The following is a 71,213-nucleotide window of genomic DNA, read 5'->3' as shown; positions in this document are numbered from 1 at the left end:
TGACTTGATTGGATATTCAGACTCCGACTATGCTGGATGTAAGGTCGATAGGAAGAGTACATCGGGGACGTGCCAATTCTTAGGAAGGTCCCTAGTGTCCTGGAGTTCTAAGAAACAAACCTCTGTTGCCCTATCCACCGCTGAGGCCGAGTATGTTGCCGCAGGACAGTGTTGCACGCAACTACTTTGGATGAGGCAAACCCTCCGGGACTTTGGCTACAATCTGAGCAAAGTCCCACTCCTATGTGATAATGAGAGTGCTATCCGCATGGCAGATAATCCTGTTGAACACAGCCGCACAAAGCACATTGACATCCGGCATCACTTTTTGAGAGACCACCAGCAAAAGGGAGATATCGAAGTGTTTCATGTTAGCTCCGAGAACCAGCTAGCCGATGTTGGGCCCATGCTTCGTTGCGCCGAAGGCCTTGCGTGAAGAAGCAGCTTCGGCTGAAATCGTCCCCAGGAAATGGCCGAAGGTTCCTTTTTATAGAGCTTCGGCGTTGCAAACCGACATAAAGATAGAATGACCTTTTTATCCATAGAGGTCTAAGATAATGTTGTAAACTTTTGTAAAGGGCATAATTGTAATTCGTCACAGGCTGCGTCCTGTGTCTATAAATAGATGAACAGTACCCCCGTACTGTTCACGCTGACTTGGCATTTGCTTTTGCGTCACGCTTGTACTTTTTACCTTCTCTCAGGACCGAAGGTACATTTGTAATTTGAAATCATTTCTATTTTTCCATGTTAATAAAATAGAAATGATTCTATGATGATGCTTATATTATATTTCATGCTTTATATGAGTCCTTCGTCATTGCTTGTTATGTTTACGAAGGTATGTCTTTTATGACCTTCGTTCGAAACTCATTATTTCCCGAAGGGACATAATGCTTCGAAGGACGAAGGACTTTAACATTTAACACTTTTTATGTTGCCTTGTTCTTAACTCTTAGCATTTGAGAACAAGTCCCCAACATTGGCGCCCACCTCCGGTGAACTCACTTCCACTTTTCTGAGCTGATGGCTTCGTTCAACAATCAAGCTGGAGTTGCTTCGGACCCGAAGCTGGTGCTCCCGATCACAGGTGGCTCGTCCTCAGAGCCAGCTAACAAGAAGCAGAAGAAGGAAGCGCAGAGAAGAGTACAGCATGTTGGGGTGCAAGGGCCCTTCATCAAATCAAGATGGTCTCACATTCCTATTACCTTCTCTCAAGAGGACCTTCAGCTCAAAGATTACCCACACAACGATGCCATGGTTATCTCTTGTGTTATCAAAGGATTTCTGGTTCACAATGTCTTGGTCGATACAGGCAGTGCAGCTGACATCATATTTGCTAAAGCCTTCAGACAGATGCAAGAGCCAGAAGATAAGATTCATGATGCTACACATCCTCTTTGTGGCTTCGGAGGAAGACAGATTGTAGCACTGGGCAAGATCACCATGTCAGTAACCTTCGGATTCATCAACAACACTAGAACTGAGCAAGTTGTGTTTGACATTGTTGACATGGAATATCCTTACAATGCAATTATTGGTCGTGGTACTCTTAATGCCTTCGAAGCAATCCTTCATCCTGCCTATCTTTGCATGAAGATACCTTCGGACCAAGGGCCTATTGCTATCCATGGAAGCCAGGAAGCTGCTAGAAGGGCCGAAGGAAGCTGGACCGACTCCAAGGCAATCCATAATATAGATGGAACTGAAGCTTGTGAACAGTACAAATTCAGAAGGGAGAAGGCAGCTTCAGTAGATCAGCCGAAGCCCATGCTATTGTGTGAGGACATAGCAGAGCAGAAGGTGCTGTTGGGCTCGCAATTATCTGAAGACCAGGAGAAAACCTTGATAAGGTTTTTATTCAACAACAAAGATGTTTTTGCATGGTCGGCTAATGATCTCTGTGGAGTAAATCGGGATGTTATTGAACATTCGCTCAATGTTGACCCATCCTTCAGACCCCGAAAGCAGAGGCTTCGGAAAATGTCTGATGACAAGGCCGAAGGGGCTCGCAATGAAGTAAAAAGACTCCTCAGTGCAGGAGTTATCAGAGAAGTGAAGTATCCAGAGTGGCTAGCTAACACTGTTATGGTGAAGAAGGCCAATGGCAAGTGGAGAATGTGTATCGATTTCACAGATCTCAACAAGGCTTGTCCGAAGGACGAATTCCCGTTGCCAAGGATAGACTCTCTAGTCGATGCAGCAGCTTCCTCAGAGCTCATGAGTCTCTTGGACTGTTACTCAGGATATCATCAAATCTGGATGAAAAAGGAAGATGAGCCGAAAACTAGCTTCATAACTCCAAGTGGCACGTATTGCTATCTTCGGATGTCTGAGGGGCTCAAAAACGCTGGAGGAAGTTTCAGCAGAATGACTGCGAAGGTTCTTCAGTCTCAAATAGGCAGAAATGTGTTGACCTATGTTGATGACATTATCGTCAAAAGCACGAAGCAGGAAAATCATATTGTTGATCTGCAGGAGACCTTCGCCAGCTTCAGACAAGCTGGTTTGAAGCTGAATCCAGAGAAATGTGTCTTCGGAGTAAAGAAGGGTAAATTTCTTGGATGCTTGGTTTCAACAAAGGGAATCGAAGCTAATCCAAATAAAATCGAAGCTATACTTCGAATGGAGCCACCAACTACAAGAAAAGGGGCCCAAAGATTGACAGGAAGGCTGGCATCTCTCAACAGATTTATATCCAGATCAGCAGAAAGAAACTTACCATTTTTCGAGGTGCTGAAGTCAGCCGAAGTCTTTCAATGGGGCCCAAGTCAACAAAAAGCCTTCGAAGAGTTGAAGCAATACTTGATAGATCTCACAACATTAACTCCGCCAACGCCAGGGGCTCCTCTGTTGTTATATGTGGCAGCTTCGCACTCAGCAGTAAGTGCGGCGCTTGTCCAGGAGAAGCTTTATGGCCAGCTCAAGAAGCAAGTTCCAGTGTATTTTGTATCTGAGGTCCTTAGTGTCTCAAAGAAAAATTATACAGAGCTGGAGAAGGTATTATATGCCGTTTTAATGGCATCCAGGAAGCTTCGGCATTATTTTCAGGCATACAATATCATTGTTCCTTCTTCGCAGCCGTTGAAGGATATAATGAGAAATAGAGAAGCTACTGGACGGATTGGGAAATGGGCTGCAGAGCTCAACGAATTTTACATTGATTATGTGCATAGATCTTCGATCCAGTCTCAAGCATTGGCAGATTTCATTGCCGACTGGACGCCAGGGGCTCAGGATGAAGAAGCAAATAAAGATGCCGAAGTGTGGACAGTGTTTTGTGATGGCTCTTGGGGAATCTTCGGAGCAGGTGCAGCTGTTGTGTTGGTTTCACCATCCAAGGTCAAAACTTGTTATGCAGCAAGACTTGATTTCAGCTGCACGAACAATATTGCTGAGTACGAAGCCCTGCTTCTGGGCCTTCGGAAATTAAAGGCAATGGGAATCAGAAGGGCAATTCTTAAAACTGATTCCCAGGTGGTTTCGGGTCATGTTGACAAAAGTTGCAAGGCTAAAGATCCGAAGCTTGAAAAATATCTAGATACGGTCCGAAGGATCGAAGCATCCTTCGAAGGATTCTCTGTCAAGAATATTCCTCGAGGACAAAATGAGCATGCTGATTTGCTAGCTAAGTCTGCGGCACAGGGGCTGCCGTTACCTTCGGATGTGTTGTTCGAAACAATAAAGGCACCTTCAGTGGAGCTCCTTGAAAGAGCAGTCCTCAACATATCTCCTGTTTACAGCGAAGATTGGAGAACTGAAATAATCTCTTACCTTCAGGGTAAGTTCCTTTCAGATGACGAAGCTTACAATAAAAGAATAGAGGCAAGAGCTCGTCCGTATGTCATGATAGAAGGGGAATTATACAAACATGGAGTTTGCGCTCCGCTGCTCAAGTGCTTATCTAGAGCCGAAGGTATAGAGTTGATGAAAGAGATACATGCAGGCCTGTGTGGATCCCACATCGGATCCAGGCCATTACTTGGGAAAGTCTTCCGCCAAGGGTTTTATTGGCCGAAGGCAGCTTCGGATGCGGCGGAGTTAGTGCAAAAGTGCGAAGGTTGTCAGAAATGTGCAAGAGATCAAAAACAACCTTCGTCTTTGACACAGCTGATACAACCCATCTGGCCATTGCAAAGGTGGGGCCTTGACTTGTTGGGTCCATTACCACCGGCTCAAGGGAATCTAAAATATGTTATAGTGGCTGTGGAGTATTTTTCCAAGTGGATTGAGGCGAAGCCATTGGCCACAATAACTTCGGCCAATGTCCAAAAGTTTTTCTGGCAGAATATTGTCTGTCGCTTCGGGGTACCGAAGGCAATCACTGTAGATAATGGAACGCAGTTTGACTCCGAAGCTTTCAGAAATTTCTGTGATCAAATTGGAACGAAGATCCATTTTGCATCAGTCAGGCATCCGGAGTCAAATGGGCTCGTTGAAAGGGCCAACGGCATTATAATGACAGGAATAATGAAGTTAATCTTCAATCAACCCAGGGGAAAGTGGCCAGATCAGTTAATCAAAGTGGTGTGGAGCCACAATACAACAACATCAAGGTCTACAGGCTTTACCCCATTCAAATTATTATTCGGTGACGAAGCAATAACTCCGGAGGAAGCAAAAGCTGGATCAATAAGAGTAGTAGCTTCGGCAGAATCAGGTCCCGAAGATGCTTGCCTTGTGGAAAAGGATGCTTTAGAAGGGATCAGGCTTCAGGCCGTGGAGAATATCAATAAATATCAGGCTGAAACAGTTAAATGGCGAGATAGAAAAGTCCGGCTAAAAAATATTGAGCCGGGACACTTGGTGCTTCGGAGAGTGGCTAACCCAGATACAGTGGGTAAGCTACAGTTGAAATGGGAAGGACCATTCTTAGTAGTATCTTCGTCAAGGCCTGGATCGTACAGATTGAAGGACATGGATGGCAACGAAATTCCAAGGTCTTGGAATGCGGATGAGCTTCGGCGATACTATGTATAACATGATGTAATTTTTTATGTTTTTTCTTTTCTTTTTCATGGCACCCTTTTCCTTTCCGAAGGGGGAGAAAGGTTTTTAATGGGGCCATCAGGTGTAATTTCCTTTTTTAGTCTTATAAGAGCAAAATCCCCCAAAAAATGTAAATGTAACAGCTGAGAACGCACCATCGAGTGCAGAAACTGAAAAAGAAAAAAGGAGAAGAAGCTCCAAAGACGTCCCTAAGGGGATGCAGAGCTTATACCGCCTAAGTAAAAGGCGAAGAAACTCCAAAGACGTTCCTAAGGGAATGCAGAGTTTATACCGTCTAAGTAAAAGACGAAGAAGCTCCAAAGACGTTCCTAAGGGAATGCAGAGCTTATACCGCCTAAGTAAAAGGCGAAGAAACTCCAAAGACGTTCCTAAGGGAATGCAGAGTTTATACCGTCTAAGTAAAAGACGAGGAAGCTCCAAAGTCGTTCCTAAGGGAATGCAGAGCTGATGTGTGGTTGATTCCAAGGAAATAATGGTTGAGTGTGGCTTCGGTTATATGCTTTGGACATTCATTCGCACATTACATCATAGCATTTGCATTCATAAGCATTCATTCATAGCATTTGTGTTCCTAAGTGGTTGCTTCGGCAAAAGGAAGAAGTGGTCTTTTATGTTCCGTTATGTACAAAAAAGAAAAAGCTTCGGCAAGAGGAAGAAGCGGTCTTTTATGTTTCGTCATGTACAAAAAAGAAAAGCTTTGGCAAAAAGAAGAAATGGTCTTTTATGCTTCGTTGTGTACGAAAAGAAGGGAAGGTGTTTTTTCGCCTTCGGCTCAAAATACTGATTTCGTCCACATCAAAGCGTCTCAATAAAAGGGTAAGAATATATTACAAGGTATGAACAAAGTTCCTTGAGAATAGATTAATTGTATTTACAAAAAGTTGTTACAAATTCTCCTGAGTTTTTTCTAGTCTACTCCTATTAATCTTCGTCAGGCTTCTGCTTCGGCGGCATATCCTTTAAGTATCACCTTCAGCTTCGTCATCCTACATGAATCAAGGTATCCCGAGTAAAAATCAAGTGTGAAGGAGAAGGTAAGTACAAAGTATGATTTCTTACTGGTTCAAGATGACTTCGAGCTTCGTCCCCAGCCTTCTCTCGCCCGCCTTTTGTCCATATCATTTTTATGAATCTATTTGAGATGCTCCGGGCGAGGTCAGGAATGTCGTCGAGAATTGATGGAGACAGGGCGAAGTTGGGCCTGTTGACAATCTTTCCATGCTCGCAGCCAGCCTTCAGGAATGCTGCAGCAGTACCCCGAGAAGCTACCCAGGCACAGAAGTCACCGTGCCCAGCTATAACTTCGTCAAGTTCTTCAATTTCAGCTTCGATATGATCGAAGGTTTTTGGTAAATCTTCATCCGAAGGGGTAAATTTCCCGCTTCTGGCTCCAACTGAGTAAAAGATCTTCTTTAGTTGTTGGATACAATTGTTGCTAAAATTCAAACATTTATCCTGAAGGCTTGTTAATGATTTCTTCAAATTTGAGTTGGCTTGGACTTCGGCTTCAAGTTTCGAATCAAGTTCTAGCTTCTCTTGTTCAAATTGTTTTGATTGGCAGAGAAGCTTCGAATTCAATTCTGCTACTTTGGCTTCAGTCTCTGCCAGCAAGCCTTCGGTTGATTGAAGTTCGAAGTCTTTCTTTTCAATAATAGCTGATTGTTCTTTTATCTTGCTCTCTAAATTTTCAATTATAGCTTCGTGCTTCTTATCTTCTAGATCTTGCTGCATCCTCAAAGCTTTGCTTAGAAGCATGCTCTGCAAATAAACAACCTTCGTTAAAGAATATTGCCATTATTAAAAAACAATAGAAGTTAGAGAGAAGGATGTTTACCTTGAAATTTGAATAAAATAAGCTGCCGACGATATGTTGTCGTCGGTAGCGGCTGATGTCTGTCTCTAGTTTCGGAAAACCGATACTCTTTGATAGAGTACCGATGACCTTAGCCCCAGCTGAGTCCCGGATGCAGCCCAGTTTTTCATCATCAATGCCTCCAAATAGAAGAGCTCCTGGCTTGTATCCGCAAGATTTGGCGTATTCCTTAAGTTCTTCTTTTTCAGCCTTCGACAGTTTTTGCCCGACTAAATTTTGAAATGAGTAGGCTTCGTCGTCCGAAGTGTCTTCGGCTATTTCTTTCCCTTTCCCAGGCACTGTGGCCATGGTTTCTTCAGCAGTGGTGGCAGCTTCTTCTGCAGCCATGTCTGTTAAAATTTTGTTGATGTCTTCAATAGTAGATTCTAAGTTTACATCTTCGGCTGTAGCGGCTTCGGTAGCCGCGACCTCCGAAGGTGCGACTTCGACATTTTCTGTGCCCTCAACAGCTGGTGTTTTCTGAATTGACGCCCTCGGTGGCGTCTTGTCAATAACTTCTGTTACGGCAATAATTCTTTGCCTTTTCGCTTTGGCTATCTTCGTTTTTTCCGGCTCCGCCACCTTTTGAAAAAGCTTCGTCAGTCGAGGCCCTAATGGACTTAGCTTCGTGGGCATGGGTTCAGTCATTACCTTTAGAATTTCCTCCACGTCGCTAGTAGAAGGTGGTGTGGGGGTCCCCTCTTCTTCGGATAGTTTTCGCTTTGGAGTTGATATTTTTCTCTTGACAATTTTCTTCTTTTTTGGTGGTTGTTCTTCATCCTTGTTTAAAGCTTCGGCCGCTCTTTTTCTTCTCTGGCCCTCAGCACCCTTGTTCAGCTGCGCATAATCAGGATATTCGAAACCCAGTGCATCAAGCACTCGGTTCAGCCTTCGCTTCGGACGGGTGCCGAAGGCTGCTGTCATCAGTTGATCTTCTTTTTTCGAATAATTTCCAAGAATTTCATTACACATCACCTCAACTGTATCCAGCCACTCTTGGCAGGGCTTCTTAAAATATTTCTTGAATTTGAAGTGGTAAGGAAGCCGGACAAGATCCCCTTCCTTCTTCTCCCCCTTTAACTTTGGCATTTCCCATTTTTTCAGAGTAGGGAAGACTCTGAATGCTAAGAATTCTTGAACCAGATCCCTGGTACCAATATGCTCTGCAATGATTCTGAATTCATCCATTGCCCGTTGAGTTTGACCCTCTGGTGTCATGTTGCAGTGGGGTCGGGTTTCTCCGAAAGTTAGCTCGAGTGGACTTTGCACAAGCTTCTCCTTGTCCTCATCAACCTTGACATAGAACCATTCTGATTTCCAGCCTGCCGGCCATTTGCTTCGGTAGCTGATTACAGGAAACTTTGCGGTTTTCCGGTAGGCAAAATTGTAACAACCGAAGTTTTCATGAAGCCCATCTTTTCTGGCCTTTGTTTGATAATGCAATTCATGAACTCGACAGAAACTGTCAGCAAAAGGCTCCACTGCTTGGCTTCGGAGGGCCCAAATATAAACGCTAAGCCTAACGATAGCGTTAGGAGTTAACTGGTGAAGGTAGATGCCAAACCTCTTCAATATCTCCGCAACAATCTCGTGAACAGGGAATCTTAGCCCAGCCTTTAAAAAGCTTTTGAAGATGACAACCTCGTCCTTCTCTGGCTTCGGGGTGGTCTCTTCTCCCCCGAAGCGAAGTAGCTTCTTCTGATCTTCACTGAAAAAACCTGCTTTCACCATCTTGGCGAGATCAACCTTTGAAACAGTCGATTTTCCGAAATCTAGGTGACTGGGTTTGCTGGGCATGGCAATACGGTAGTCATCTTCGGAGTCGGTTTCTTCAATGTTCCCTTCTCCTTCGGCAGCTGTCGGGTTTGCTTCGGCAGCAGGCATTTCTTCCGCAGTCACCAGTCCGGAGCGCTGCATCGCTTCGGAGATGGGCACAGTCTCCGAAGCTTCAGTTTCGTCCCCCTCACGCTCAACCCTAGCTGTGGAGCGAACTCTGGCCATTTAATTATGAACTTGTGAGACTTTGATACTTTTTTCTCCGAAGCAGGCTTCAAGATGGAGCTTCGTTCAAATCTGACAAACAAGCTTCGGTGATGGTTAAAAATTTTGGCAGCAAAACAGTGCAAATAGCAGTAAATGCTGTGGTAACTTCACACCTACTCGTCTGTTTATATAGTGTTGCAGGTAAGCAGGCGAAGCGGCAGGGTTTTTACACCAGGCGGGCAGTAACTTGTACTCGCTGCGCAGTGGACCGCAAAGACCAAACAGTGACTCTGCAAGGTGGGACCGACACGATCTCGGGAAATGAATCGTTTCTCGGCAACGAGCTCAGGGAAGGTGTTTTTTGGACCTTCGGCTTCCCGAAGCTTGAGAGGATTTTTTCACGGTTCAAGCTCGTTACGAAAAACGATCTAGCGCCGCGAAAGGGGCTACTGTTGGGCCCATGCTTCGTTGCGCCGAAGGCCTTGCGTGAAGAAGCAGCTTCGGCTGAAATCGTCCCCAGGAAATGGCCGAAGGTTCCTTTTTATAGAGCTTCGGCGTTGCAAACCGACATAAAGATAGAATGACCTTTTTATCCATAGAGGTCTAAGATAATGTTGTAAACTTTTGTAAAGGGCATAATTGTAATTTGTCACAGGCTGCGTCCTGTGTCTATAAATAGATGAACAGTACCCCCGTACTGTTCACGCTGACTTGGCATTTGCTTTTGCGTCACGCTTGTACTTTTTACCTTCTCTCAGGACCGAAGGTACATTTGTAATTTGAAATCATTTCTATTTTTCCATGTTAATAAAATAGAAATGATTCTATGATGATGCTTATATTATATTTCATGCTTTATATGAGTCCTTCGTCATTGCTTGTTATGTTTACGAAGGTATGTCTTTTATGACCTTCGTTCGAAACTCATTATTTCCCGAAGGGACATAATGCTTCGAAGGACGAAGGACTTTAACATTTAACACTTTTTATGTTGCCTTGTTCTTAACTCTTAGCATTTGAGAACAAGTCCCCAACAGCCGATATCTTTACCAAGCCTTTAGATGAGCAGACCTTTTGCAAGTTGCGTAGTGAGCTAAATGTCTTAGATTCGCGGAACTTGGATTGATTTATAGCATACATGTGTTTATGCCTTGATCATGTTTCTTAATACATATTGTTGTTTATTTATGGTGCTCAAGTTGTACAAGCACTCCCCGGACCTCACAAGTCCATTTGCAAGTAATGCACAAATTTAGGGGGAGATGTGCTACAACTTGACCCTTTGAGACTAACTGTGTGCTTGAGTTTGCTTAATTTAGTCTCAAAGGAGGTTTGAAAGGGAAAAGGTGGACTTGGACCATGCAAGACTTCCACTGCACTCCGATGAAAGAATAACTTTTCAAGTTCATCTTTGTACTCTTATTGCCTTTTTACTCTTAGTTGAAGATTTTGGTGAGGCAATGGGGTTAAAGGGCCAAAATTGATCCTGTTTTGGTGCTTGATGCCAAAGGGGGAGAAAATAAGGCCAAAGCAATAAATGGATCAGCTACCACTTGAGAATTTTGAAAAAGTAGAGTTAGAGTTTTTGTTTGTCAAAATACTCTTGTTTGCTTCTTATTATCAAAAGTTGGTCTCTTGTGGGGAGAAAGCTTAATTATGGGAAAAAGGGGGAGTTCTTGAAATCTTTGGTCAATTCTCTTGGAACAACTCTTGTTATGTCTCAACAAGTGCTTTTGACTTAGAAATAGGTATTTGAGGTTGATTTGCAAAAACAAACCAAGTGGTGGCAAAGAATGATCCATATATGCCAAATTTGATTCAAAACGAATTTGAGTTCTTATTTGAATTGATTTTGTACTTGTTCTACTTGCTTTATGTTATGTTGGCATTAATCACCAAAAAGGGGGAGATTGAAAGGAAAATGTGCCCTTGGGCCATTTCTAAGTGTTTTGGTGATTTAGTGTCCAACACAAGTGCCTAAGTGTCAAATGGTGGACAAAGTACAAATCAAGTATAAAGGTATGTTTCTCAGACTTAGTACATTGTTTTAGTGACTAACGTATTGTGTCTAAGTGCTGGAAACAGGAGAAATCGAATTGAAGAAGAGATGGCCTTGTTCAGCCAAAGCCAGCTCTGTCTGGGTGCACCGGACAGTCCGGTGTGCCAGGCTGGCTGAGGCGAACTTGCCGCTCTCTGGAATAAATTATCAGCGTACGACTATAATTCACCGGACTGTCCGGTGTGCACCGGACAGTGTCCGGTGAGCCAACGGTCGCCGGGCCAACGGTCGGCCGCTTAATCCGGGCGCGACGCGTGGCCGAGCCAACGGCTAGAAGGGGGCACCAGACTATCCGGTGTGCACCGGACAGTGTCCGGTGCGCCAACGGCTCCAAGGCTGCCAACGGTCGGCTTCGCCAAATAAGGAAGGAAATCCGCACCGGACGGTGTCCGGTGGTGCACCGGACTGTCCGGTGCGCCAGGCGACAGAAGGCAAGAATTGCCTTCCCGGATTGCTCTCAACGGCTCCTAGCTGCCTTGGGGCTATAAAAGGGACCCCTAGGCGCATGGAGGAGAACACCAAGCATTCCTTGAGCAATCTTGATCACTCACACTCCATTCTTGCACACTTGTTCGACATTCTAGTGATTTGAGCTCCGTTCTAGTGTGCTAGTCTCTTGAGCTTAAGTCCGGGTCTTGTGTGTGCGTATTTGCTGTGATCTTTGTGTCTTGTGTGAATTGCTCATCCCTCCCTTACTCCGTGTTTCCTTGTGAATTTCAAGTGTAAGGGCGAGAGGCTCCAAGTTGTGGAGATTCCTCGCAAACGGGATATAGTAAAGCAAGCAAAACACCGTGGTATTCAAGTGGGTCTTTGGACCGCTTGAGAGGGGTTGATTGCAACCCTCGTCCGTTGGGACGCCACAACGTGGAGTAGGCAAGCGTTGGTCTTGGCCGAACCACGAGATAAACCACTGTGCCATCTCTGTGATTGATCTCTTGTGGTTATTGTGTTTTGTTGAGACTCCTCTCTAGCCACTTGGCATTATTGTGCTAACGCCTAACCAGGTTTTGTGGCATTAAGTTTTCAAGTTTCACAGGATCACATATTCACCCCCCTCTAGGTGCTCTCACATATCTACCTTGCACCTGACATAATCGGAATCCGGATACCCAATTAAATCAAAGGTAGACTCCTTAGGATACTAGAGCCTGAAGTGAGGCTTGTGAACTAAATGTCTCAAAATCCACTTCACTGCCACAAGGTGGTATTCTTTAGGATCAGATTGAAATCTAGCACACATACATACGAAAAACATAATATCTGGTGTACTTGACATTCCTTAGCAACCAAGGGAGTGTTTGAATGCACTAGAGCAAAAGTTAGCTGTTAAAATTAGTTAAAAACATCCAAACAATCTATCTAATAGTTTAGTTATTAGTTTTTTTTTAGCAAATTAGCTAATAGTTAGCTAGCTATTTATTAGAGCAACTCTAGTGGTTCTCTAAAAGACTTCCTAAATCAATAATTTAGGTAGTTAACATGAAAACTATTCTCCAACAGTTCTCTAAATGAACTTTCTAAATTTAACAACTTGTCATCTAACCTCATTTTCTCTCTACATTTGGCAACCATTTAACAACTCCCTAAACAAAAATGTTGACTGTATTATATAGTTTTTGTGACTTATTTTTATGTGGATAAATACAAAACAAAATTACAACCTATATTTAGAGAACTATTGGAGAACTCACATTTTTTTACTCCAAAAGCTATTTAGCAACTTCTTAAATATGTGATTTAGAGAGCTAAAATTTACATAACTATTGGAGTTGCTCTTAGCTAGTTAATTTCACTAGCTATTTTTAGCCAACTAACTATAAGATCTAGTGCATTCAAATATCCCCTAAAGGCGGTCATATTTTTAGATGCTAGTGAATGTGAATGACATTATGGCAAGCTTGACCATATGATTTGTGATGGACGTCAAATACCAAAATCGATTATAGGAAATGGTTAAGCCCATTTTCCTTTGAGTAGCCAAAGTCTTTGAGTGTTTGCCTCATCCAAAGCAATTGCACACAGCAATACCCTCCGGCAATATACTTGGCCTCGGCGGTGGATAGGGCAGCGAAATTCTATTTCTTTGAGCTCCAAGACGCTAGGGACCTCCAAAAAAACAGACATGTCCCTAATGTGCTCTTCATATCTACCTTGCACCCGACATAATCGGAATCCGAGTACCCAATTAGATCAAAGGTAGACTCCTTAGGTTACCAGAGCCCAAAGTGAGGCTTGTGAACTGAATGTCTCAAAATCTACTTCACTGCCACAAGGTGGTATTCCTTAGGATCAGATTGAAATCTAGCACAAATACATACGAAAAACATAATATCTGGTGTACTTGACATTCCTTAGCAGCTAAGGGAGTGTTTGAATGCATTATAGCTAAAGTTAGCTGTTAAAATTAGTTAAAAATATCCAAACAATCTATCTAATAGTTTAGTTATTAGGGTCTGTTTGGTTGGGCTGTGGCTGTGGAAAAAGTTGCTGTGGGCTGTGAGCTGTGGAAAAAGCTGATGTAGGCTGTGTGCTGTTAAAAAGCTAAAAATCGTTTGGTGGAAACCACTAAAAGTCGTTAAAAGTTCTTCGATATATGTTTTCACAGTTCCATCCAAAAGCCACTAAAAGCAGGTCCAGGGGTGCTTTCAGTTTTGCACTACGAGAAAGTCGGCTTTTAGAAAAAGCTGCTTCCTGGATCCAGCCCTTTGGTTGGCTTTTGGCTTTTAGGGGGCAAAAGCCAAAGCCAAAAGCCAAACCAAACACACCCTTAGTTATTTTTAGCAAATTAGTTAATAGTTAGCTAGCTATTTATTAGCTAGTTAATTTCACTAGCTATTTTTAGCCAACTAACTATAAGATGTAGCGCATTCAAATATCCCCTAAAGCTGGTCATATTTCAGCTAAACACTAACAAACCTAGCTGCTAGTGAATGTGAATGGCATTGTGGCAAGCTCGACCCGTTACATGCTACAGCAGTACAGCGCCACTGCCCGCCCCCCTCGCCTCGCCCGCCGGATCCGACCAAATCCAATCCGACAGCGGCGGGCCTCCAGCACTCCACTGCGCCCGTGTCCGCTGCCGACGGGGTGCTATAAATGGGCCGGAGCGCGGCCCGGCACGGCGTGCGCTGCAGACGGGTCGGATCTGAGACGAGACGATCCCCCTCCCCTCAGGCCTCGTTCTAGACGGAATAAATCAGTACGATTTAGAATCTGATTCAGTTTGGTGTAGATGTTCGTTTTGAACTGATCCGAAAATAAACAATCTGGTTTGGACTTTCTTCCCTCAATCTTGTACCTAGAATAAGTACAGGTGATCCAACTTTTGGATTAGTTCCTAGCATGAAAATGAGGTGGTGATCGGAATAAGTGGCAAACCAGGTTTCACTCATTCCTGGGCTGGTTTAATTACCGGCCTGGCTTGAACCATGGCGTGCCGAACTGGGCCTCAACCGGAACTTGTTTTACCCCATCTCATCCCACTGACTCCACCCACCCGCCCGCTGCCTCCGCCGGATCTCGTCGGACTCGGATCCGCCCGACCACCCCGCGCCGCCGCCGCGCAGCAGCAGCAGGTGAGCGTCCCTTCTCCTTCGGTCCGCTAGGCGCCTCCGCTGGCGCTCTGCGTTCCGGTGCCCGCTTCCTCTCCCTTCGCCCGTAGGGTTTTGTTCTCGTTGTCTGTGTGTCAAAACAAAGGCGGGCGGTTCTAGGAGCTGCGGGCTCCCGCAATGGTTGGTTCCGCGGCCAGCTGCTGCTCGCTCGGTCAGGCGGTACGCTCCGGCGCGCGTCTCGCGCATTCCTTGCCGCCATCCATCCAAAGCTGGGGCTCGGCATCCTAGGTTCCCTGGTTTCGTTCGTTCGTGCCGAGAAATGGTGAAAATACCTTTGGCTACAGCGAAAAAAACGTGTGTATATATCCAAACAAAAGCTGGGAAATACTAACAAAGGTTGTACCTTGTACCCTTTCACAGCAGACTCCATTATGTCAATGACATCAAATTTCCATCCATTCTTCTGGGCATATTTCTCGTACCTGTAACGTAGAAGAATCAAGCTTAGCGACATAGAGTGATGATCACACACATTAGCTGCAGAGCAAGATAACTGACATTCTAAATATATCCATTGCAAACAAAGAAGCCTCTTTCTCCTCCAGTTCCTGCAATATGACATCACCGTCAGTCTCACTTGTTGCCCAATAACTGAAAGGTGAATTGTGCTCATGTGCGTACAAGGGCAAGATCTGGTTTACCTGCCCGCACCTCCAATATGCAATCCTTTTCATCTGCTTCATCCTTTGGAAGCAGCGATCTAAACAGTTCATGCTGCAATCGTTTCTCCTCCTCGACAGCCACAAGAAGCTCCTCTGCTGCCATCTCACACATGTCTTTCTCTTCACGATCATTTGCTACCAAAGATTTGAGACCCTCGATTTCCTATGATCGGAACATAAATAGACTCCTCTGAATCCTCAATAGTTCATACATTGATACATACAGTAGGTTGTGTCTTGTTTAAAAAATGTAACAAGATCACAATTCACAACCTCCTGTTTCGATCTCAGGTCTTTGATCAATTCCATGGTGCTCTCCAGCTTGTGGAACTCCTTGTTAGCCCTCGAGTACTCTTCCGGCGAGGCGGCTGGCTGTCTTTATTAACACCAACTCACATCAAGGCTATTGCAGCTAGTCTAACTTAAAATTACCGTACAATGATAATGGTTCCTCTCTTGTTACAACTGAAAAAGCATTAAAGAGAAGCTGTCCCATCTGAAATTACCTGGTTGATTTGCTCTTGGAGGTACGCGCTCCTCTGCTCGATCAACTTCATTCTCTGCTCCATGATCTCCACTAGGTTCGTAGGGAGTTGCTGGCTCATCTCTGATACCAAAAAAGAACAAAAAAAATTTAAAAAGGGGACTGAAACAAGATTTCGAGAGCGTTCTGCTCTTCTTGCAGCATTTTTTTAGAAATAGTCAAGTTATGAAGTGATACACAGCGCAATCATACTATCGTCTGCGAAATCGAAGCTGAAAGAGGGGAGGAAGCAAGAAGGGAGAGGAGAGGTGCTCACCGGCGGTGGAGTAGAACCGTGGAGAAAGGCAGGGTCGCTCTAGACCGCAGGAGGCGACGCTACGACAGAGGAAGTGTTGTGGCGGAGCCGCCAGAGAGCGGCGAGGGCGCCTCCGCCGCATCGGCATAGGTGATGCTGCATCGCGGCGGCGGGGCGGCGGAAGTATGAATCTACTGGTGCTCGTTGCCTTCGGGTTCGGCCTGTCCTCTTTGACCAAAGCGCCTCTTACATAAGGCTTACGTACTTGATCAATTCCGCCTTCTGTTCAGCTTACGGCGTAGTAATACCTTCTCAAAACAGGTATTTTTAATGGTTTTTGCAAGATATCATATATAAGCCAAGTTTTCGTACAAACTTCGTGTAAAACAATTAACAAAAGTTACAAAAAAAATCTTAAAAATATAGATGTACTTCATTGTCTACTCTAGCACCGTATAAAATTTTAATTTCAAATCCATCGTATATTAAAAGATAAAAAAGAACATTATGAGATAATATTCACTTTTTTGTATATCAGAATTTTTCTTTTCTGTATCTCTTTGTTAGAATAGGTTTGGGGTCTTCCCCTCTGTAATGGGCCTGGCCCAGTTTACTCGGCCTATTAATACATCACCCAACCCCTGTTAGGGTTAGGGTTCACACTCCAATATGGTATCAGATTAGGTTTTTCCCACTCTAGTCCCTCCCAGCCGCCGGCCCCCAACCGACGACACCTCTCCTGCCGCCAGCCGCCGGCTCTCCCTCCCCACCGCCGAGCGCCGCCAGGGCTGCCGTAGCCGCGCCCCCGACGTTGGGCCCGAGACGCCGCTCCCGGGACTGTCGCTCGACCCCACCAGGGCCGCCACTCCCGACGCCGCGCGCCCGACGCCGCTCAGCCCGCGCCGCCGCACCGACTGGCCTCGGCCCCGTGCAGCAACCGCGGCCGAGCCGCCCGTCCCCAAGCTCGCGGCCCGACGCGCCGCCAGGAGCAGCAGCCGCGCCCGGCGCCGCTCTCTGCCCCGCGACCCGCCCAGGCTGCGGCCGAGCCACCGTCTGCGCACCCCGCCGGACCCACGCCCAGGCGCGCCTTGGACGGCCGCCGCCAGGACGCGACCACGGTCGCACTCGCGCCAGGAGCCGAGCAGCCCCGCGCGACCCCGTCGCTCCTTCCCCGTGCCAGGAGCCCTGCACCCGCGCGCGCCCAGCGTCGCGACAGAGCCGCCCTGTCGCCCTCTTCGGCCGAGCCTTCTCCGATCGCGAGTCGCTGCTGGGGCTCGTCGGCGCGTCCTTCGTCCTGCTGTTCTTCACCTCCGTCGCGTCGCTCATCATCTCAATCTGGGGTTTGTGGCGGCGGACGGCAAGATCCGCGCCCCAGCCGCCGCCCCCTGCAGGTCCCCTCCAGCTCCGACCAGCTCAGGCGCTGTCGCCCCCACCGCCAGCCGCGCCCTTCCTGCTCGCGCCCTTCCTGTTCCGCGCCCGGCTGTCCAGTCCGCGCCTCCCTGCGCCGGGTGACCGCGCCCCGGCCCAGCAGTGACACGACCCTCCCACACCGGTCGCCATGAGCTTTACCTCGCCCGCCGCTCTCGTGACTGTGCGTGTCCTCCTCCACGACGGCCAGCTCATCCGGGGCATGTTCGTGTCCTTCGATCCAGTCTGGAACCCTATTCTTCGGGACTGCGTCGAGGTCCACCCTCAGGCGGGCCGTCACGTGCCTGGACCGCTTGTCTTCCCACGTGCTGCGATCGCCTCCCTAGCGGTTGAGCCCGTGTCATCTCCCTCCCTTCCTAGTGCCTCTGTCGGGGCACCTTCTCTTGCCCTCTCCGCTCACACCGTACCTTCGCCACTTCCACCTCCCCGAACCACCACCACTAATTCGTTACTCCACTCCCATCCACCCCACCCCTCACATCCTACCTCCATCGTCGTCGGCAACGGTTCCACCCTCCCGGTCACCTCAGTAGGTACATCGGTTCTTCCAGGACCATTCTGCCTTAACGACGTCCTTGTTGCTCCCGGACTGACTCATCCCCTCCTCTCGGTTCGTCGCTTCACTAGTGACAACCAGTGCTCTATGGAGTTCGACCCCTGGGGCCTCACCATACGCCACCTTCCCACACATGCTGTGCTCGCTCGCTGTGACAGCTCCGGCCCCCTCTATTCTCTTCACTTGCCCTCCACTCCCCACACCAGAGTAGTCTCCTCTCCTGCACTTACTACTACCACCACATCACATGCTCTTACTACTACCACCACCTCCTCCGCCATTTGGCACCGTCGCCTCGGGCACCCTGGACCTGACGTCATGTCCCAGCTTTCCGGCCACTCCGACATATCATATACTCGGGGCTCTTCTGAGCGCCTCTGTCATGCTTGTCAGCTCGGCCGTCACTCCCGTCTTCCTTTTTCCACTTCCACGTCCAGGGCTGTTCAGGCCTTTGATCTTGTCCACTGTGATCTCTGGACATCTCCTGTCCTTAGCCTCTCCGGCTACAAATACTATCTAGTCATTCTGGATGACTACTCCCATTTCCTTTGGACTTTCCCCCTTCGGCTGAAGTCCGACACGTTTACCACCCTCACTCACTTCTTCGCCTGGGTATCCACCCAGTTCCGGCGCCCGGTCCGTGCCCTGCAGTGCGACAATGGCCGTGAGTTCGACAACAACGCCTCCCGCTCTTTCTTCCTCACTCACGGCGTCCAGTTGCGTCTCTCGTGTCCCTACACCTCTGCTCAGAACGGTCGGGCCGAGCGCATGATTCGCACCACCACCAACATGATCCGCTGCCTTCTCTTTCAGGCGTCTCTCCCTGCCACCTACTAGGCAGAGGCCCTTCATACTGCCACACATCTCCTCAACCGTCTTCCCTCGAAGGCGGTGAGCCACCCTACACCTCACTTCGCCCTGTACGACACAGCCCCTTCCTACGACCACCTGCGCGTGTTCGGTTGTGCCTGCTACCCTAACATTTCCGCTACTGCCCCTATCAAACTTTCTCCTCGCTCCACTCGCTGCCTCTTCCTCGGCTACTCCCCTGACCACAAGGGGTATCGGTGCCTGGACCTCACCTCCCACCGCATCATCATCTCTCGTCACGTCGTCTTCGACGAAGATGTGTTTCCCCTTGCAGGCTCCACCCCACCCACCGATCTTGACTCCCTCCTCGAGTCCGACCCGGTTCCCCCCACCCCCGGCGCCCCGTCTTGCGCCGTTACCTGTTCCTCGTGCAGCCACGACGCCACAGCTCGCGCCCATTTCTGCGCCATGCGCGGCCACGTCGATCATGCCTGCGCCACGCGTGGCCACGTCGACCCCGCCTGCGCCACGCGCGGCCCCGTCGACCCCGGCTCGCTTCGCCAACCCCACGCTCGTCTACCACCGCCGCGGCCACGCCACTACCTTGGCGCCCCCCGACTCGGGCCCGTCGACACGCGCGACCCGCTTCGCCGACCCCGCCGTCGTCTATCACCGCCGCGAGCCGGCCACACCCGCCGCTCTTGACGTTCCGGCGGTCCGCTCCGAGCCGTCCGTATACCACCCGGTCGCCATCCACCGCGACCCCGGACACGTCCACCCGATGGTGACTCGACGCGCCGCTGGCGTTCTTCGCCCCGTCGACCGACTGATCCTGGCAGCCGATACGTCTAGCACTCCACCCGACGCTTCCTCGGTGCCCTCCTCCGTTCGCACTGCCCTCGCCGACCCACATTGGCGTCGTGCTATGAAGGAGGAGTACGCGGCCCTCTTGGCCAACCACACCTGGGACCTGGTGCCGTGCCCACCAGGCACCAACGTGGTCACCGGCAAGTGGCTATTTCGCCACAAGCTGACCTCGGATGGCTCCCTCGACCGCTACAAGGCCCGTTGGGTCCTTCGGGGCTTCACACAGCGCCCCGGAGTGGTCTACGACGAGACCTTCAGCCCCGCCGTCAAGTTCGCCACTGTTCGCGCTGTCCTCTCCCTCGCCCTCTCCCGTGACTGGGCAATTCATCAGCTCGATGTCAAGAATGCCTTCCTCCATGGCACTCTGACGGAGACTGTCTACTGCAGCCAGCCCACCGGCTTCGTCGACGCTGACCGTCCGGATCTGGTCTGCCGACTGAACTAGAGATGGCAACGGGTACAAACCCGTCGGGTTTTGCTATCCCAAACTCGTACCGTGAAAAATATTTATGCCCATTAAAAAACCCGTACCCATGACGGGTTTGAAATTTTGCCCAAACCCGTATCCATCGGGTTAGCGGGTACCCACGGGTTACCCGCGGGTTTTATCTCCAACATGCTTATTCTTTTTATAATCAATAAGTATCGCAATGATTAATGAGATCATGGTCCAAAATTTATGTAATGAACAACGAGTTCATGATTTGGTATAAAAATATTAGTAGAGAGAATTAAATACAAATAATAAGTTGTATAATCAAGTTACCTTGCACTAAGTTATACATCCACCACATATATAACACTAGTAATAACTATAATATCAAGCAAGCAACACTCTCACCAACTACTTATACATTCACTATTTGATAAAAATTAGGAAGTAAAAAGGTAGATAACAAGTTTGTTGTTCGTTTATAAAATAAAATGACAATATGCACTAGTTTGGTCGGGTTTAAAAAACCCACGGGTTCACGGGTTTGGGTACTATAGGAACAAACCCGTACCCATGAACCCGTCGGGTATACATTTATGCCCATTAACAAACCCATGGGTACGAAAATTGACCCAAACCCGTACCCTAATGGGGTAAAAACCCATCGGGTTTCGGGTTTCGGGTACCCATTGCCATCTCTAGGCTGAACCGGTCCCTGTACGGCCTCAAGCAGGCGCCACGGGCTTGGTACAGTCGCTTCGCCTCCTACCTGGCCTCCATCGGCTTCGTTGAGGCCAAGTCGGACACGTCCCTGTTCATCTACCGGCGCGGCGACGACACCGTCTACCTCCTGCTCTACGTCGACATTGTGCTCACGGCATCCACCGCCGACCTTCTACACCGCACGATCGTCGCCCTTCAGCGGGAGTTCGCGATGAAGGACCTGGGGCCCCTACACCACTTCCTCGGCATCACCGCCGAGCGCCGGCCTCAGGGTCTCTTCCTCCACCAGCGCCAGTACGCCATCGACATCCTAGAGCAGGCTGGCATGTCAGACTGCAAGCCCTGCTCCACGCCTGTCGACACTCAGGCGAAGCTCTCTGAGGACGACGGGCCTCCGGTCGCCGACGCGACGTCCTACCGGAGCATGACCGACGCGCTCCAGTACCTCACCTTCTCTAGGCCCGACATCGCATACGTCGTCCAGCAGGTGTGCCTGCATATGCACACTCCGCGGGAGCTCCATCTCACCGCGCTCAAGCGGATTCTGCGCTACCTCCGCGGCTCCCTCGACTACGACCTCCTTCTCCGACCATCCCCGACGTCGGAACTCGTGGTCTACACCGACGCTGACTGGGCTGGCTGTCCCGACACACGCCGGTCCACCTTCGGTTACGCCGTGTTCCTGGGCGCCAACCTCGTCTCTTGGGCCGCCAAGCGTCAGCCCGTCGTCTCTCGCTCCAGCGCTGAGGCCGAGTACCGTGCCGTGGCCAACGGCGTGGCAGAGGCCTCCTGGCTGCGCCAGCTCCTCCACGAGCTCCACAGTCCTCTCTAGCGCGCCACCCTCGTCTACTGTGACAACGTCAGCGCGGTCTACCTCTCCACCAACCCCGTGCAGCATCAGCGCACGAAGCATGTGGAGATCGACCTGCACTTCGTTCGCGAGCGTGTCGCTGCCGGTGACGTTCGGGTTCTCAGCGTCCCCATCACGCTGCAGTTCGCCGACATCTTCACCAAGGGGTTACCGTCGAGTGTATTTTTAGACTTTCGATCCAGTCTCAACATCTGTACAGGATAGAGTTGTGACTGCAGGGGGGGGGTTAGAATAGGTTTGGGGTCTTCCCCTCTGTAATGGGTCTGGCCCAGTTTACTTGGCCTTTTAATACATCACCCAACCCCTGTTAGGGTTAGGGTTCACACTCCAATACTCTTAGCATATGATGAATTTGAAGTTAAAATTTTATAAAGTGGTAGAGTAGACAATGAAGTACATCTATAATTTTTTAAGATTTTTTGTGACTTTTGTTATTTTGTTTGCACTTAGCTTGCATGGAAACTTGGTTTGCACTTGATATGTTGCCTTTTAATTGTTCTTTTGGGCAATGGTTTTTACTCTCTCCATTCTAATTTATAATTCTAATTTATAATTCGTTTGACTTTTTCAATCTCAAGTTTAACCACTCGTTTTATTAAAAAAATGTGAAAAACATAAAATTTTATTGTGGTTTTGTTTATTATCAAATATACATTACATATGGCTTAATTTTTTTCATTTTCTCATAATTTTTTGAATAACACTTAAGGTTGAAAATATCAAACAAATTATATTTTAAAACAGATGGAGTATTATAAAAGAGAAGTTTTCATTTTATGACCAAATAATATATTTTTAAACTAGTTTGACTCGCCCAAATTCTTCTATAGTTGCATCTTTTATGAACGTAGGGAGCATCTTGAAAGAGGGATACGTCATGATCCACTTTTTTCATTTGCCAAGAAAGCAAATTCCACGGAGCTATCACCCAAAATAATTCAATGTGATGTTGCTTGCTGCATCTCGAATTAATTTCTGTCTATATGAACACCCTATTCGCTTGGCTTTAATTTGTATCGGCTTATATTCTACAGTATTTTTGCCTCTATAAATTACAATTGCAACAGTGCAAACAACTGATTTTAATTTGAAGCGAACAACCTATAGACATAAAATTTATATATATTCGAGCCCTCCTGAGCGATAATACCTCACGTCCAGTTTACCGGGTTATGTTCTGATTATTTTCCGTGCCCCTTGGGACATCTTCTTCTTTTTATAGTTGAAACAAGGAGTTTGGTAGGAGTTTTGTTGGAGGCGGTCTAATACCCAGGCTAACTATTAGCTTTAGGACGTTCTAAACAGAATCTAGCGTGGAGGTTTGAGTGCTTGGAAAGGTCTTAAATGCAAATTTAGATTGCGGTAGATGAAACAATTTAAATATTTCAAGGAATTAAAACGAGTCAAAATTTTGTTCATGGATCAACATAGAAAGAGATTATTCAGCTATTAGAATATAGTTCTTTTTAGATAATGATTTCTTTGGAACCCAAAAAACACATATAGGGAAAACAAAGGATTGGATCTAATGAAAATGGGAGAACACAGTTCATTCGTTTCAAAGTGCTCCTTATTTAAGAAATCAAAATCTTAAGGCTAGTTTCAACAGATTCCCTATCACATCTCCTATCTCATCTTCTATTTCAAACTTCAGTCTACAAACAATTTTTTCTATAGTTCTGCGTCTCCTATTTTACTCTATCTACCTAAGACAATCTAATGATTAGAATCCTCCAAAATCCCATTGAGAATCCTACCATCCAGAGGAGTTCCGACATACATTATTAATGAAATGTTAAGTTCGTTTTGATGCTGTATTCCACCTTAGGGCTAGTGTGGAAACCCTATTTTCTTAAGGGATTTTCATTTTTCAAAAGAAAATTATTTTATTTTTTCTTGCTATGGTTGTTGGCTAAATTCGCGGAATTAACTCGGGAGATTTGTTTGTAACGGGTCCAGCCTCCCTCCTCTATAAATGCAGAGGAATACGACCGATTAAAGATGATCAATCGAACCTAGAACCTACAATCAATACAATTCACATTTTATCTGGTACATTTAGGAGTAATTATAGTTTAGTTCTAGTTTAGTCTTCCAATCCCTAAATTCTCCGCTTCTCTTTGGCTCTACGTCGATTAGAGATGTCTAGGTCGGCCTGCCGAGTCTAGACAACACCTAGGATCTCTCCTCCCCGACGGGGTCCCTCCCGGGAGCGAGATCCAGACGCCGCCGGCGAACCTCGCCGTCCCTGCGCACGCGCGGACCGTCTGGCCATCAGGCGCGGACCGTCCGACCCATCAGGTAGGAACCCGATCCCTGCACCAGGTCGCGGACCGTTCGGCCCCTGGCCGTGGAACCGTCCGAGCCTCTGCAGAGGACACCGCCACCGATTATCATCGCAGTGATTGGCACCCGAATCGACACCAACAAATCGCTCGTTCTACCCCTGAACAAAAAATAGGATCGTTTTACTCCCTCCCTCTTAATTATTTGATTAGGTTTAATCTAGCCGAATTTAAATTGGTCTTTAATAAATTTTCATGCATTCCAACATCCTAAAGTATAAAATACACAAAATAGAACATGTTGTATTTTTTTAATAATGACACTATGCCATCTATCATTCTAAGAAAAGTGTATTGGAATTTCAACTATAAGAGGAGAAACAAAAAAGGCAAAGTTCATCCAATATTGATTAGTTCAAAAAACTGAGTGGGATGAGCCAAAGTTTTGTTAAGAGTCAAACGAAAATATATTATTTGGTCATAAAATGAAAACTTCTCTTTTAGGGCTAGTTTGGGAACCTCATTTTCTCAAGGGATTTTTATTTTCCCAAGAAAATTATTTTATTTTTTCTTGAGAAAATTGGAATCCCTTAGAAAAATGGTGTTCCCAAACTAGCCCTTATAATAAAAACCATGGCCAACAGCAACGGTAAAAATACCTGTTTCGAGAATTGATCAAGTTGAACAGAAGGTGGAATTGATCAAGTACGTAAGCCTCATGTAAGAGTCGCTTTCGTCAAACAAAACAGGCCGAACCCGAAGGCAACGAGGACTAGTAGATTCATACTTCCGCCGCCCCGCCGCCGCGATGCAGTATCACCTACGCCGATGCGGCGGAGGCGCCCTCGCCGCTCTCTGGCGGCTCCGCCACAACGCTTCCTCTGCCGTAGCGTCGCCTCCTGTGGCCTGGAGGCGACCCTGCCTTCCTCCACGGTTCTACTCCACCGCCGGTGAGCACCTCTCCTCTCCCTTCTTGCTTCTTCCCCTCTTTCAGCTTCGATTTCACAGACGATAGTATGATTGCTCTTTTTATCACTTCATAACTTGACCATTTCTAAAAAAATGCTGCAAGAAGAGCAGAACGCTCTCGAAATCTTGTTTCAGTCCCCTTTTTAAATTTTTTTGTTCTTTTTTTGGTATCAGAGATGAGCCAGCAGCTCCCTGCGAACCTAGTGGAGATCATGGAGCAGAGAATGAAGTTGATCGAGCAGAGGAGCGCGTACCTCCAAGAGCAAATCAACCAGGTAATTTCAGATGGGACAGCTTCTCTTTAATGCCTTTTCAGTTGTAACAAGAGAGGAACCATTATCATTGTACGGTAATTTTAAGTTAGACTAGCTGCAATAGCCTTGATGTGAGTTGGTGTTAATAAAGACAGCCAGCCGCCTCGCCGGAAGAGTACTCGAGGGCTAACAAGGAGTTCCGCAAGCTGGAGAGCACCATGGAGTTGATCAAAGACCTGAGATCGAAACAGGAGGTTGTGAATTGTGATCTTGTTACATTTTTTAAACAAGACACAACCTACTGTATGTATCAATGTATGAACTATTGAGGATTCAGAGGAGTCTATTTATGTTCCGATCGTAGGAAATCGAGGGTCTCAAATCTTTGGTAGCAAATGATCATGAAGAGAAAGACATGCGTGAGATGGCAGAAGAGGAGCTTCTTGTGGCTGTCGAGGAGGAGAAACGATTGCAGCATGAACTGTTTAGATCGCTGCTTCCAAAGGATGAAGCAGATGAAAAGGATTGCATATTGGAGGTGCGGGCAGGTAAACCAGATCTTGCCCTTGTACGCACATGAGCACAATTCACCTTTCAGTTATTGGGCAACAAGTGAGACTGACGGTGATGTCATATTGCAGGAACTGGAGGAGAAGAGGCTTCTTTGTTTGCAATGGATATATTTAGAATGTCAGTTATCTTGCTCTGCAGCTAATGTGTGTGATCATCACTCTATGTTGCTAAGCTTGATTCTTCTACGTTACAGGTACGAGAAATATGCCCAGAAGAATGGGTGGAAATTTGATGTCATTGACATAATGGAGTCTGCTGTGAAAGGATACAAGGTACAACCTTTGTTAGTATTTCCCAGCTTTTGTTTGGATATATACACACGTTTTTTTCGCTGTTGCCAAAGGTATTTTCACCATTTTAAGATTTGGAAGCTCTCAAACTCCTAATTCATATATTTCTTATCGTTATTCATTTGTATGAAAGGAAGCTAGTGGAACTATATCAGGTCCTGGGGCGTTCGGCAAACTAAAGTTTGAGAGTGGCATCCATAGAGTTCAGGTACAGTAGCAGACCCACTTACGGTGTCGATCTTATTAACCTACTTGGACATTTTATGATTTGACCTGTCTACTCATGACAGCGAGTGCCAGCGACTGAGAAATCTGGACGAATGCACACTAGTGCTGTATCAGTTGCTGTTCTTCCGCAAGCTGATGAGGTCGCGGTTTGATATAGCTTCTTTTTTTTGTATGTTCTTCTCAATTTTGTTAGTCTGGACAAGTTATGGCATGACTAAAACAGTTAGAAAATCGATTCTTCTGAAAATGCAGGTTGATGTCCAGCTGCGAAATGAGGACCTGAGAATTGATACCTACAGATCAGGTGGCTCTGGAGGTCAGTCTGTCAATACAACCGATAGTGCTGTTAGGATAACTCATATTCCAACCGGAACAGTGGTTGCAATCCAAGATGAGAGATCACAGCACATGGTAATGGTCTTGGTTTTACAAACTCCATGAAATAAATTTTTTTATGTGCACATTAAATGCCATATCTTTGGGTTTCCCTTTTAAAACCTGGAAAGCAGCAGTTCCTAGAGCTCAATTTCACACATTTTCACTCATGTTTCATCCTATTTACTACTTTACTCGCAGCCTTGTTGTTTTTAGCACAATCGCATTATTTGTAGCTTTCATGTTTAATCAACAGAGTCTGCGCAAGTCCTGCCCATTATAAAGAAACTAACATGCTAACGTGTCCCTATAGAACAAGGCCAAAGCTCTGAAAGTTCTCCGAGCGCGACTGTATGAGTTGGAGAGGCGTAGACTACACATGGACAGGTCAAAGCTTCGATCAGAACAGGTAATTCTAAGATCGAAATCTCTATCTCACATGTTAAGCTGTTAGCTACGGGCTTCCTGGGCCTAACATCCTAGCAGATTGGAAGCGGTGACAGGTCTGAGCGAATCAGAACATACAACTTCCCACAGGGCCGTGTCACCGACCATCGCGTTGGAGTCACACACCACTCCATAGCAGATGTCATGGAGGGGGAGAGCCTGGACATGTTCGTTGATGCGCTCCTGCTTCAAGAAGAGATGGACGCCATTGCTTCATTTGGCGCATAGCTAGATTAAACCTTGCAACATTGATTCACGTCATGGACAAAATAGAGATCAGCGAAAAACAATACCGAGCAGTCCACTAGTGAATTGCCTGTGCATTGTGTCCTGTTTTGGCGTGTGCTAGTTTTACATAATGCTGAATTTTTAATGTAGGCATGTGTTATAATTGTTGCCGATAAACGTGTCGCTCATCCAATTCTTTCCAAACTACAGTTTTGCTGGCAATGTTTTGTTGTTCGTTCTTTCCAAACTACAGTTGTGCTGGCATGGTTTTGTTATTCATAAACTTGGTGCGCCTGAATTGTCTATGGACAAACATGTTTATAAGTGATCCTTATTTAAGCTTCAGTAAGACGTTCTGGCCTTCTGGGATATATATGACATGTTGACTGTTGGAATGAGAACCCATGACCCTAAACAGGGTTGAGAGTAGTATTAATAGACTGAGTATATGGGCCAGGCCCATTACAGTGAGGGTATGACGGTAATTACAGGGGGAACACCCCAAACCCTAGACGGGTAGTCTAACACCCCCCGCAGTCACAACTCTATCCTGTACAGATGTTGAGACTGGATCGAAAGTCTAAGAATACACTCGACGGTAGTCTTTTGGTGAAGATGTCAGCGAACTGCAGCGTGGTGGGGACGCTGAGAACCCGAACGTCACCGGCAGCGACACGCTCGCGGACGAAGTGCAGGTCGATCTCGATGTGTTTCGTGCGCTGATGCTGCACGGGGTTGGTGGAGAGGTAGACCGCACTGACGTTGTCGCAGTAGACGAGAGTGGCGCGCCGAAGGGGACTGTGGAGCTCGTGGAGGAGCTGGCGTAGCCAGGAGGCCTCTGCCACACCGTTGGCCACGGCACGGTACTCGGCCTCAGCGCTGGAGCGAGAGACAACGGGCTGCCTCTTGGCGGCCCAAGAGACGAGGTTGGTGCCCAGGAACACGACGTAGCCGGAGGTGGACCGGCGCGTGTCGGGACAGCCAGCCCAGTCAGCGTCGGTGTAGACCACGAGCTCCGACGTCGGGGATGGGCGGAGTAGGAGGCCGTAGTCGAGGGAGCCGCGGAGGTAGCACAGGATCCGCTTGAGCGCAGTGAGATGGGGCTCCCGCGGAGTGTGCATATGCAGGCACACCTGCTGGATGGCGTAAGTGATGTCGGGCCTGGAGAATGTGAGGTACTGGAGCGCGCCGGTGAGGCTCTGGTATGACGTCGCGTCGGCGACCGAAGGCCCGTCGTCCTCAGAGAGCTTCGCCTGAGTGTCGACAGGCGTGGAGCAGGGCTTGCAGTCAGACATGCCAGCCCGCTCCAGGATGTCGATGGCGTACTGGTGCTGGTGGAGGAAGAGACCCTGAGGCTGACGTTCGGCGGTGATGCCGAGGAAGTGGTGTAGGGGCCCCAGGTCCTTCATCGCGAACTCCCGCTGAAGGGCGACGATCGTGCGGTGTAGAAGGTCGGCGGTGGATGCCGTGAGCACAATGTCGTCGACGTAGAGCAGGAGGTAGACGGTGTCGTCGCCGCGCCGGTAGATGAACATGGACGTGTCCGACTTGGCCTCGACGAAGCCGATGGAGGCCAGGTAGGAGGCGAAGCGACTGTACCAAGCCCGTGGCGCCTGCTTGAGGCCGTACAGGGACCGATTCAGCCGGCAAACCAGATCCGGACGGTCAGCGTCGACGAAGCCGGTGGGCTGGCTGCAGTAGACAGTCTCCGTCAGAGTGCCATGGAGGAAGGCATTCTTGACATCGAGCTGATGGATCGCCCAGTCGTGGGAGAGGGCGAGGGAGAGGACGGCGCGAACAGTGGCGAACTTGACGACAGGGCTGAAGGTCTCGTCGTAGTCCACTCCGGGGCGCTGGGTGAAGCCCCGAAGGACCCAACGGGCCTTGTAGCGGTCGAGGGAGCCGTCCGAGGTCAGCTTGTGGCAAAAGAGCCACTTGCTGGTGACCACGTTGGTGCCCGGTGGACGCGGCACCAGGTCCCAGGTGTGGTTGGCCAAGAGGGCCGCGTACTCCTCCTCCATAGCACGACGCCAATGTGGGTGGGCGAGGGCAGTGCGAACGGAGGAGGGCACCGGGGAAGCGTCGGGTGGAGTGCTAGACGTAGCGGCTGCCAGGATTAGCCGGTCGACGGGGCAGAGAACGCCAGCAGCACGCCGAGTCACCATCGGGTGGACGTGCCCGGGGTCACGGTGGATGGCGACCGGGTGGTAAACGGACGACTCGGAGCGAACCGCCGGAACGTCGAGAGCGGCTGGTGGGGCCGGCTCGCGGCGGTGATAGACGACGGCGGGGTCGGCGAACCAGGCCGCGCTTGTCGGCGGGCCCGAGTTGGGGGGCGCCGAGGTAGTGGCGTGGCCGCGGCGATGGTAGACGAGTGCGGGGTTGGCGAAGCGAGCCGGGGTCGACGGGGCCGCGCGTGGCGCAGGCGGGGTCGACGGGGCCGCGCGTGGCGCAGGCAGGATCGACGGGGCCACGCGTGGCGCGGGCGGGGTCGACGGGGCCACGCGTGGCGCAGGCGGGGTCGACGGGGCCGCGCGTGGCGCAGGCAGGATCGACGGGGCCACGCGTGGCGCGGGCGGGGTCAACGGGGCCGCGCGTGGCGCAAGCAGGATCGACGAGGCCGCGCGTGGCGCGGGCGGGGTCGACGGGGCCGCGCGTGGCGCAGGCGGGGTCGACGGGGCCGCGCGTGGCGCAGGCGGGGTCGACGGGGCCGCGCGTGGCGCGGAAGAGGTCGTAGTGGCCGCACAAGGCGCAAGACGGGGAGTCGGAGGTGGGAGAGGAATCGGATCGGACTTGAGGAGGGAGTCAAGATCGGTGGGTGGGGTGGAGCCAGCAAGGGGAAACACATCTTCGTCGAAGATGACATGACGAGAGATGATGATGCGGTGGGAGGTGAGGTCCAGACACCGGTACCCCTTGTGGTTAGGAGAGTAGCCAAGGAATAGACAGCGGGTGTAGCGAGGAGAAAGCTTATGTGGAGCGGTAGCGGAAGTGTTAGGGTAGCAGGCACAGCCGAACACACGAAGGTGGTCATAGGAAGGGGTTGTGCCGTATAGGGCGAAGTGAGGGGTAGGGTGGCGCACCGCCTTCGAGGGAAGACGGTTGAGGAGGTGGGTGGCAGTGTGCAGGGCCTCTGCCCAGTAGCTGGCAGGGAGAGACGCCTGGAAGAGGAGGCAGCGGAGCATATTGGTGGTGGTGCGGATCATGCGTTCGGCTCGACCGTTCTGTGCAGAGGTGTAGGGGCACGAGAGGCGCAACTGGACGCCATGAGTGAGGAAGAAAGAGCGAGAGGCGTTGTTATCGAACTCGCGGCCATTGTCACACTGCAGAGCACGAACCGGGCGACGAAACTGAGTGGATACCCAGGTGAAGAAGTGTGTGAGGGTGGTGAATGTGTCCGACTTCAACCGAAGCGGGAAGGTCCAGAGAAAATGGGAAAAATCATCCAAAATCACCAAATAGTATTTATAACCAGAAAGACTGAGTACAGGGGAGGTCCAAAGATCACAGTGAACTAGGTCAAAAGCCTGCTCAGACCGAGAAGAAGTAGTAAATGGGAGACGAGTATGTCGGCCTAACTGACAAGCATGACAGAGACCCTCAAAATGTCCCCTACTACATGAAGGATCTAGACTACTGGTAATCTTGGTCATGACGTCGGGTCCAGGATGGCCGAGACGACGATGCCATGTGGTGGAGGAGGTGGTGGAGACCAGGACAGGAGGTGGAGACACGCCGGCGGTGGAGGGCAGGAGCGTGTAGAGCGGCCCCGAGCTGTCACAACGGGCGAGAAGGGTCCTGGTGGCCAGATCCTTCACAGAAAAACCAGAGGGGTCAAACTCAATGGAACATGAGTTGTCAGTGGTGAATCGACGAACAGAAAGAAGATTGTGAGTGATGTGGGGAGCTACGAGAACATCGTTGAGGTAAAACGGCCCAGGGAGAACCGAGGCACCTACTGAGGTGACTGGCAGAGTGGAACCGTTTCCAACGATGATCGAGGATGGGTGAGAGGGGAGGGGGGATGAGAGCGAGAGAGCGTGCATGTCGCGGGAGTGGTGTGGTACGAGGCACCGGAGTCGATCACCCAGTCGGAGGGGGGTGGGGTCATCGCCATGGTGCTGAAGGCAGCAGCGAGGGAGGCGTTGTCCCAACCGCCAGCCGACGGGGACCAAGGCGTCGAGGTGTGGGTCCCCGGGGGCAAGAGCGCGAGCGGGGCCTGGGGCACGACGGGCACACCGTAAGGAGGCGTTGGGGGCATGCCGTAGTGAGGTGCAGTCAGGAGGGCCGGCGCCGAGGGACGAGAGGCACTCGGTGCCTGGCCCGGCCACATGGCGATGGTCCCGGTCCAGGGGTTGTAGAAGGACGGTCACGTGTGGCCGCCACCCCGGCCGGAGGGACCACCACGCGAGGATCCGCCACCCCCACGGCCGCCCTTGCGGGAGCGACGACCTCCGTCGGTCGTGGAAGTCGGACGAGGGGCCGCCGGGACGGAGGGTGGAGGGCAGGCAGGAGCCCCGGTCGACAGAGGACGGTTGGCCTGGCCCCCCGAAGGCGGCTGACCGCTGGTAGGAGCGCTGTAGAGAGCCGAGGCAGGAGTGGGCGCCTCATGTGCCATGGTGAGCTCCTCGAGGAGAAGCTCGTTCCTCGCGGCATGGAAGGTGGGGAAGGGCACGCTCCTCTTGATGAGAGCCTTCAGGTGGCCGTAGCGGGGGCTGAGGCCACGCAGGAGGTTCAGCACCAAGGTACGATCGGCAACTGGCTCGCCGAGATCGCGGAGAGAGTCAGCCAGGCCCTTCATCTAGCGGCAGTATTCTCCCACGGAGAGGTCCCCCTGAGAGAACAGGTGGAACTGGGCGTCGAGGTGGAGTGCCCGAGCATCCCGATTCCCGAGGAACTGGTCCTCGAGAGCGAGCCACGCTTGGCGCGCATTGTCCGCCTGGTCGCGGATGATGTCCTGTAGCTCAACGGTGATGGTGCCGTGGAGCCACGAGAGGACAACACTGTCCATGAGGCACCAGGAGCGAGGCGACGAAGTGTCGTGGTCGACGAGGACGTGATCGTCAAGGACGAACCGCCGCAGCGTGAGAAGGACCTGTCCTCGCCAACGGGGCTAGTGGGGAGACACTGGATCCAACACCACGGACACGAGGGCCCGGATGTTGTGCAGGCCGGCGGCTTGAGCGTGGAGAGCAGCGATGAGGTCGGCGTCGAGGTCAGAGGCGTGGGGGTCCTCTGGGGGCTCCGCATCGGCGAGTGTCGGGCGGCCGAGGAGGCATTGCGTGGTGGCCATCTAGGTGGTCAGAGCGGCGCCCAGGGCACGCTCACGCTCCAGGGCGAGGGAGGCAGCGCGCTCGCGCTCCCGCGAGGCCGTCACAACGGCCTGGATCGTAGCGAGGGTGCCGACGAGCGGGGAGTCGGTGGCGGGGAGTGCGGAGGGCGCGACTCGGTGACTCCAGGTAGGTGAAGCGAAGGCGGGGAAGCCCGGCGGGGAGCTGCGACGCATGGGCAGCGGGGAGGTGGCGTGGATCGGCCCAAGGCCGGCGATGTAGGGGGCCCCTCCATGGGCGGGCTCGCTGCTGATCGCAGCGGGGGCGATGGGGCCGGTGGCGGCAGTAGTGGTGTCGTTCATGGCGGCGACGGCTGGAGGGAGTCGCAGCAAGGGGGCGCAGCCGGGTTGGGGAGGGCGCGTGGCGAGGGAGCTCCTGCGTGCTGGGCGGCGCTTGGGGCAGAGTCCTAGCGCCTGGTCGCGGTCGCTGGGCGCGCGCCTGGTCGCGGTCGCTGGACGCGCGGTGTCGGGGCGGCTGCTCGAGCGCAGGTGCAGGGGCGTCGGGCAGTAGGGGCCGGTGGTCCTGGCGGCGGCGCTAGGCGCGGCGTGGACGGGGCGCCGGGGTCGCGGTCTCCGGGGAGCGACAGCCGCGCAGGGGCGGCGGCCCTGGCGCGACGGGAAGCAGGGGACCGGACGCACAGGGGTGGCGGCCGTGGGAGGAAGAAGGGCCGGCGGCTGGGTGGAGGCCGGTCGGTTGGAGCCGGCGGCTGACAGAGAAAAAAAACCCTAAACCTAGCTCTTTGATACTATGTTGGAATGAGAACCCATGACCCTAAACAGGGTTGGGAGTAGTATTAATAGACTGAGTATATGGGCCAGGCCCATTACAGTGAGGGTATGACAGGTAATTACAGGGGAACACCCCAAACCCTAGACGGGTAGTCTAACATTGACATCTGGATTCTGTTGGAAAATGGAACCTCCACTGTGATGATATATGGCAATGAACCATCAAATTTCTTTGTGGAACTTGGTGGCAACGACTGACATGTAGGATTTGGTTAACGATAAAGGCAGCCATTCTGATGTAAATTCTGTCGTATAACATTGTAAGCTTTAGGCCCCGTTCGTTTCGGCCGGATTGGCCCATTCCCGGCCTTGTTCCGGGTGGAACAAATTGGCTCGGTTTAGAATTTGGTGGAACAAATTGGTCCCGTTCGTTTCGGTCGGATCTGGAACTAAAATTGGCCTGGTTTGAAGTTTACCCTCTCTCCACAGCCCGACACCAATCCTGGTCTCATCCCTTCCGGATTGAACCCTGCTGTGATGCGAGACAGCGCAATGCTGGCGGCGCGGGAGGCGAATAAGCGGCTGCGCGCAGCGCCGACGGCGACCCTCCCCACCGCCTTCTCACTGGTAAGACGCTGCCCTCTCTTCCTATCCTCGCGTTACGCGTTACTTCTGCGTCGCGTGCCTGCGCGAGCGCCTCCACGGTCTCGAGGCGTCCGCCGCTGCCGCCTCCGCGCCGGGGCGCAAGTCCACATCGGCCATGCCGTCCCTGTTCGCCAGGCCGTTTGCCGCCGGCAGCTCTTCTGTGTCCGACCCCGTGGAGTTCTCGTGCGGCCGCGGTGGACACCACACACTTACGACATGAATTGCCGAGATCTGAGTCAGGACCGGGCTACATCAATACTCCTACCCTACTTGAGCGAATCCATTGAGCGCCGAACGATCCAGAATGGCCAACTGAAAATAAAACACGCAGCCCGATCGTCGTTTATCCCGGTAGTTTACGGCCTGTGATTCAGGATGGCAACCACGACCAGTGCCTTCACCATCGGGGTATTTAGTAGTAAGTAGTAAGCAATTCATTTGTGTGTCTAGATTCATGTGTTTTCTTCTAGAATTAAGTGTATATTTTATGATCATGTATGCTAGCTCTTTATTTGAGTTGTTATATATAGATCCCTACAACACCAATTATAGTTGGGGAAGGTGAACCTCCCTCTTGGGATCCGGTACCAACTCTAAAAGGTATTAAATTCTTTGTGCGTATATATGGTTTGCTTTAGTCTTATTACTTGTAATTTTGAAATGATACATGATTTGCTTTAATTCTATTTTATTATTTAACTTCTACCTGACAATAAATCTATATTCTTTAGTTCTACAATGAGTATGTCATTACGAGATCATATTAGAAAGAGGAGGGAAGAAGAAGATGATGACATGATGTTGTTTATTTTCCCTGCCTTATATCTGATGGGTTCAACTAGAAGTGGGGGGACAAAAGAAGAAACGCCATACATCAGATGAGACAACTCCGTATGTGTATTGTCAAGTATTGGGAAGACAACTCCGTATGTGTGACCATTGTTATTACTGTATTTGCTTATGTAGCTGATTACTTATATAACTGTTTCTTGGCGAGTATGCGTGAACAATTGCAAGTCTTTTTGTTATTACTGTATGTATTAAATTGATTTGAACAAATTGAGTGCATCGTGATTGTGTACATGTGCTGAAATCCTGCAATGTTAGGATTCTAGGATGGCGCAATGGTATGCTGCTCTGATTTTGCACTGGTTTGACTGCATGGAATGGAACCAAATTGAACTACAATGCATGGAATGGTATGCGCTGCAGGCTACAGCTATCAGACCTGTCTTCAATCCTGGCTGAAACGAACAAGCTTCGGTGAACCACCAAGTTTCATTTCAGAGATGGATTTATTACTGACCAGGATTTAGTGAACCACCAGGATTCACTCTATTTGGGCCAGGAACAAAAACGTGTCAGTTTTCAACCCTAAGCAAACGAACGAGCCCTTAGGTTAATCCACAGAAATTTTGGACAGTACAAAATACATAAGTGGCGCATTGAAATGGAAGATCTGTATGACCACACAACTGCATTCCATGGATACCAATATACCATATCAATCTCTGTTATCTTAACAAAGCAATGAGCTCGAACAAAACTTACAAGTTTAGCATATACCAAATGGGTGGGAGATCTGCATAATACACATTTCTGTTATTTTAGCATTCACTTGTGAAGGAGATTTGTGTGACAGGCAACTTGATGACCCTATGGTCCAATCAACTAAGCATTTGGTCTATCCAATCCACAGTGCAACAGGATGGACGAGCAATTGGGATGCTCATCGTTCTAAAACCCTGATGTCCATGTCTCCTAAATCTAGCTAAGCCACCAGTGACAGTTTGGAAGCTGGAGAACCTGGTTGCACTTCATCTTGGAAATCATTTCACTAGAAATACGAGAGAACAAATCGGAACACAGGATGCAGAACAGCTATGATGGATGGAAGATCAGCTAGCATGCCAAAGAGTAGGATATACGGTGAGGAGACTCTGAAATGCGATCCTTACACTTTGCAAGATCACTGCACGGCAAACCTCAGTCTCTCCTCAGACTGTTTCGCTGCACAAAATCACGCTAACACAATGGAATAGGGGGAGGAAGAAGCAGATTACAGCACCAACAATCTCACGACTGCAAGGTCCCAAACAGAGGAAAGCGATCCTGATCATCCCTCGGTGGAGGCGCAGAGCCTGCAAGAATGTCACAGCAACAATCAGTAAACAAGGGAGTAGCAGATTGGATTCCCATCTGCAGTGGTTCAATGTAACAAAATCGCCCACCTTGCGCTTCTTGTTTCACGACAGGCTTCTTCTCCTCCCTTGATGAGGGAGTCGGCAATGGCACCGAAGTGGCTGCCGCCGCCGCAGCTGCAGCCGCCGCGAACGCCAGCGCAGGCTGCTGCATGGCGTTGAGCTTGAGCATCTTGTCCCTGTCCCTATTGGCCTCGTGCTTCTTCTTGGGGGGCGCGGGCTGGGCTGCCTCGGGCTTCTTCTTGGGGGCTGGGGGCTGGGCGGCCGCGGGCGTGGGCGCGGGCGCGGCCGGCCTCATCTTGGCGTCCCTGGCCTCCGCCTCGAGCGCGCGGAAGGCGGCGTCGAGCATCTCGCGGGTGCGCTTCCTGGCCGAGGCGGCCTCGGCGACGCGGCGCTCCGCCTCCTCGCGGGCGGCGGCCGCGGCGCGGCTGACGGAGTCGTGCGCGAGACGCGCGGCGACGAGGAGGACCCGCGCGTCGCGCTCCTCGAGCGGGCGGCGGCCGGGCGCTGGCGCGAACGAGAAGGCGCTGCCGTCGGCAGCGGCGGCGCAGGGCGGGCAGACGAAGGGCGCTGGGTGCTCCGCCGGGACGCACGAGAGGTGCGCGACGGAGACGCCGCAGGCGGAGCAGGGCGCTGTGGGCCCGGGCGGGGCGACGGCAGGGTCGCCCGGGGGAGCGGCGGCAGCGGCGGGGCAGGAGGAGAGGAGGTGGAGGCAGGCGGAGCAGAAGGCGGACGGGCTGTAGAGGAGGACGCAGGAGGAGCAGAGGAGGCAGAAGACGCCCTCGTGACGGAAGTGGTGGAGCGGCCAGGCGTCGCGGCCCGAGGCGCAGCGGTCGCCGCCGCAGCCGCCCTTGGCAGAGGGCGCCGGCGGGGACGGGCGGAAGGGGGTCGTCATGGCGATGGCGGCTTCAAGAGGAGGGGCCGGGGTGGGTGGGACGATTGGACGAGGATTAGGGTTTGGGTGGAGACGCGACCAAACGGCTCACTCGACGAGCAGGTCGCAGAGGTTTTTCTTCAGCTCTTTGACGTGGGAAAAAAAGAGAGGGAAAAGCTCCAAGAAAAAAAGAAATAAGGAGAAACAATCATTTCTATTTTATGTTTATTACATAAAAATTATTTTTTACCGAACCTTGTTACTCGCATACAGTAACATGAGCTCCAAATTCTTTTTATTAGACAGAGACGTAGATTCGGTTCTCGTACTGAAACTAGATAGAACGCACACGCCTGATCTTCGAGTTAAAAATGGTTGGATGCAGATATGTAAGAACATCAAAATTTGGTATCGCCTGATAGATGATTCCTTTATATTTGTACAATTTTCAGGTGTATATACACAAAGAAAAGAGATAAGTAAGCAACATCAAAAGTAGGTGTCAAAGCAAAATTGTTTAAAACTAAACTAATTTATGAAAGCGGTAATAATAATTATGATTCCAGATAGAAATAATATGAAAATATGTACCATAACGAATCTAACAATATTTATTTAATATCACAAAAAAACATATGTTTAAAAAAGACTAGGTTCTTCAGCTCCTAACTGTGCGATACTCTTATATGCACTTTTATACCTCTCTATGCTTTGCATGTGTATGATATGTGTGCTATGTTGTGACATGTGTTATCTTTACTATTTATCTTATATCATGTCACGTATGACCGTTTATAGTTGTATTCTTTCAATCTATATCTCAAGTAAACGAGCTTATTCATATACTTAGGCTACCAGTGGCGGACCTAGATCAAAAAATGAGTGGGGGCTAATTACCATACTGATCAAACCATTTACCATAACAACATAGACAATAAGCTTTGTCCTCTTTTAATTCTGTTTTAGGCATTATTTTCAATGAATCTTCATTGCTTTTAGATGCTATTCTAGGCTTTATTTTTCAGCCCAACATTTTTTCTCACTAATGGTAATGAAAAATCGGGAGACTGGGGGCCTGTAACTGACCTTGAGTGGGGGCCTAATTAATTGGGTACTAAGCATTATACATGGTTTTTGAAAATTGAGCGGGGGCCAAGGCCCCCACTATGTTGTATGTGTGTCCGGCCAGGCTATCTTTCTCTTGTATGGTACACGCCTATGAATTTTTGTTATATGATCTTGTACTAACATTTCATGTTACAACAGTAAAAGTTTATATAAACAAGGTTTCTTTAAAACCTGAAATATTTTCACACATGCTTGAGAATAGGTTGATTTCAATCATTAAAGGGGGAATTTAAAGCACCTAGGATCCTAATGAGTTATTGTGACTAACGTGTATTTCAAAAAAAACTAAGTTAGTTCACAATAATGGAGATCGATTGGGCTTACATGGTAATCATACCTCTATTAATGGAAACCAATTATCGATTTTCAAAGGATAAGTGGTCGGGTTAAAGGATCAGCTATTTCTAAATATCAATGTAGTTGATGGACACTTGGAGTAGTGATAGGACCTTTATTTTTCTTTTGGTCATACTATAAAAGGGATAAAATAAGTAGCTTGACCTAAGCAAGTCTAGTTAAGAGTAATGATGTACACTTGTGAAAAATTATTTATGTCCCCATTGGGTGCGAGAATCATCAAGTGCACATAAATCCAATATACTCACTCTGTCCCAAAATAATAGTTCTTTCTAACCCTATTTTTCGTCCACATTCATTCAAATGATAATGAATATAAATATATATGCAAAGTACATTAATAAATTAATCGATGAATATACATTTAGTCTAAAACAAATTATTTTTGGGACAGAGGGAGTATAATACAACACTTTACAAATTGGAGTTGCACTATATCAGTCACATCCACGTAAATGGAAATATTTAGAATGATCATATTTTTGGAAATTCATGTCTTGTTTAAACCATTACTCCCTCAAAACATGGGTTTCAAACAATCATGACATTTGCTAAACTCTTGAAATGAAAGACTGCATCTTCAACCTGTCACATGCAGACACAATTATTTACAGATGGAAACAAACTAATTTCAAAATTCATATAAGTAAACTAGCACAACAGTCGGTAGCAAGGTAAAGACAGACAAGATACTTTCAAGACCTTGTATGTGGCTTGGTAAACAACCAAAAATCCAAAAATCCTTGTTCTCAAATGTGTTTGTAAAGTGATCCATGTGCTGGTGATTCTAGGATAAGTTCATGTAGTGGGCAATGCTAGAAAATGGACTCACATTGAGTTTATAGATCCACAACGCACAAACACAGCAGCGAGACAGACCTTAGTCGCATTCGCATCTCCTTATGTGTTATCTTTGCATTGTCATTCAACTATTGCAGACGATTCGCATCTCCTAATGGACATGTTGATTGGTACTATTATGGAGTCTAGAGATGCTACATTTTTTAGAACAAATTTCCCATTAAAGCTACACATGATACATCTAATGATGAACCATCGATACCCCATGAGCATTATATTCTAATAGAACACACTGAGGAATCCCATATACATAATCCCGTGAAAGATGACAATGTATCAACAAGAAAGAGTAAGAGACCAAGGATTGCAAAGTCCTTTGGTGATGATTACATTTTATATCTTGTGGATGACACACCAAGTACCATTGAAGAGGCATATTCCTCTCCTGATGCTGACTTTTGCAAGGAAGCAATAAGTAGTGAGATGGATTCTATTATGTCTAATGCAACTTGGGAGGTCGTTGAGCGTCCTTATGGGTGTAAGGCCATTGGCAGTAAATGGGTGTTCAAGAAAAAGATTAGGCCTAATGGTACTATTGAAAGGTACAAGGAGAGGCGTGTAATTAAAGGCTATTCACAGAAGCAAGGTGAGGATTTTTTTGATACTTATTCACCTTTGGCTCGATTAACCACAATTCGTGTGTTGCTTTCTCTGGCTGTCTCTCATGGTCTTCTCGTCCATCACATGGATGTTAAGACAACATTCCTAAATGGAGAGCTAGATGAGGAAATCTACATGGAGCAGCTAGCTGGGTTTGTAGCAAACAGTCAAGAAGGCATGTTGTGTAAATTATTGAAATCTTTATATGGCTTGAAACAAGCACCTAAGCAATGGCATGAAAAGTTCGATAGAACTTTGACATCTGTTGGCTTTGCTATGAACGAAACAGACAAATGTGTATATTATCGGTATGGTGGGGGCAAGGGAGTAATTTTATGCCTGTATGTTGATGACATTCTAATCTTGGGGACGAGTCTTGATGTGATTAAAGAGACAAAAGACTTTTTGTCTAATAATTTTGAAATGAAAGATTTGGGAGAAACTGATGTTATTCTTAAGATTAAGCTACTGAGAGAAGGCAATGGTAGGATCACACTTGTGCAATCCCATTATGTGGAAAAGGTTTTTAGTCGCTTTGGTTATAGCAAATGTGAACCTACTTCAACACCTTATGATCCTAGTAAGCTATAGAAGAAAAATCGAAGGATATCTAGGGATCAATTGAGATATTTCCAAATAATTGGTTCACTCATGTACTTAGCTAGTGCTACGAGGCCGGACATCTCGTTTGCTGTGAGCAAACTCAGCTGGTTTGTTTCAAATCCGGGAGATTATCTGTGTGCTCTTGAGAGAGTTCTGCTCTATCTAAAAGGTACTATGAGTTTAGGCATCCATTATACCGAGTACCCAACAGTACGGGAGGGTTATTGTGATGCAAATTGGATATCTGATACTGATGAGATATATGGCACAAGTGGATATGTGTTTTTGAAAGTCGCCTAGAGGGGGGTGAATAGACGAAACCTGAAAATTATAAACTTTGAACACACACTTCGCCCAGGGTTAGGGTTAGAAATAAATAGTATTGAATTCGGGGTGCGGAAGATAGTTCTTGCTATGAGTTGCTCAATCATGCGGATAACTTTGGGAGCAAACTCAAAATGATGTGAGCAAGAGAACTTTAGAGAGAGAAGAAACAAATCAAATAGTGAAGATTAACTCAAGCGATGATTTGTTTCCCGAGGTTTGGTTCTAAAGAACCTACTCCTCGTTGAGGAGGCCACAAAGGCCAGGTCTATTCCAACCCTTTCCCTCTCTTAATCAGTCACTTATACCGGTCGAGTGCTTCTTCTTAATCACACTTGACTTGATTTTGGAGCTTGGAGAGGATTTGATGCTTTGATTGTGTCTTTAGAGTCTATTCTTTTGCTCTAGTATTGGATGAGGAAGTTGGAATGCTTGTATGGCTTGAATGGTGGTGGTTGAGGGTATTTATAGCCCCAACAACTATTCTAGCCGTTGGCTGACTGCTTTGTCGATGGGCACACCGGACAGCCCGGTGGTGCACCAGACACTGCACTGTTCACAGTCCGGTGACTGCCACATCAGCCGACCGTTAGGTTTTGGAGCTGTTGACCGTTGAAGTCTTCTGTCCTTGTGGTGCACCGGACAGTCCGGTGGCACACCCCACAGTCCGGTGCGACCTGTCATCGCAGATTGTCTCCTGACTTCTGCGCTGCAAACCGCGCCGCAGTCTACGCAGTCGACCGTTGGGCGAAGATGACAGTTGCTCCGAGGGCTCACTGGATAGTCCGGTGATTTTTAGTGGATGGGTGCTAAGAAAACCCGAGAGCAGACAGTTCGCGAGGTGCTCCAGCCAGGGCTTTGATACCACCAATGTCACATTCGGTTTTAGAAGGCAATACGAATGCGAACCATGTACGTGCCAGGATCAGCAATTCACATACACAGCAGTTACATAACTGGACATCATCACACAATGCTCAAATAATAACATAAAAGAAGGTATAATAGTCGATTACATCATGATGTCCGAGACATCCACATAGTCTTTAACAATTATCAAAGTGCGGAAAAGAAACGTAGATAAACACGACATTCACAGGTAGCCGACTGGGGGTTTGCCGCTAACCCACGCCTAGAACTCATCGTACTCTTGGAACTCTTGGAAGTCCTCCTCCACGACTTCATCTTCTCCTTAGCAGTGGTTGCAACGTGGACAACCTGGGGGGTTTGGTGTGTAAAGCAAGGGTGAGTACACATCAACATACTCAACAATATGTCCCATTTGGCTGTAGTGGACTAGCTTTTTGTGGAGTTAAGTCAAGCTGTTGCTTTTAGTTGGTCAGGTTATTATTACTAGTAGAAAGCCAGGTTTTAGCATTAACCCAAGTTGTTAACCCAAAGTACCCTTTCCAAACGGAAAGAATACCACTTACCATTACCATAAGCATAGTCATAACCATCGTCCTCATCACCACCTGTAAACCAAACATCTCTGATCAAAGTATCTCTAATCAATGGAGCTCCCTTGGCCGCTCATAACCACGAGCACGACTGATATATCAGTTTCATAACACTCTGCAGAGGTTGCGCACTTTACCCACAAGCCGTGATTCCCTCTTGCCTCGAGCCGATCAAACCCTTAAACACTACCAAGGTGAACAGGCATGGTTTTACTATGTAGCCTTTACAAAGATTTCCTAAGGTTGTAGTCGCCCGTTAGGTTTCCTAAATGTACCACACTACTCCCCAAGGGGCAAACCACCCTTGGCAGAGCGAGCCGCATACACCGAGCCCCATTCACGGCACGACGACGAAGCGAACTATACCTCAGTTCCTCTAATTATTCAGCTAAGGGCGTCCCATACCACCCTCATGGTTGCATTGTTTTCCCGGGCGGTCATCTAATGAACCAGTCCTTACGGAGAGGCACTCAAGAAATAACTCAAGTCCCCTTAAATGTCACAGTATCATCATCATAATCAAAAAGGGAAAACAACGTATCATAGATAATCTCATCATGTTCATTGATTAATGTGAAGCACTAGCATGAAGCTAAACCAAAATAACCCAACCAAAATAGGTAAACAAGGACAAGATAAACCAAAAGCTAGTCAATCCTTGGGTATAAATTGTGTAAATGCGGGGAGTGAATTATAAGAATGAATAGGACATAAATGGATCAAGGGACACTTGCCTTCACCAACCGACTGCTGCTCAGGGTCTTCACCTGCAACTCCTTCGGTCTCCACCAACTGACCGTTATCTATACGAGTTCAAACATACATTCCACAAATTTAATACAAAAGAACAGTACACCATACAATAAAATATAATAAATAAACAGACGTTCGGTGCAAGGCTCACGCCTACGACTAAGCGAGAAAGAGAGAGCAATGGTCGAGGCTACGGTCGAGAAGCGATCACGTCACGCGATTATAAATCAGAGAACTCGTCTAACTGAACAGTATTAATTTGGCCATCATGCTATGCATAGGATAAAATCATATTCTAAATCATTATAAACGGACCAAAGTAAATTTAAAAAGGATTGTCGCGCGGTGAAATGCACGACACAACACTTAGACTGAATTAAGAATAAAACGACTCGTCGCACGACAGAGCGCGCCACGAGACCCTTTGCATTAATTATAAAATAACATCAAGCGTCGCGCGACGAAGCGCACGGCGGCATATGCCATTTAAACTGAATTTAAAACGAAACGTCGCGCGACTGGACGCGCGACACCACACGTTAAATAACCTGGAATTAAGATGAATCGTCGCGCGACGGAGCGCGCGACGCAGCGCACTAATAAATGAGAATTTAAAATAAATTGTCGCGCGACGAAGCGCACGACGCAACACATTAAATAAATCCAAAATTAAACTGAATCATCGCGCGATGAAGCGCGCGATGAAACACACTAATAAACTAAATTTAAAATTAGCTAAGCCAAAATTTAAGCGTCGCGCACGCTAAGGTCGCGCACGCGGGAACGCGTTGCGCGCGCCGGGGGCACGCGAGGCCGCGCCGGGGGGCACGCACAGGGGCTGCCGGGGAAGGGCGCGGGGAGCGAGGGCCGCCGCCGGGGCATGGCGCGGGGCCGCGGGGAGACGCGCGGGGCCCACCAGGGGGCGCGTGGGGCCCGCCAGGGGGCACGACCGCGGGGGCTTGAGCCGCCGCGGGCGCACGGGGCCGCCGGGGCGCGGGGTGCGGGGCACGGGGCCGGGCGCGCGGGGTCGCCGGGACGCGGGGCGCGCGGGCGCGTGCGAGCCGCCGGGGGAGCGAGGCGCGGGGCCGCGGGGGCGCGCGACGGGGCACGCAGGGGGCACGCGACGGGGCAGCAGGGGGACCGCGACGGGGCACATAGGGGGCGCGCGACGGGGCAGCAGGGGGCACGCGACAGGGCAGCAGGGGGCGCGCAAGGAAGAAGAAAGGGGAGGGGGAGGGAGAGAGAGAGAGGGGGAGGGAGAGGGAAGGGGAGCTCACCTCGGGGACCCAATTCCGGCGATAACCATCACCAAGACCTGGGGCACAACGGGGAAGAGAGAGAGAGATGGGAGAGAGAGGGAGTTGTGTGCGGGAGAATTGAATGAGGGAAAGAGAGACAAGGGGAGGGGGGCGCGCGCTTGGGGGAGGGGCAGGGGCGCCAGGGGCGCGCGGGCCAGGGCCGGGCCGAGCTGGGCTGGGTCGCGTCGTGGGTCAACATCCCATGACACGCACAACCACTGATCGGAATCCAAACGCGAAACGAAAACCGAAACGAGACTAGACGAACACGCGATTAAACACGACATCAGACAAAGAAATATGCCTCGACATGATGCAACACCCATGAAAACTTAGGTTTTTGTTTACACGCAACACAGACACCAGTCGCTATACTACTTTGAAATTGGGAAGAAGGAGCAAAACGAGAAGAGAAAAGAGAGTAACGCCTAAATTTGGTGAGTATTGAAAGTCGCCTAGAGGGGGGGGTGAATAGGGCGAAACTGAAATTCTCAAAAATAATCACAACTACAAGCCGAGTTAGCGTTAGAAATATAATTAAGTCCGCGAGAGAGGGTGCAAAACAAATCGCAAGCAAATAAGAGGTGTGACACGCGGATTTGTTTTACCGAGGTTCGGTTCTCGCAAACCTACTCCCCGTTGAGGTGGTCACAAAGACCGGGTCTCTTTCAACCCTTTCCCTCTCTCAAACGGTCCCTCGGACCGAGTGAGCTTTCTCTTCTCAATCACTTGGAACACAAAGTTCCTACAAGGACCACCACAAGATTGGTGTCTCTTGCCTCAATTACAAGTGAGTTTGATCGCAATGAAGAATCAAGAAAGAAGAAAGCAATCCAAGCGCAAGAGCTCGAAAGAACACAAGCAAATCTCTCTCACTAGTCACTAAAGCTTTGTGTGGAATTTGGGAGAGGATTTGATCTCTTGAGTTGTGTCTAAAATTGAATGCCTAGCTCTTGTAAGTGGTTGGAAGTGTGAAAACTTGGATGCAATGAATGGTGGGTGGTTGGGGGTATTTATAGCCCCAACCACCAAACTAGCCGTTTGGTGGGGCTGTCTGTCGTATGGTGCACCAGACAGTCCGGTGCACACCGGACATGTCCGGTGCGCCAGCCATGTCACCAAAGCCGTTGGGATTCGACCGTTGGAGCACTGTCTTCTGGGCCCGCCTGGATGTCCGGTGGCGCACCGGACAGGTACTGTAGAGTGTCAGGTGCGCCAGTATGGGCGTGCCTGACTTCTGCGCGCGCTGGCGCGCATTCAATGCGCTGCAGGTAGCCGTTGGCGCTGAAGTATCCGTTGCTTCGATGGCACACCGGACAGTCCGGTGTACACCGGACATGTCCGGTGAATTATAGCGGACTAGCCGTTGCGTTTTCCCGAAGCTGGCGAGTTCCTGAGGCCGCTCTTCCTTGGAGCACCGGACACTGTCCGGTGTACACCGGTTAGTCCGGTGAATTATAGCGGAGCGCCTCTGGATTTTCCCGAAGGTGACGAGTTTGACTTGGAGTCCTCTGGTGCACCGGACACTGTCCGGTGGCACACCGGATAGTCCGGTGCGCCAGACCAGAGGTGCCTTCGGTTGTCCCTTTGCTCTTTTGTTGAACCCAATACTTGGTCTTTTTATTGGCTAAGTGTGAACCTTTGGCACCTGTATAACTTATACACTAGAGCAAACTAGTTAGTTCAATTATTTGTGTTGGGCAATTCAACCACCAAAATCATTTAGGAAATAGGTGTAAGCCTAATTCGCTTTCAATCTCCCCCTTTTTGGTGATTGATGCCAACACAAACCAAAGCAAATATAGAAGTGCATAATTGAACTAGCTTGCATAATGTAAGTGCAAAGGTTGCTTGGAGTTGAGCCAATATACATACTTATAAGATATGCATGGATTGTTTCTTTGTTTTTAACATTTTGGACCACGCTTGCACCACATGTTTAGTTTTTGCAAATTATTTTGTAAATCCTTTTCAAAGTTCTTTTGCAAATAGTCAAAGGTAAATGAATAAGATTTTGCAAAGCATTTTCAAGATTTGAAATTTTCTCCCCCTGTTTCAAATGCTTTTCCTTTGACTAAACAAAACTCCCCCTTAATGAAATCCTCCTCTTAGTGTTCAAGAGGGTTTTGATATTAATTTTGAAGAGGGTATACCAATTTGAAATTGTATCATAAGTAAGATACCAATTTGAAAATACTCTTTGAAAAACTAAAAATTTTAGAAATTGGTGGTGGTGCGGTCCTTTTGCTTTGGGCTCTTACTCTCTCCCCCTTTGGCATGAATCGCCAAAAGCGGAATCATTAGAGCCCTTTCAAGAAGTCTCTCCCCTTTGGTTATAAATAAATGAGTGAAGATTATACCAAAGATGGGGTCCTTTTGCTGTGGACTCTCCCCAAAAGATGGAGAGATGCGCGGAGCGACGACGAAGGATGAGTTGCGGAGTGGAAGCCTTTTGTCTTCGTCGAAGACTCCAATTCCCTTTTAATACACCTATGACTTGGTTTGAAATAGACTTGAAAACACATTAGTCATAGCATATGAAAGAGACATGATCAAAGGTATATAAATGAGCTATGTGTGCAAATCAACAAAAGAAGTTCCTAGAATCAAGAATATTTAGCTCATGCCTAAGTTTGTTAAAAGTTTGTTCATCAAGTGGCTTGGTAAAGATATCGGCTAATTGATCTTTAGTATTAATGTAAGAAATCTCGATATCTCCCTTTTGTTGGTGATCCCTAAGAAAATGATACCGAATGGCTATGTGTTTAGTGCGGCTATGCTCGACGGGATTATCCGCCATCTTGATTGCACTCTCATTATCACATAGAAGAGGAACTTTGGTTAATTTGTAACCATAGTCCCTAAGGGTTTGCCTCATCCAAAGTAGTTGCGCGCAACAATGGCCTGCGGCAATGTACTCGGCTTCGATGGTAGAAAGAGCGACAGAATTTTGCTTCTTTGAAGCCCAAGACACCAAGGATCTTCCCAAGAACTCGCAAGTCCCCGATGTGCTCTTTCTATTAATTCTACACCCTGCCCAATCGGCATCCGAATAACCAATCAAATCAAATGTGGATCCCCTAGGATACCAAAGCCCAAACTTAGGAGTATAAACTAAATATCTCAAGATTCGTTTTACGGCCGTAAGGTGAGCTTCCTTAGGGTCGGCTTGGAATCTTGCACACATGCATACGGAAAGCATAAATCCGGTCGAGATGCACATAAATATAGTAAAGAATCTATCATCGACCGGTATACCTTTTGATCGACGGATTTACCTCCCTCGTCGAGGTCGAGATGCCCATTGGTTCCCATGGGTGTCTTGATGGGTTTGGCATCCTTCATTCCAAACTTGCTTAGAATATCTTGAGTATACTTCGTTTGGCTTAGAAAGGTGCCCTCTTGGAGTTGCTTTATTTGAAATCCTAAGAAATACTTCAACTCCCCCATCATAGACATCTCGAATTTTTGTGTCATGATCCTACTAAATTCTTCACATGTAGACTCGTTAGTAGACCCAAATATAATATCATCAACATAAATTTGGCATACGAACAAGTCATTCTCAAGAGTTTTAGTGAATAAAGTAGGATCGGCCTTTCCGACTTTGAATCCATTAGTGATAAGAAAATCCCTAAGGCATTCATACCATGCTCTTGGGGCTTGCTTGAGCCCATAAAGCGCCTTAGAGAGCTTATAAACATGGTTAGGATACTCACTGTCTTCAAAGCCGGGAGGTTGCTCAACATAGACCTCTTCCTTGATTGGTCCATTGAGGAAAGCACTTTTCACGTCCATTTGATAAAGCTTAAAGCCATGGTAAGTAGCATAGGCCAATAATATGCGAATTGACTCAAGCCTAGCTACGGGTGCATAGGTTTCACCGAAATCCAAACCTTCGACTTGGGAGTATCTGAGAGCACCTAGAGGGGGGGGGGGGGGGTGAATAGGTGATCCTGTGAAAACTTCAAACTTAAGCCACAAAAACTTGTTAAGTGTTAGCACGATTATTGCCAAGTGGCTAAGGTGAAGTCTCAACAGTCTCAACAAAACACAGTACCACAAGAGAATCAGGCACAGAGTGACACAGTGGTTTTATCCCGTGGTTCGGCCAAGACCAACGCTTGCCTACTCCACGTTGTGGCGTCCCAACGGACGAGGGTTGCAATCAACCCCTCTCAAGCGGTCCAAAGACCCACTTGAATACCACGGTGTTTTGTTTTCCTTTCACTATCCCGTTTGCAAGGAATCTCCACAAATTGGAGTCTCTTGCCCTTACAAGTATATGATCACAAATGAAACACAGAGTAAGGGAGGGAAGCAACACACACAAATCCACAGCAAAAGCGCACACACACGGCCAAGAATCGAGCTCACAAGACTATCTCAGAGTTCTCACTTAGAACAGAGCTCGAATCACTTAGAAACACAAACGAATGCGCAGAGACTTAGTGTGGATGATCAAGAATGCTCAAAGGTTGCTTGTATATCTCCTCCATGCGCCTAGGGGCTCCTTTTATAGCCCCAAGGCAGTTAGGAGCCGTTGAGAGCAAATCCGGAAGGCCATCCTTGCCTTCTGTCGTCGGGGGCACCGGACAGTCCGGTGCACACCGGACACTGTCCGGTGCCCGATTTGTTTCCTTAAACGGCGAAGACGACCGTTGCAGACCGTTGGCAGATCTGGCGCTGTTGGCGCACCGGACATGTCCGGTGCACACCGGACAGTCCGGTGCCGTCTTCCGACCGTTGGCTCGGCCACGTGTCCCGCGCGGATTGCGCGGCCGACCGTTGGCCCTGGCCGACCGTTGGCTCACCGGACAGTCCGGTGAATTTTAGCCGAAGTCGCCGGAGAATAACCCGAGAGCGGCTGGTTTGCGCTGCGCTGATCTGGCGCACCGGACACTGTCCGGTGCACACCGGACAGTCCGGTGCCCCAGCCCGAAGCAGCCTTTGGCTGTACACAGCCACTCTCCACTTCTTTTCTTTTCTTCTTTCTCCTGTTTCTAACACTTTAGACAAGATGTTAGTACACAAAACTAATGTACTAAGGCTTAGAAACATACCTTTACTTGTGATTTACACTTTGTTCATCCATGAGCATATTTTCACATTTAGGCCCTTGTGTTTGCACTCAATCACCAAAATACTTAGAAATGGCCCAAGGGCACATTTCCCTTTCAATCTCCCCCTTTTTGGTGATTTATGCCAACACAACATAAAGCAAGTGGAACAAGTGCAAAATCACTTCAAATAAAAACTCAAATTGGTTTTGATTCAATTTTGGCATATATGGATCATCCTTTGCCACCACTTGGTTTGTTTTTGCAAATCAAACTCAAATCTCTATCTCTAAGTCAAACACACATGTTGAAGTATAAAGAGAGTCATTCCAAAAGAGATTGATCAAAGATTTCAAAAACTCCCCCTATTTCCCATAATCAATACTTCTCCCCACAAGAAGCCAACTTTTGACAAGAGAGACAATAAAAGCTTTTGACACAACAAAAACTCTATTCTACTATTTTCAAAATCTCTCAAGTGGTAGCTGATCCATTTATCGCTTTGGCCTTTATTTTCTCCCCCTTTGGCATCAAGCACCAAAACGGGATCAATCTTGGCCTCTTTAACCCCATTGCCTCACCAAAGTCTTCAATTAAGAGCAAATGGCAATAAGATGTCATGAGATGAACTTGGAATTAGTTACCCTCTCATCGGAGTGCAGTGGAAGTCTTTCATGGTCCAAGTTCACCTTTCCCTTTCAATTCACCTTCGAGACTAAATCAAGCAAACTCAAGCAAATGGTTAGTCTCAAAGGGTCAAGTTGTAACACATCTCCCCCTAAACATGTGCATCACTTTGCAACGGACTTGTGAGGTCCAGGGAGGGTTTGTACAACTTGAGCACCACAATAAGCAACAAAATGCAAAAAGGAACATGATCAAAAGCATAACTACATGTATGCTACAATTCAATCCAGGTTCCGCGAATCTAAGACATTTAGCTCACTACGCAACCTGCAAAAGGTCTTCTCATCTAGAGGCTTAGTGAAGATATCGGCTAGCTGGTTCTCGGTGCTAACATGAAACACTTCGATATCTCCCTTTTGCTGGTGGTCTCTCAAAAAGTGATGCCGGATGTCTATGTGCTTTGTGCGGCTGTGTTCAACAGGATTTTCCGCCATGCGGATAGCACTCTCATTATCACATAGGAGTGGGACTTTGCTCAGATTGTAGCCAAAGTCCCTGAGGGTTTGCCTCATCCAAAGTAGTTGCGCGCAACACTGTCCTGCGGCAACATACTCGGCCTCAGCGGTGGATAGGGCAACGGAAGTTTGTTTCTTAGAGTTCCATGACACCAGGGACCTTCCTAAGAATTGGCACGTCCCCGATGTACTCTTCCTATCGACCTTACATCCAGCATAGTCGGAGTCTGAGTATCCAACTAAGTCAAAGGTAGACCCCTTTGGATACCAGAGCCCGAAGCAAGGCGTAGCAACCAAATATCTAAGAATTCGCTTCACCGCCACTAAGTGACACTCCTTAGGATCGGATTGAAATCTAGCACACATGCATACGCTAAGCATAATATCCGGTCTACTAGCACATAAGTAAAGCAAAGAACCTATCATTGACCGGTATGCTTTTTGATCAACGGACTTACCTCCTTTGTTGAGGTCGGTGTGTCCGTCGGTCCCCATCGGAGTCTTTGCGGGCTTGGCGTCCTTCATCCCAAACCGCTTTAGCAGATCTTGCGTGTACTTCGTTTGGGAGATGAAGGTGCCGTCCTTGAGTTGCTTCACTTGGAACCCAAGGAAGTAGTTCAACTCGCCCATCATCGACATCTCGAATTTCTGCGTCATCACCCTGCTAAACTCTTCACAAGACTTTTGGTTAGTAGAACCAAATATTATGTCATCGACATAAATTTGGCACACAAACAAATCACCATTACAAGTCTTAGTAAAAAGAGTTGGATCGGCTTTCCCAACCTTGAAAGCATTAGCAATTAAGAAATCTCTAAGGCATTCATACCATGCTCGTGGGGCTTGCTTAAGTCCATAGAGCGCCTTAGAGAGCTTACACACATGGTCGGGGTACCGTTCATCCTCGAAGCCAGGGGGTTGCTCCACGTACACCTCCTCCTTGATTGGCCCGTTGAGGAAGGCGCTCTTTACATCCATTTGAAACAACCTGAAAGAATGGTGAGCGGCATATGCTAGCAAGATTCGAATTGACTCTAGCCTAGCCACAGGAGCAAAGGTCTCCTCGAAATCCAAACCTGCGACTTGGGCATAACCTTTTGCCACAAGTCGAGCCTTGTTCCTCGTCACCACCCCGTGCTCGTCCTGTTTGTTGCGGAACACCCACTTGGTTCCCACAACATTTTGCTTCGGACGAGGCACCAGTGTCCAAACTTCATTGCGCTTGAAGTTGTTTAACTCCTCTTGCATGGCCAACACCCAGTCCGGATCTAGCAAGGCCTCTTCTACCCTGAAAGGCTCAATAGAAGAGACAAAGGAGTAATGCTCACAAAAATTAACTAAACGAGATCGAGTAGTTACTCCCTTGCTAATGTCACCCAGAATTTGGTCGACGGGATGATCCCTTTGAATCATCGCTCGAACTTGAGTTGGAGGTGCCGGTTGCACTTCTTCCTCCATTACGTTATCATCTTGTGCTCCCCCTTGATCACACGCCTCCTTATGATGAACCTGTTCATCGTCTTGAGTCGGGGGATGCACCATAATTGAGGAAGAGGGTTGATCTTGCTCATCTTGTTCCTGTGGCCGCACTTCTCCAATCGCCATGGTTCGTATAGCGGCCGTCGGAACATCTTCTTCATCTACATCATCACAATCAACAACTTGCTCTCTTGGAGAGCCATTAGTCTCATCAAATACAACGTCGCTAGAGGCTTCAACCAAACCCGATGATTTGTTGAAGACTCTATACGCCTTTGTATTTGAGTCATAACCTAACAAAAACCCTTCTACAGCTTTGGGAGCAAACTTAGAATTTCTACCCTTCTTCACTAGAATGTAGCATTTACTCCCAAATACACGAAAGTACGATACATTGGGTTTGTTACCGGTTAGTAGCTCATACGACGTCTTCTTGAGGAGGCGATGAAGGTAGACCCTGTTGATGGCGTGGCACGCTGTGTTCACGGCTTCCGTCCAAAAGCACTCGGGGGTCTTGAACTCTCCTAGCATCGTCCTCGCCATGTCGATGAGCGTCCTGTTCTTCCTCTCTACCACACCATTTTGCTGTGGTGTGTAGGGAGCGGAGAACTCGTGCTTGATCCCTTCTTCTTCAAGGAACTCCTCCACTTGAAGGTTCTTGAACTCGGACCCGTTGTCGCTCCTTATCTTTTTCACTTTGAGCTCAAACTCATTTTGAGCCCTCCTGAGGAAGCGCTTGAGGGTCCCTTGGGTTTCAGACTTATCCTGCAAAAAGAACACCCAAGTGAAGCGGGAAAAGTCATCAACAATAACTAGACCATACTTACTTCCCCCTATGCTTAGATAGGCGACGGGTCCGAAGAGATCCATATGCAGCAGCTCCAGGGGTCTTGAAGTGGTCATCACATTCTTGCTGTGATGCGCTCCTCCCACCTGTTTCCCTGCTTGACAAGCTGCACAAGGTCTATCTTTTTCGAATTGAACGTTAGTCAAACCTATCACGTGTTCTCCCTTTAGAAGCTTGTGAAGGTTCTTCATCCCCACATGTGCTAAGCGGCGATGCCACAGCCAGCCCATGCTAGTCTTAGCTATTAAGCATGCATCTAGACCGGCCTCTTCTTTTGCAAAATCAACTAAATAAAGTTTGCCGTCTAATACACCCTTAAAAGCTAGTGAACCATCACTCCTTCTAAAGACAGACACATCTACGTTTGTAAATAGACAGTTATACCCCATATGACATAATTGACTAACAGATAGCAAATTATATCCAAGACTCTCTACTAAAAATACATTAGAGATAGAATGCTCATTAGAAATCGCGATTTTACCTAACCCTTTTACCTTGCCTTGATTCCCATCACCGAATACAATTGAATCTTGGGAATCCTTATTTTTGACGTAGGAGGTGAACATCTTCTTTTCCCCCGTCATATGGTTTGTGCATCCGCTGTCGATAATCCAGCTTGAACCCCCGGATGCATAAACCTGCAAGGCAAATTTAGGCTTGGGACTTAGGTACCCAACTCTTGTTGGGTCCTACAAGGTTAGTCACAATTTCCTTAGGGACCCAAATGCAAGTTTTATCACCTTTGCATTTTGCCCCTAACTTCCTAGCAATTACTTTTCTATCCTTTCTACAAATTGCAAATGAAGCATTCAAAGCACAATAAATTGTAGAAGGTTCATTTGCTATTTTCCTAGGAGCATGAATAACATTCCTTCTAGGCACATGATGAATAGCATTTCTTTTAGGAACAACATTTCTCCTAGTAACATTTCTATCATACACATAAGAGGAACTAGGAGCAAACATGGCATGAGAATCATAAACATATGAATCATAAGCATCATGACTTACATTTCTAGTTTGTCTTCTATCATGATACAAAAATGCATGGTTCCTTTTAGCACTAGTAGCCATAGGGGCCTTCCCTTTCTCCTTGGCGGGAATGGGAGCCTTATGGCTTGTTAAGTTCTTAGCTTCTCTCTTGAAGCCAAGTCCATCCTTAATTGAGGGGTGTCTACCAATTGTGTAGGCATCCCTTGCAAATTTTAGCTTATCAAAATCATTCTTGCTAGTCTTAAGTTGAGCATTAAGACTAGCCAGTTCATCATTAAGCTTGGAAATTGAAACTAGGTGTTCACTACAAGCATTAATGTCAAAGTCTTTACACCTAGTACAAATTTCAACATGTTCTACACAAGAATTAGATTTATTTGCTACCTCTAACTTAGCATTTAAATCATTGTTAACACCTTGTAAAGTAGAAATGGTTTCATGACAAGTAGATAGTTCATAAGAAAGCATTTCATTTCTTTTTACTTCTAAAGCATATGATTTTTGTGCCTCTACAAATTTATCATGTTCATCATACAATAAATCCTCCTGCTTTTCTAAAAGCCTATCCTTTTCATTCAATGCATCAATCAATTCATTGATTTTATCTATCTTAGATCTATCTAAGCCCTTGAACAAGCATGAATAATCTATGTCATCATCACTAGACTCACTATCACTAGAAGAAGCATAAGTGGAGTCTTGAGTACTCACCTTCTTCTCCCTTGCCATAAGACATGTGAGACGCTCGTTGGGGAAGAGAGCCGATTTGTTGAAGGCAGTGGCGGCGAGTCCTTCGTTGTCGGAGTCGGAGGAGGAGCAATCCGAGTCCCACTCCTTTCCTAGATGCGCCTCGCCCTTTGCCTTCTTGTATTGCTTCTTCTTTTCTCTTTTGTTCCCCTTTTCCTGATCACTTTCATTATCGGGACAGTTAGCGATAAAATGACCAAGCTTACCGCATTTGAAGCATGAGCGCTTCCCCTTGGTCTTGGTCTTGCTTGGCTGCCCCTTTCGACCATTTAGCGCCGTCTTGAATCTCTTGATGATGAGAGCCATCTCTTCATCGTTGAGTCCGGCCGCCTCAATTTGTGCCACCTTGCTAGGTAGCGCCTCCTTGCTTCGTGTTGCCTTGAGAGCGAGAGGTTGCGGCTCGTTGATCGGACCATTCAAGGCGTCGTCCACATATCTCGCCTCCTTGATCATCATTCGCCCGCTAACAAATTTCCCAAGAACTTCTTCGGGCGACATCTTGGTGTACCTGAGATTTTCACGTATATTGTTCACCAAGTGAGGATCAAGAACGGTAAATGACCTTAGCATTAGGCGGACGACGTCGTGGTCCGTCCATCGCGTGCTCCCGTAGCTTCTTATCTTGTTGATAAGGGTCTTGAGCCGATTGTATGTTTGCGTTGGCTCCTCGCCCCTTATCATTGCGAACCGTCCAAGCTCGCCCTCCACCAACTCCATCTTGGTGAGTAAGGTGACGTCGTTCCCCTCATGAGAAATCTTGAGGGTGTCCCAGATTTGCTTGGCGTTATCCAAGCCGCTCACCTTATGGTATTCATTCCTGCACAAGGAAGCTAGAAGAACAGTAGTAGCTTGTGCATTCTTATGAATTTGTTCATTAATGAACATGGGACTATCCGAACTATCAAAATGCATTCCACTCTCTACAATCTCCCATATACTAGGATGGAGAGAGAATAGGTGACTACGCATTTTGTGGCTCCAAAATCCGTAGTCCTCTCCATCAAAGTGTGGGGGCTTGCCGAGTGGAATGGAGAGCAAATGAGAATGTGAACTTTGCGGAATACGAGAGTAATCAAAAGAAAAGTTCGAATTAACCGGTTTTCTTCTCTCGTAGTCGTTGTGGTCCTCGTCCTTTTGGGAAGAAGTAGACTCGTCGCTGTCGTAGTAGACGATCTCCTTGATGCGCCTGGTCTTCTTCTTCTTCCCTTCCTTCCGTCTTTGGCCCGAGCCGGAGTCGGTAGGCTTATCGTCCTTCGGCTCGTTGACGAAGGATTCCTTCTCTTTGTCGTTGATCACTATACCCTTCCCCTTAGGATCCATCTCTTCGGGCGGTTAGTCCCTTTGTGAAGAGAACGGCTCCGATACCAATTGAGAGCACCTAGAGGGGGGGGTGAATAGGTGATCCTGTGAAAACTTCAAACTTAAGCCACAAAAACTTGTTAAGTGTTAGCACGATTATTGCCAAGTGGCTAAGGTGAAGTCTCAACAGTCTCAACAAAACACAGTACCACAAGAGAATCAGGCACAGAGTGACACAGTGGTTTTATCCCGTGGTTCGGCCAAGACCAACGCTTGCCTACTCCACGTTGTGGCGTCCCAACGGACGAGGGTTGCAATCAACCCCTCTCAAGCGGTCCAAAGACCCACTTGAATACCACGGTGTTTTGTTTTCCTTTCACTATCCCGTTTGCAAGGAATCTCCACAAATTGGAGTCTCTTGCCCTTACAAGTATATGATCACAAATGAAACACAGAGTAAGGGAGGGAAGCAACACACACAAATCCACAGCAAAAGCGCACACACACGGCCAAGAATCGAGCTCACAAGACTATCTCAGAGTTCTCACTTAGAACAGAGCTCGAATCACTTAGAAACACAAACGAATGCGCAGAGACTTAGTGTGGATGATCAAGAATGCTCAAAGGTTGCTTGTATATCTCCTCCATGCGCCTAGGGGCTCCTTTTATAGCCCCAAGGCAGCTAGGAGCCGTTGAGAGCAAATCCGGAAGGCCATCCTTGCCTTCTGTCGTCGGGGGCACCGGACAGTCCGGTGCACACCGGACACTGTCCGGTGCCCGATTTGTTTCCTTAAACGGCGAAGACGACCGTTGCAGACCGTTGGCAGATCTGGCGCTGTTGGCGCACCGGACATGTCCGGTGCACACCGGACAGTCCGGTGCCGTCTTCCGACCGTTGGCTCGGCCACGTGTCCCGCGCGGATTGCGCGGCCGACCGTTGGCCCTGGCCGACCGTTGGCTCACCGGACAGTCCGGTGCACACCGGACAGTCCGGTGAATTTTAGCCGAAGTCGCCGGAGAATAACCCGAGAGCGGCTGGTTTGCGCTGCGCTGATCTGGCGCACCGGACACTGTCCGGTGCACACCGGACAGTCCGGTGCCCCAGCCCGAAGCAGCCTTTGGCTGTACACAGCCACTCTCCACTTCTTTTCTTTTCTTCTTTCTCCTGTTTCTAACACTTTAGACAAGATGTTAGTACACAAAACTAATGTACTAAGGCTTAGAAACATACCTTTACTTGTGATTTACACTTTGTTCATCCATGAGCATATTTTCACATTTAGGCCCTTGTGTTTGCACTCAATCACCAAAATACTTAGAAATGGCCCAAGGGCACATTTCCCTTTCAGTATCCCTTGGCCACAAGTCGTGCTTTGTTCCTTGTCACCACACCATGCTCATCTTGCTTGTTGCGTAAGACCCATTTGGTTCCTACAACATTTTGATTAGGACGTGTAACTAAATGCCATACCTCATTCCTAGTGAAGTTGTTGAGCTCCTCTTGCATTGCCACCACCCAATCCGAATCTTGTAGTGCTTCCTCTACCCTGTGTGGCTCAATAGAGGAAACAAAAGAGTAATGCTCACAAAAATGTGCAACACGAGATCTAGTAGTTACCCCCTTATGAATGTCGCCGAGGATGGTGTCGACGGGGTGATCTCGTTGGATTGCTTGGTGGACTCTTTGGTGTGGCGGCCTTGATTCTTCATCCTCCTTGTCTTGGTCATTTGCATCTCCCCCTTGATCATTGATGTCATCTTGAGGTGGCTCATTTGCTTGATCTTCTACTTCATCAACTTGAGCTTCATCCTCATTTTGAGTCGGTGGAGATGCTTGCATGGAGGAGGATGGTTGATCTTGTGTATTTGGAGGCTCTTTGGATTCCTTAGGACACACATCCCCAATGGACATGTTCCTTAGCGCGATGCACGGAGCCTCTTCATCACCTATCTCATCAAGATCAACTTGCTCTACTTGAGAGCCGTTAGTTTCATCAAACACAACGTCACAAGAAACTTCAACTAGTCCGGAGGACTTGTTAAAGACTCTATATGCCCTTGTGTTTGAATCATATCCTAGTAAAAAGCCTTCTACAGTCTTAGGAGCAAATTTAAATTTTTTACCTCTTTTAACAAGTATAAAGCATTTGCTACCAAAGACTCGAAAATATGAAATATTGGGCTTTTTACCGGTTAGGAGTTCATACGATGTCTTCTTGAGGATTCAGTGAAGATATAACCGGTTGATGGCGTAGCAAGCGGTGTTGACCGCCTCGGCCCAAAACCGATCCGAAGTCTTGTACTCATCAAGCATGGTTCTTGCCATGTCCAATAGAGTTCTATTCTTCCTTTCCACTACACCATTTTGTTGTGGCGTGTAGGGAGAGGAGAACTCATGCTTGATGCCCTCCTCCTCAAGGAAGCCTTCAATTTGAGAGTTCTTGAACTCCGTCCCGTTGTCGCTTCTAATTTTCTTGATTCTTAAGCCGAACTCATTTTGAGCACGTCTCAAGAATCCCTTTAAGGTCTCTTGGGTTTGAGATTTTTCCTGCAAAAAGAATACCCAAGTGAAGCGAGAATAATCATCCACTATTACAAGACAATACTTACTCCCGCCGATGCTTATGTAAGCAATCGGGCCGAATAGATCCATGTGGAGTAGCTCAAGCGGCCTGTCGGTCGTCATGATGTTCTTGTGTGGATGATGGGCACCAACTTGCTTCCCTGCTTGGCATGCGCTACAAATCCTGTCTTTCTCAAAATGAACATTTGTTAATCCTAAAATGTGTTCCCCCTTTAGAAGCTTGTGAAGATTCTTCATCCCAACATGGGCTAGTCGGCGGTGCCAGAGCCAACCCATGTTAGTCTTAGCAATTAAGCATGTGTCGAGTTCAGCTCTATCAAAATCTACTAAGTATAGCTGACCCTCTAACACACCCTTAAATGCTATTGAATCATCACTTCTTCTAAAGACAGTGACACCTACATCAGTAAAGAGACAATTGTAGCCCATTTTGCATAATTGAGATACAGAAAGCAAATTGTAATCTAATGAATCTACAAGAAAAACATTGGAAATAGAATGGTCAGGAGATATAGCAATTTTACCCAATCCTTTGACCAAACCTTGGTTTCCATCCCCGAATGTGATCGCTCGTTGGGGATCTAGGTTTTTCTCGTAGGAGGAGAACATCTTCTTCTCCCCTGTCATGTGGTTAATGCACCCGCTATCGATGATCCAACTTGAGCCCCCGGATGCATAAACCTACAAAACAAGTTTAGTTCTTGACTTTAGGTACCCAAACGGTTTTGGGTCCTTTGGCATTAGAAACAAGAACTTTAGGTACCCAAACACAAGACTTTGACCCCTTGTGCTTGCCCCCAACAAACTTGGCAACTACCTTGCCGGATTTGTTAGTTAAAACATATGATGCATCAAAAGTTTTGAATGAAATGTCATGATCATTTGATGCATTAGGAGTTCTCTTCTTAGGCAACTTAGCACGGGTTGGTTGCCTAGAACTAGATGTCTCACCCTTATACATAAAAGCATGATTTGGGCTAGAGTGAGACTTCCTAGAGTGAATTCTCCTAATTTTGCTCTCGGGATAACCGGCAGGGTACAAAATGTAACCCTCGTTATCCTGAGGCATGGGAGCCTTTCCCTTCACAAAATTAGACAATCTTTTAGGAGGGGCATTAAGTTTGACATTGTCTCCCCTTTGGAAGCCAATGCCATCCTTGATGCCAGAGCGTCTCCCATTATACAGCATACTACGAGCAAATTTAATTTTTTCATTCTCTAAGTTATGCTCGGCAATTTTAGCATCTAATTTTGCTATATGATCATTTTGTTGTTTAATTAAAGCCATGTGATCATGAATAGCATTAACATCAACATCTCTACATCTAGTACAAATAGATACATGCTCAACGATAGATGTAGAGGGTTTGCAAGATTTTAATTCTACAACCTTAGCATGTAATATATCGTTTTCACTTCTAAGGTTAGAAATAGTAACATTGCAAACATCAAAATCTCTAGCCTTAGCAAGCAATTTCTCATTTTCAATCCTAAGGCTAGCAAGAGAAACATTCAACTCATCAATCCTAGCAAGTAAATCAACATTATCATCTCTAGGATTGGAAGTTGAAACATTACAAACATGAGAATCAACCTTAGCTAACAAATTAGCATTTTCACTTCTAAGGTTGTCAATAGTTTCATGGCAAGAACTTAGCTCACTAGAAAGTTCTTCACATTTTTCTACTTCTAGAGCGTAAGCATTTTTGACCTTAACATGCTTCTTATTTTCTTTAATAAGGAAGTCCTCTTGGGTGTCCAAGAGATCATCCTTCTCATGAATAGCACTAATCAATTCATTAAGTTTCTCTTTTTGTTGCATGTTGAGGTTGGCAAAAAGAGTGCGTAAGTTATCTTCCTCATCACTAGCATTTTCATCACTAGAAGACTCATATCTAGTGGAGGATTTAGATTTAACCTTCTTCTTTTTGCCGTCCTTTGCCATGAGACACTTGTGGCCGATGTTTGGGAAGAGAAGGCCTTTGGTGACGACGATGTTGGCGGCGTCCTCGTCGTCGGAGGAGTCGCTAGAGCTTTCGTCGGAGTCCCACTCCCGACAAACATGGGCATCGCCGCCCCTCTTCTTGTAGTATTTCTTCTTCTCCTTTCTTCTCCCTTTCTTGTCGCCGCCCCTGTCACTGTCACTAGATATAGGACACTTTGCAATAAAATGACCGGGCTTACCACATTTGTAGCACACTTTCTTCGAGCGAGGTTTGTAGTCCTTCCCCCTCCTTTGTTTGAGGATTTGGCGGAAGCTCTTGATGACGAGCGCCATTTCCTCATTGTCGAGCTTGGAGGCGTCGATTGGTTGTCTACTTGATGTAGACTCCTCCTTCTTCTCCTTCGTCGCCTTGAATGCGACCGGTTGTGCTTCGGGTGTGGAGGAGGTGCCTTGCTCTATGATTTTCTTTGAGCCTTTAATCATTAGTTCAAAGCTCACAAATTTTCCTATGACTTCCTCGGGAGACATTAGCTTATATCTAGGGTCACCTCGAATTAATTGAACTTGTGTAGGGTTAAGGAATACGAGGGATCTAAGAATAACCTTGACCATCTCATGGTGTCGGTTTTTAGTACCGACAATGCACCACGGGGTATACCACGGGATGCTTTTGTGGGTCGGCAACATCAACTGTAGCTCAATGGTTCGCTTCGAGATGCGACATGACACATGATCTATACAGGTTCGGGCCGCGAGATGCGTAATACCCTACATCCTGTTTGCGGTGGATTGTATTGCTTTGATATCTGGAGGTTACAATGAGGACTAGGGTTTTGATGTTTGATGAGGGGTGGGGGGCGTGTATGAGATCAGATCCCCTAAGATCTCCCTTGGGAGGGATCCCTAGCTCGCCTTATATAATCCGGCGTGGCTTGGGTTACAAGTAAGTTTCCTTATATATCTCCTAGACGGTTTAGATTACAATATAGTCCTTGTTTTGTGCGCCAAGTTTGTTTAGCCCATTGGCCTCGGGCCCGAGTCGGTCGGTCGGCCCATGTAGATAATACGTCTCATTTGGACTCAGGGGATATCCATCCCCCACAAGCCCTCGAGCTTCAAGTTGACTTGAGAAACAATCAGCTTGAAGATCCAAATTCTGATTTCTGAAGATTTTTCTTTGTAGTCTTCAAAAGTTTTTCTGATGGTATTCTCCATTCGAGGATCAAGCAACTTACTCCTCTTAGTGGTCTTGGTGAGGTGGGCAGAAGCACCCAAGCTGATGAAGTAGCGAGTCAGCGAGGCGGGCAACGGCCCAGCCCCCGAACTGTCGAAGTAGCGAGTCGGCGAGGCGAACAACGGCACAGCCCCTGAGCTGTCGAAGTAGCGAGTCGGGGAGGTGGACAATGGCCTAGCCCCCGAGCTGTCGAAGTAGCGAGTCGGCGAGGCGGGTGACAACCCAGTCCCCGAGCTGTCGAAGTAGCAAGTCGGCGAGGCGGACAACGGCCCAGCCCCCGAGCTGTCGAAGTAGCGAGTCGGCGAGGCGGGTGACGACCCAGCCCCTGAGCTGTCGATGTAGCGAGTCGGTGAGGCGGGTGACAACCCAGCCCCCAAGCTATCGAAGTAGCAAGTCGGCGAGGCGGGTGACAACCCGGCCCCCGAGCTGTCGAAGTAGCGAGTCGGCGAGGCGGACAACGACCCAGCCCCCGAGCTGTCGAAGTAGCGAGTCGGCGAGGCGGGTGACAACCCAGCCCTCGAGCTGTCGAAGTAGCGAGTCGGCGAGGCGGACAACGGCCCAGCCCCCGAGCTGTCGAAGTAGCGAGTCAGCGAGGCGGGTGACCACCCAGCCCCCGAGCTGTCGATGTAGCGAGTCGGCGAGGCGGACAACGGCCCAGCCCACGAGCTGTCGAAGTAGTGAGTCAGCGAGGCGGGTGACAACCCAGCCCCCAAGTTAATGGTGCGGCGTAAAGTGAGCTCCATGTTTGAATTTCGAGTATAGCAAAGACATAGAGTGTCGGTTTGCCAGGCCGATTGCTCTATAGGAAGGGTTTTGAGGTACCCTTTTCTGATTTAGCGTGAGCATGTAACACCGAACCTGGGTCGGGCACCGAGACCCAAGCCGATTGCTCCGTAGGAAGGGTTTTGAGGTACCCTTTTCTGATTTAGCGTGAGCATGTAACACCGAACCTGGGTCGGGCACCGAGACCCAAGCCGATTGCTCCGTAGGAAGGGTTTTGAGGTACCCTTTTCTGATTTAGCGTGAGCATGTAACACCGAACCTGGGTCGGGCACCGAGACCCAAGCCGATTGCTCCGTAGGAAGGGTTTTGAGGTACCCTTTTCTGGTTTAGCGTGAGCATGTAGCACCGAACCTGGGTCGCGCACCGAGACCCAAGCCGATTGCCCCGTTTTAACGATGGTCATATAGAGTTCATGACGCCTGTTGTGACATGCACAAATCTGAGCGCTCTGAGGTAATATAACTGACTAAAAAATAATGATACCAAAACTTGAGCGACCTGAGGTAATATAACTGAGATGATCTAGAGATAGTATGAGTGAATTGACTGTGATGCACACATGATTAGAGTTAGCGAGGAGTGATCTAGAGAGATGATCAGAGATATATGATTGATTTGAAATCTAAGTGATCCAGAAATAGTATGAAAGGACCGAAATAATTAGAGCGATCCAGAAATAATATGAAAAAACCAAAATAATCAGAGTGATCCAGGAATAGACTGAGTGATCCGAAATCTTGGTTGATCTAGAAATAATATAGACAATCCGAGTGATCCATGAATAATCTCACTGTTCCAATAACTCGGATATTCCAAAAATAATTTAATTACAATTCAATAGCCTGATGATTCAGAAATAATTCGATAGATCCACAACCCGGATGACCAAAAGCTAATTGGTAGCCCCGAGTTAATGAATTAATTAGTCGACAATGATGTCCGAGTGTTTGGGAACTGAGTAATGCAGTCCCCGAATTCTAGGCTGGGAGATAATGGTCTATAAAAAAGACAACATGGATATTATGTAGCATGATGTAAAATATGAATAATATATACTAAATCAACTGAAGTATTTTGTTAAGTTTTCCCATGCATATGAGACCAAACAAGAGGATACGTAGGAATAAATTTTTGTAAAGACAATAATTAAATCAATGCATAAATATTAGAGGAGCTTAGCTTCATGCATCACCGACAGGTTCGAGTCTAGGCTGTCAGATCTGATAAAATCCCGAGCATGTGTGGCGTGTTGACATCCAAATCTTGTCCGCTGTGTTCGTCGTCCTTGATACTCAATGAGAGATTTAGCCGCCACATGGTTCCTCGAGGTTGATCAGTACGTGTTGTGACCAGGAAAAGGTGTTGTGCCGGGTAGCCGCTTACCCCGTCATGAGTTTTAGTACGGAGCTGAGAATTAGTTTCAGACTCAGGATGTAGATGAAAAAATCTTGAGGCGCTGGCCTTGGTCATTGTAATCCCTGATTTCGATTGCTATCTTGAACGACAAGTCATCGCTTGTCTGTCCCGATCTAACCGGAAGATTGATTTCAGCTATCCATCTGGAGTTTTTGTGACGATCGACGAGATATATCCAAAGCAGTTTTTTGATCCGATTCGTAGGAGCATGCATTTACAGTTTCTGTTTTGATTTACCTGTCGTACGGGAAAATAGGGCAGGCTAGCAGCATCTTTATTCTCACCAACAGAACGTGCAGGACTTGTTAGCTTCAATATGTGCACGATAGCGGATTGATTCGAACAAGGCGCCTGCAACGACACAGCCGAAAAAAGGTACAAGAAGACTAGCGTCGATCGCATCTGGTTGTGGGTCAGGATGCCGAGGCCTGGCGACACAGTCGGCGGGCCGCGCGTCACCACTGTTGGCAACCGAAGTTTGGTGGCGGACAAAACGGATCTTGCCGCAAGCATGGATGAGGGGCGCTCTGGAGTTGATATGGTGACCTGCGTCCCCCACGTTGCGCAGCCAGTCGACGGAGATCGTCGTGAACGAGATAGATCCAAAGTGGATTATCTTTCCCGAAGGGAACTTGATGATATCAATGGAGTTGATGGCCATAGAGCTAGCTGATGTTGATGTTGCCTCCCCTACCTGGCGCGCCAACTGTCGGTTTTTAGTACCGACAATGCACCACGGGGTATACCACGGGATGCTTTTGTGGGTCGGCAACATCAACTGTAGCTCAATGGTTCGCTTCGAGATGCGACATGACACACGATCTATACAGGTTCGGGCCGCGAGATGCGTAATACCCTACATCCTATTTGCGGTGGATTGTATTGCTTTGATATCTGGAGGTTACAATGAGGACTAGGGTTTTGATGTTTGATGAGGGGCGGGGGGCGTGTATGAGATCAGATCCCCTAAGATCTCCCTTGGGAGGGATCCCTAGCTCGCCTTATATAATCCGGCGTGGCTTGGGTTACAAGTAAGTTTCCTTATATATCTCCTAGACGGTTTAGATTACAATATAGTCCTTGTTTTGTGCGCCAAGTTTGTTTAGCCCATTGGCCTCGGGCCCGAGTCGGTCGGTCGGCCCATGTAGATAATACGTCTCATTTGGACTCAGGGGATATCCATCCCCCACACATGGTCATCCCATTTTTCGCTCCCGAGGTTGCACACTTGGTTCACCAAGGTCTTCAAGCGGTTGTACATAGCTTGTGGATCCTCCCCTTGGTGAAGCATGAAGCGATCGAGCTCCCCCTCGATCGTTTCCCGCTTGGTGATCTTTGTCACCTCGTCTCCCTCGTGCGCGGTCTTGAGAACGTCCCAAATTTCCTTCGCACTTTTTAACCCTTGCACTTTATTATACTCCTCTCGACTTAGAGAGGCGAGGAGTATAGTAGTGGCTTGGGAGTTAAAGTGGTGGATTTGGGCCACCTCGTCCGAGTCATAGTCTTCATCCCCTACGGATGGTACCTGTACACCAAACTCAAGAACATTCCATATACTTTTGTGGAGTGAGGTTAGATGAAATTTCATTAAATCACTCCACCTAGCATAATCTTCACCGTCAATGGTTGGCGGTTTGCCTAATGAAACGGAAAGTAATGGAGTATGTCTAGAGGTACGAGGATAATGTAAGGGGATCTTACTAAACTTCTTACGCTCATGGCGCTTCGAAGTTATGGAGGGCGCGTCGGAGCCGGAGGTAGAAGGTGATGAAGTGTCGGTCTCGTAGTAGACCACCTTCCTCATCTTCTTAATTTTGTCGCCACTCTGATGCGACTTGTGGGAAGAAGTCTTCTTTTCCTTCTTCTTCTCCTTCCGCTTCTCCTTGTTGCGGGACTCTCCCGATAGAGCTTTCTCGTTGCTTGTAGTGGGCTTTTCGCCGGTCTCCATCTCCTTCTTGGCGTGATCTCCCGACATCACTTCGAGCGGTTAGGCTCTAATGAAGCACCGGGCTCTGATACCAATTGAAAGTCGCCTAGAGGGGGGGGGTGAATAGGGCGAAACTGAAATTCTCAAAAATAATCACAACTACAAGCTGAGTTAGCGTTAGAAATATAATTAAGTCCGCGAGAGAGGGTGCAAAACAAATCGCAAGCAAATAAGAGGTGTGACACGCGGATTTGTTTTACCGAGGTTCGGTTCTCGCAAACCTACTCCCCGTTGAGGTGGTCACAAAGACCGGGTCTCTTTCAACCCTTTCCCTCTCTCAAACGGTCCCTCGGACCGAGTGAGCTTTCTCTTCTCAATCACTTGGAACACAAAGTTCCTACAAGGACCACCACAAGATTGGTGTCTCTTGCCTCAATTACAAGTGAGTTTGTTCGCAATGAAGAATCAAGAAAGAAGAAAGCAATCCAAGCGCAAGAGCTCGAAAGAACACAAGCAAATCTCTCTCACTAGTCACTAAAGCTTTCTGTGGAATTTGGGAGAGGATTTGATCTCTTGAGTTGTGTCTAAAATTGAATGCCTAGCTCTTGTAAGTGGTTGGAAGTGTGAAAACTTGGATGCAATGAATGGTGGGTGGTTGGGGGGTATTTATAGCCCCAATCACCAAACTAGCCGTTTGGTGGGGCTGTCTGTCGTATGGTGCACCAGACAGTCCGGTGCACACCGGACATGTCCGGTGCGCCAGCCATGTCACCAAAGCCGTTGGGATTCGACCGTTGGAGCACTGTCTTCTGGGCCCGCCTGGATGTCCGGTGGCGCACCGGACAGGTACTGTAGAGTGTCCGGTGCGCCAGTATGGGTGTGCCTGACTTCTGCGCGCGCTGGCGCGCATTCAATGCGCTGCAGGTAGCCGTTGGCGCTAAAGTATCCGTTGCTTCGATGGCACACCGGACAGTCCGGTGTACACCGGACATGTCCGGTGAATTATAGCGGACTAGCCGTTGCGTTTTCCCGAAGCTGGCGAGTTCCTGAGGCCGCTCTTCCTTGGAGCACCGGACACTGTCCGGTGTACACCGGTTAGTCCGGTGAATTATAGCGGAGCGTCTCTGGATTTTCCCGAAGGTGACGAGTTTGACTTGGAGTCCTCTGGTGCACCGGACACTGTCCGGTGGTGCACCGGACAGTCCGGTGCGCCAGACCAGAGGTGCCTTCGGTTGTCCCTTTGCTCTTTTGTTGAACCCAATACTTGGTCTTTTTATTGGCTAAGTGTGAACCTTTGGCACCTGTATAACTTATACACTAGAGCAAACTAGTTAGTCCAATTATTTGTGTTGGGCAATTCAACCACCAAAATCATTTAGGAAATAGGTGTAAGCCTAATTCCCTTTCAAGTATTAAAGAAGAAAAAATTCTACCCCCCAATTCAGGGCGTTACAAACCTATCCCTCTTAAAAGAATCTCACCCTCGAGATTCAAGGTTGGCCAGCAAAGAGTTCGGGATACTTGGCCATCAGATCATCTTCACGCTCCCAAGTTGCTTCTTCCTCAGAGTGGTGACTCCATCTGACTTTGCACATTCTGATAGTTTTCCTCCGGGTGACCCTGTCTGCAGTCTCAAGAATCTGCGCTAGCTTCTCTATGTAGGTCAAGTATTCTTGGACTTCGAGGCCTTCCACTGGCAACTGCTCCTCTGGCACACGCAGACACTTCTTCAACTGAGACACATGAAAGACATCATGCACTTCGGACAAACCTTCTGGTAGACTGAGCTGATAGGCCACTTCTCCACGCTTTGCGAGAATTTGATACGGAACAACATAGCGGGGTGCTAGCTTGCCTTTGACTCCGAACCTTCTGACTCCTCTGATAGGCGATACCTTCAGGTAGACAAAATCTCCGACTTCAAAACTAAGCTCTCTCCTTCTTGTGTCTGCATAACTTCGCTACCTTGATTGCGCTATCTTCAGGTTCTCCCGAACCATCTTGACGTTCTCTTCAGCTTCAAGCAAAATGTCTGGTCCAAACACTTGCTTTTCTCCAGGCTGATCCCATTGCAACGGAGTTCTACAACTCCTTCCATAAAGTGCCTGAAATGGTGACATCTTCAAGCTGGCCTGGTAACTTTTGTTATAGGAGAATTCTGCATAAGGTAATCTCTTGTCCCATCCGGACTGATCTTGCAACCCACAGGCTCTCAACATATCTTCAAGGATTTGATTAGTTCTTTCAGTCTGACCATCTGTCTGAGGATGATAAGCTAAACTAAAATTCAGATGTGTACCCAAGGCTTCATGCAACTGCTGCCAGAAATGAGAGGTGAACACGTTCCTCTGTCTGACACTATCTTCTTTGGCACACCATGAAGACAAACGATCCGGGACATGTACAACTCTGCCAATACCGCACTGCTGTAGCTAGTCTTGACAGGTATGAAGTGGGCTGACTTGGTTAAGCGATCCACCACTACCCAAATGGAATCGTAGCCGGCTCGAGTGTGAGGCAATCCGACTATGAAGTCCATCCCAATTTCATCCCATTTCCACTAAGGAATTTGCAACGGCTGCAACAATCCAGCTGGCTTCTGATGTTCTGCCTTGATTCTCTGACAACTATCACATATAGCCACATGCTCTGCGATCTCCCTTTTCATTCCTTACCACCAGAATTTCTTCTTCAGATCCTGATACATTTTCTCACTTCCAGGGTGTATAGAATAAGCTGTCTCATGAGCTTCCTTGAGGATCAACTCCCAAATGGACTGGACATTGGGAACACACAAGCGGTCCTTGAACCATACCACACCTTCGGCATCTTCCCGAAAATCTTTACCTCTTCCTTCCAGAATAAATTGCCGGATTTCACTGATCTTTTCATCATTCTTCTGTGCCTCTTTGATTTCCTGCTCTAAGGGGGGTTCTAACTCAACTGTTACTCCTCGCATGCTGTTCAGAAAACCGAGGCTCAACCTGTCAAACTCTTTGGCCAACTCATAAGGCATCGGACGAGCGACCATCATGTTGACTTGACTTTTCCTACTCAAAGCATCTGCTACCACGTTTGCTTTGCCTGGATGGTAATGAATCTCCAATTCATAGTTCTTGATCAATTCTAACCATCTTCTTTGCCTCATATTCAGCTCTGACTGAGTGAATATGTACTTCAGATTCTTATGGTCTGTGTAGACATCACACTTCTACCCGTACAGATAGTGCCTCCATGTCTTCAGTGCATGAACCACTGTGGCCAACTCTAGGTCATGGATTGGATAATTCTTCTCATAAACCTTCAGCTGTCGGGACGAGTAAGCTACAACTCTTCCCTCTTGTATCAACACGCATCCCAAACCAGTGTAACAAGCGTTGCAATACACTGAGAAGGGCTTGTGCACATCAGGCAAGACTAAGACAAGCGTTGTAGTCAACTTCTCTTTCAGCGCTTCAAAGTCTTCTTGGCACTTCTGAGTCCACTTGGACTCCACTTTGTTGGCTAGCAAAGCTGGCATCGGTTTCGCAATCTTTCAAAACCCTTCATGAATCGTCGATAATATCTGGCCATTCCAATGAAGCTTTTGATTCCTCGGGCATATGTTGGCGCTTTCCAGTTCAGGATATCTGTCACTTTCTTCGGATCCACAGTCAATCCATCTTTTTTTATTATGTGACCCAAGAACAGGACTTCATCAATCCAGAACTCGCACTTGCTCAACTTCACATACAGTTGGTGCTCTCGCAATCTCTGCAATACCATCTTCAAATGATCCACATGCTCCTCCTTAGTTTGAGAATATATAAGGATATCATCAATAAATACCACCACAAACTTGTTGAGATAATCCATGAATAAACTGTTCATCAGATTCATGAAGAAGGCTGCTGCTGCATTTGTTAGACCAAAGGACATAACAGTGAACTCATACAACCCATACTTGGTAATGAATGTCGTCTTTGGAATGTCTGAAGGTCGAATCCTGAGCTGGTGATAACCTGACCTCAGATCTATCTTTGAAAACATGCTGGCTCCTCTCAACTGGTCGAACAGATCTTCTATTCTAGGCAAGGGGTACTTGTTCGTGATTGTGACCTCATTCAGAGCTCGATAATCGATACACATCCTCCTAGTGCCATCTTTCTTCTCCACGAACAGGAGTACAGGACAGGGGCGGCCCAAGGCGAGGTGCTTGGCATGATATAACCTTTCTCTGACAGTTCATCGATCTGCTTCTTGAGTTCCACCAACTCTGGTCCAGATACCCTGTAAGCTCTCTTAGAAATGGGGGTGGTGCTAGAAAGAAGCTCTATGGCAAACTCAACTTTCCGCTCAGGTGGCATACCTGGTAAGTCTTTCGGGAACACATCCGGAAACTCTAACACAACCTTGATAGTCTCGAGTGAATCTGCCTCCTTGCTATTAATAGCCATCTGATGACAACCTCCTTTCCTTGGTTTAAGTGAGACTAACTCGGTTACCACTTCTTCTCCCAGTGGAGACACCAACTTAATTATCCTCTTATCGCAGCTGATAATTGCTTGGTACTTATCTAGCCAATACATCCCTAGGATGACATCTATTCCCTGAGTACCCATTACTATGAGATTAGCAGGAAACGTTATCCCCCTTATTTCCACACTTACATTCAAGCAAATACTATCGGTTCGAACTTTACCACCGGCTGAGTCAATTTGAATGGGTGTCGACATGGTAGTTATTGGAAGATTATGTGCTTCTACCCATGATGCAATAATAAAAGAATGTGTTGCTCTAGTATCAAATAATACTTCTGCAATATGGGAATCGACGAGAAACATACCTACTGTCATGCCTGGTGTTTCCTGGACTGCTTTGGCCTCCAAATGGTTCAGTCTCCCATGGTTGTAGTGTGTCTGGACACGGTTGCCTGCTCCTGGCTGAGACACATTCTGCTTTGCTGGTGCACTAGGGCCTGACTGCTGCTGGGCTGCCTTCTTCGGACATTGCATCACCCAATGGCCTTGCTCTCCACAATGGAAACATGCTCTGCTTCCGCCTTGAACTGGGGCTGCTTGACTGCTCTAGTTGGTTGATGGGGCGGGGAGGCGAGGTGCCTGCTGATTCTGCCTCTAGAACCAACTTCCTCCTGATTGGTTGTTCTGGCGATTCTGTTGCTGATGCTGAGGGTACTGCCTCTGAAACTGCTGCTGAGGCAGGCGCTGATTCTTCTTGAACTACTGAGGCGAGTTGCCTGAGAAACGGGGGCGATTGCTGCTTCTAGGCTGAGGTCCACCAATCTTGCGCTTGCGATCCT

At 48.0% G+C, this 71,213-nt stretch overlaps 2 protein-coding genes, 1 long non-coding RNA gene and 1 pseudogene across 4 annotated transcripts; 2 read left to right on the top strand and 2 right to left on the bottom strand.

Moving 5' to 3' along the window:
• Positions 1 to 14,074: 14,074 nt before the first annotated feature.
• On the bottom strand, positions 14,075 to 15,877 carry LOC103642603 (peptide chain release factor 1-like; annotated as a pseudogene).
• LOC100274396 (uncharacterized) lies at positions 14,340 to 27,638 on the top strand. Of its 2 annotated transcripts, NM_001148756.1 has the most exons (12): positions 14,414 to 14,479; positions 24,679 to 24,879; positions 25,073 to 25,173; positions 25,308 to 25,406; positions 25,517 to 25,700; positions 25,794 to 25,842; positions 25,919 to 25,997; positions 26,149 to 26,223; positions 26,306 to 26,383; positions 26,496 to 26,654; positions 26,932 to 27,027; positions 27,105 to 27,537. In NM_001148756.1, exons 2-12 carry the CDS (start codon positions 24,738 to 24,740, stop codon positions 27,291 to 27,293), a joined length of 1,251 nt encoding a protein of 416 aa, NP_001142228.1. In that variant the 5' UTR covers positions 14,414 to 14,479; positions 24,679 to 24,737; the 3' UTR covers positions 27,294 to 27,537. The 2 variants fall into 2 exon arrangements, with proteins under 2 accessions (XP_008661656.1, NP_001142228.1); XM_008663434.3 differs by lacking the exon at positions 24,679 to 24,879 and having other exon boundaries at positions 14,340 to 14,479; positions 27,105 to 27,638.
• Positions 27,639 to 33,663: 6,025 nt separating this feature from the next.
• On the top strand, positions 33,664 to 35,079 carry LOC109943084 (uncharacterized). Its single transcript, XR_002265705.3, has 3 exons — positions 33,664 to 33,978; positions 34,527 to 34,596; positions 34,728 to 35,079. It is a non-coding gene; the product is annotated as an uncharacterized lncRNA (long non-coding RNA).
• Positions 35,080 to 35,441: 362 nt separating this feature from the next.
• Positions 35,442 to 37,241, bottom strand: LOC103641354 (uncharacterized protein). Its single transcript, XM_008664710.4, has 2 exons — positions 36,228 to 37,241; positions 35,442 to 36,137 (listed from the first exon to the last, which is right to left on the bottom strand). Exons 1-2 carry the CDS (start codon positions 37,090 to 37,092, stop codon positions 36,073 to 36,075), a joined length of 930 nt encoding a protein of 309 aa, XP_008662932.2. The 5' UTR covers positions 37,093 to 37,241; the 3' UTR covers positions 35,442 to 36,072.
• Between the last annotated feature and the right edge of the window lie 33,972 nt (positions 37,242 to 71,213).

Source organism: Zea mays, chromosome 10 (genome assembly GCF_902167145.1).
Source record: "Zea mays cultivar B73 chromosome 10, Zm-B73-REFERENCE-NAM-5.0, whole genome shotgun sequence".
NCBI classification, from domain to species: Eukaryota; Viridiplantae; Streptophyta; class Magnoliopsida; order Poales; family Poaceae; genus Zea; species Zea mays.
The sequence above is the reverse complement of the archived record's forward strand: the minus strand, read 5'-3'. Positions and strand labels throughout refer to the sequence as shown.

Bases quoted from the DNA above. Each gene is read 5' to 3' on its own strand.
- LOC100274396 (NM_001148756.1), top strand. From the start codon at position 24,738: ATGCAGTATCACCTACGCCGATGCGGCGGAGGCGCCCTCGCCGCTCTC. The intron at 26,224-26,305 runs GTACAGTAGCAG...TACTCATGACAG, and splicing joins GTGGCATCCATAGAGTTCAG to CGAGTGCCAGCGACTGAGAA. The intron at 27,028-27,104 runs GTAATTCTAAGA...ACATCCTAGCAG, and splicing joins CAAAGCTTCGATCAGAACAG to ATTGGAAGCGGTGACAGGTC.
- LOC103641354 (XM_008664710.4), bottom strand. From the start codon at position 37,092: ATGACGACCCCCTTCCGCCCGTCCCCGCCGGCGCCCTCTGCCAAGGGC. The intron at 36,138-36,227 runs GTGGGCGATTTT...ACATTCTTGCAG, and splicing joins CGTGAAACAAGAAGCGCAAG to GCTCTGCGCCTCCACCGAGG.